The following is a 72,089-nucleotide window of genomic DNA, read 5'->3' as shown; positions in this document are numbered from 1 at the left end:
AGGCAGTCTCCCATGCAAGAACTAACCATGCCCGATTGAGTTTAACTTTAAACTTTGTCTCTTTACCTACCCACACTACTGCTTACGTAATTTGAAATATACTCGAATTAGCGACTATTTCATTTTTGGAACTGTTTTAAACTTGATAGCTTTTGTACAAGTAACTTCTTGAATTGACCTATGACCACTACATGCTCCGAGTGACAGTACGCTACTTTAACGGCAATGTGCGAAATATGTATTTACGTTTTCGAACTTTTGACTATGGAACCCGTCAATATAATATCATATGTAACATTGCCAAACGAATCTACAAACTTTGCAATCGCTTTTCATAACTTTGTAATCAGTTTGTCTTCGATTTTCGGTTCGCAGTTGCGATAATCTGCTTACATATCGGGAATTTTCTAGACATATACTTAATGTTTTCGAAATTTAACTGCGGGGTTGGCATTCCAATGACTTAGGTTATATATACATGCATCTCCGCCAACGTTTTGAACGCTTTTATCAACTTTGCATGCTGTTTCTATCATCTTTATGGTCAGTCAGCTCATGTGATACTCTGCTAATATAGGCTGTTTTCATCTCGCTTTTATTCATTTGTTTGACTTTACAATTGCGGGTTTCTATATGCCAACAACTTAGGTCAACCATACAAATACATCTATAAACTTTGCAATCACTTTGCACAACTTTGCGTTCACTTTGTACGACTTTTCACGGTAAGTTAACTGGTCAAACTCCACTATGTGCCGACAGCGTCACCAACTTGTTCTCCGAAAATAATAGGGAAATTGAAATATGTTCATGAATTTGAAAACAAGCCTAGATTTCCATGTCTTTCTACTAAAAATGATTAACATCACAGTGAAAAAAAAGATGCATGAACGTTGTCTCATATCTTTGATATGTATGTGATGAAACCAAAATAAATCCCCAGCTGGTTTTCTCAGGCAGTCTCCCATGCAAGAACTAACCATGCCCGATTGAGTTTAACTTTAAACTTTGTCTCTTTACCTACCCACACTACTGCTTACGTAATTTGAAATATGCTCGAATTAGCGACTATTTCATTTTTGAAACTGTTTTAAACTTGATAGCTTTTGTACAAGTAACTTCTTGAATTGACCTATGACCTCTACATGCTCCGAGTGATAGTACGCTACTTTAACGGCAATGTGCGAAATATGCATTTACGTTTTCGAACTTTTGACTTTGGAACCCGTCAATATAATATCATATGTAACATTGCCAAACGAATCTACAAACTTTGCAATCGCTTTTCATAACTTTGTAAGCAGTTTGTCTTCGATTTTCGGTTCGCAGTTGCGATAATCTGCTTACATATCGGGAATTTTCTAGACATATACTTAATGTTTTCGAAATTTAACTGCGGGGTTGGCATTCCAATGACTTAGGTTATATATACATGCATCTCCGCCAACGTTTTGAACGCTTTTATCAACTTTGCATGCTGTTTCTATCATCTTTATGGTCAGTCAGCTCATGTGATACTCTGCTAATATAGGCTGTTTTCATCTCGCTTTTATTCATTTGTTTGACTTTACAATTGCGGGTTTCTATATGCCAACAACTTAGGTCAACCATACAAATACATCTACAAACTTTGCAATCACTTTGCACAACTTTGCGTTCACTTTGTACGACTTTTCACGGTAAGTTAACTGGTCAAACTCCACTATGTACCGACAGCGTCACCAACTTGTTCTCCGAAAATAATAAGGAAATTGACAAATGTTCATGAATTTGAAAACAAGCCTAAATTTCCATGTCTTTCTACTAAAAATGATTAACATCACAGTGAAAAAAAAGATGCATGAACGTTGTCTCATATCTTTGATATGTATGTGATGAAACCAAAAAAAATCCCCAGCTGGTTTTCTCAGGCAGTCTCCCATGCAAGAACTAACCATGCCCGATTGAGTTTAACTTTAAACTTTGTCTCTTTACCTACCCACACTACTGCTTACGTAATTTGAAATATACTCGAATTAGCGACTATTTCATTTTTGAAACTGTTTTAAACTTGATAGCTTTTGTACAAGTAACTTCTTGAATTGACCTATGACCACTACATGCTCCGAGTGACAGTACGCTACTTTAACGGCAATGTGCGAAATACGTATTTACGTTTTCGAACTTTTGACTATGGAACCCGTCAATATAATATCATATGTAACATTGCCAAACGAATCTACAAACTTTGCAATCGCTTTTCATAACTTTGTAATCAGTTTGTCTTCGATTTTCGGTTCGCAGTTGCGATAATCTGCTTACATATCGGGAATTTTCTAGACATATACTTAATGTTTTCGAAATTTAACTGCGGGGTTGGCATTCCAATGACTTAGGTTATATATACATGCATCTCCGCCAACGTTTTGAACGCTTTTATCAACTTTGCAAGCTGTTTCTATCATCTTTATGGTCAGTCAGCTCATGTGATACTCTGCTAATATAGGCTGTTTTCCTCTCGCTTTTATTCATTTGTTTGACTTTACAATTGCGGGTTTCTATATGCCAACAACTTAGGTCAACCATACAAATACATCTACAAACTTTGCAATCACTTTGCACAACTTTGCGTTCACTTTGTACGACTTTTCACGGTAAGTTAACTGGTCAAACTCCACTATGTGCCGACAGCGTCACCAACTTGTTCTCCGAAAATAATAGGGAAATTGAAATATGTTCATGAATTTGAAAACAAGCCTAGATTTCCATGTCTTTCTACTAAAAATGATTAACATCACAGTGAAAAAAAAGATGCATGAACGTTGTCTCATATCTTTGATATGTATGTGATGAAACCAAAATAAATCCCCAGCTGGTTTTCTCAGGCAGTCTCCCATGCAAGAACTAACCATGCCCGATTGAGTTTAACTTTAAACTTTGTCTCTTTACCTACCCACACTACTGCTTACGTAATTTGAAATATGCTCGAATTAGCGACTATTTCATTTTTGAAACTGTTTTAAACTTGATAGCTTTTGTACAAGTAACTTCTTGAATTGACCTATGACCTCTACATGCTCCGAGTGATAGTACGCTACTTTAACGGCAATGTGCGAAATATGTATTTACGTTTTCGAACTTTTGACTTTGGAACCCGTCAATATAATATCATATGTAACATTGCCAAACGAATCTACAAACTTTGCAATCGCTTTTCATAACTTTGTAAGCAGTTTGTCTTCGATTTTCGGTTCGCAGTTGCGATAATCTGCTTACATATCGGGAATTTTCTAGACATATACTTAATGTTTTCGAAATTTAACTGCGGGGTTGGCATTCCAATGACTTAGGTTATATATACATGCATCTCCGCCAACGTTTTGAACGCTTTTATCAACTTTGCATGCTGTTTCTATCATCTTTATGGTCAGTCAGCTCATGTGATACTCTGCTAATATAGGCTGTTTTCATCTCGCTTTTATTCATTTGTTTGACTTTACAATTGCGGGTTTCTATATGCCAACAACTTAGGTCAACCATACAAATACATCTACAAACTTTGCAATCACTTTGCACAACTTTGCGTTCACTTTGTACGACTTTTCACGGTAAGTTAACTGGTCAAACTCCACTATGTACCGACAGCGTCACCAACTTGTTCTCCGAAAATAATAAGGAAATTGACAAATGTTCATGAATTTGAAAACAAGCCTAAATTTCCATGTCTTTCTACTAAAAATGATTAACATCACAGTGAAAAAAAAGATGCATGAACGTTGTCTCATATCTTTGATATGTATGTGATGAAACCAAAAAAAATCCCCAGCTGGTTTTCTCAGGCAGTCTCCCATGCAAGAACTAACCATGCCCGATTGAGTTTAACTTTAAACTTTGTCTCTTTACCTACCCACACTACTGCTTACGTAATTTGAAATATACTCGAATTAGCGACTATTTCATTTTTGAAACTGTTTTAAACTTGATAGCTTTTGTACAAGTAACTTCTTGAATTGACCTATGACCACTACATGCTCCGAGTGACAGTACGCTACTTTAACGGCAATGTGCGAAATACGTATTTACGTTTTCGAACTTTTGACTATGGAACCCGTCAATATAATATCATATGTAACATTGCCAAACGAATCTACAAACTTTGCAATCGCTTTTCATAACTTTGTAAGCAGTTTGTCTTCGATTTTCGGTTCGCAGTTGCGATAATCTGCTTACATATCGGGAATTTTCTAGACATATACTTAATGTTTTCGAAATTTAACTGCGGGGTTGGCATTCCAATGACTTAGGTTATATATACATGCATCTCCGCCAACGTTTTGAACGCTTTTATCAACTTTGCAAGCTGTTTCTATCATCTTTATGGTCAGTCAGCTCATGTGATACTCTGCTAATATAGGCTGTTTTCCTCTCGCTTTTATTCATTTGTTTGACTTTACAATTGCGGGTTTCTATATGCCAACAACTTAGGTCAACCATACAAATACATCTACAAACTTTGCAATCACTTTGCACAACTTTGCGTTCACTTTGTACGACTTTTCACGGTAAGTTAACTGGTCAAACTCCACTATGTGCCGACAGCGTCACCAACTTGTTCTCCGAAAATAATAGGGAAATTGAAATATGTTCATGAATTTGAAAACAAGCCTAGATTTCCATGTCTTTCTACTAAAAATGATTAACATCACAGTGAAAAAAAAGATGCATGAACGTTGTCTCATATCTTTGATATGTATGTGATGAAACCAAAATAAATCCCCAGCTGGTTTTCTCAGGCAGTCTCCCATGCAAGAACTAACCATGCCCGATTGAGTTTAACTTTAAACTTTGTCTCTTTACCTACCCACACTACTGCTTACGTAATTTGAAATATGCTCGAATTAGCGACTATTTCATTTTTGAAACTGTTTTAAACTTGATAGCTTTTGTACAAGTAACTTCTTGAATTGACCTATGACCTCTACATGCTCCGAGTGATAGTACGCTACTTTAACGGCAATGTGCGAAATATGTATTTACGTTTTCGAACTTTTGACTTTGGAACCCGTCAATATAATATCATATGTAACATTGCCAAACGAATCTACAAACTTTGCAATCGCTTTTCATAACTTTGTAAGCAGTTTGTCTTCGATTTTCGGTTCGCAGTTGCGATAATCTGCTTACATATCGGGAATTTTCTAGACATATACTTAATGTTTTCGAAATTTAACTGCGGGGTTGGCATTCCAATGACTTAGGTTATATATACATGCAACTCCACCAACGTTTTGAACGCTTTTATCAACTTTGCATGCTGTTTCTATCATCTTTATGGTCAGTCAGCTCATGTGATACTCCGCTAATATAGGCTGTTTTCATCTCGCTTTTATTCATTTGTTTGACTTTACAATTGCGGGTTTCTATATGCCAACAACTTAGGTCAAACATACAAATACATCTACAAACTTTGTAATCACTTTGCACAACTTTGCGTTCACTTTGTACGACTTTTCACGGTAAGTTAACTTGTCAAACTCCACTATGTGCCGACAGCGTCACCAACTTCTTCTCCGAAAATAATAGGGAAATTGAAAAACGTTCATGAATTTGAAAACAAGCCTAGATTTCCATGTCTTTCTACTAAAAATGATTAACATCACAGTGAAAAAAAAGATGCACGAACGTTGTCTCTTATCTTTGATATGTATGTGATGAAACCAAAAAAAACTCCCAAGCTGGTTTTTTCAGGCAGTCTCCCATGCAAGAACTAACCATGCCCGATTGAGCTTAACTTTAAACTTTGTCTCTTCACCTACCCACACTACTGCTTACGTAAATTGATATATACTCGAATTAGCGACTATTTCATTTTTGAAACTGTTTTAAACTTGATAGCTTTTGTACAAGGAACTTTTGACTATGGAACCCGTCAATATAATATCATTTGTAACATTGCCAAACGAATCTACAAATTTTGCAATCGCTTTTCATAACTTTGTAAGAAGTTTGTCTTCGATTTTCGGTTCGCAGTTGCGATAATCTGCTTACATATCGGGAATTTTCTAGACATATACTTAATGTTTTCGAAATTTAACTGCGGGGTTGGCATTCCAATGACTTAGGTTATATCTACATGCAACTCCGCCAACGTTTTGAACGCTTTTATCAACTTTGCATGCTGTTTCTATCATCTTTATGGTCAGTCAGCTCATGTGATACTCTGCTAATATAGGCTGTTTTCATCTCGCTTTTATTCATTTGTTTGACTTTACAATTGCGGGTTTCTATATGCCAACAACTTAGGTCAACCATACAAATACATCTACAAACTTTGCAATCACTTTGCTCAACTTTGCGTTCACTTTGTACGACTTTTCACGGTAAGTTAACTGGTCAAACTCCACTATGTACCGACAGCGTCACCAACTTGTTCTCCGAAAATAATAAGGAAATTGAAAAATGTTCATGAATTTGAAAACAAGCCTAAATTTCCATGTCTTTCTACTAAAAATGATTAACATCACAGTGAAAAAAAAGATGCATGCACGTTGTCTCATATCTTTGATATGTATGTGATGAAACCAAAAAAAATCCCCAGCTTGTTTTCTCAGGCAGTCTCCCATGCAAGAACTAACCATGCCCGATTGAGTTTAACTTTAAACTTTGTCTCTTTACCTACCCACACTACTGCTTACGTAATTTGAAATATACTCGAATTAGCGACTATTTCATTTTTGTAACTGTTTTAAACTTGATAGCTTTTGTACAAGTAACTTCTTGAATTGACCTATGATAGTACGCTACTTTAACGGCAATGTGCGAAATATGTATTTACGTTTTCGAACTTTTGACTATGGAACGCGTCAATATAATATCATATGTAACATTGCCAAACGAATCTACAAACTTTGCAATCGCTTTTCATAACTTTGTAAGCAGTTTGTCTTCGATTTTCGGTTCGCAGTTGCGATAATCTGCTTACATATCGGGAATTTTCTAGACATATACTTAATGTTTTCGAAATTTAACTGCGGGGTTGGCATTCCAATGACTTAGGTTATATATACATGCAACTCCGCCAACGTTTTGAACTCTTTTATCAACTTTGCATGCTGTTTCTATCATCTTTATGGTCAGTCAGCTCATGTGATACTCTGCTAATATAGGCTGTTTTCATCTCGCTTTTATTCATTTGTTTGACTTTACAATTGCGGGTTTCTATATGCCAACAACTTAGATCAAACATACAAATACATCTACAAACTTTGTAATCACTTTGCACAACTTTGCGTTCACTTTGTACGACTTTTCACGGTAAGTTAACAGGTCAAACTCCACTATGTACCGACAGCGTCACCAACTTGTTCTCCGAAAATAATAAGGAAATTGAAAAATGTTCATGAATTTGAAAACAAGCCTAAATTTCCATGTCTTTCTACTAAAAATGATTAACATCACAGTGAAAAAAAAAGATGCATGAACGTTGTCTCATATCTTTGATATGTATGTGATGAAACCAAAAAAAATCCCCAGCTGGTTTTCTCAGGCAGTCTCCCATGCAAGAACTAACCATGCCCGATTGAGTTTAACTTTAAACTTTGTCTCTTCACCTACCCACACTACTGCTTACGTAATTTGAAATATACTCGAATTAGCGTCTATTTCATTTTTGAAACTGTTTTAAACTTGATAGCTTTTGTACAAGTAACTTCTTGAATTGACCTATGACCACTACATGCTCCGAGTGATAGTACGCTACTTTAACGGCAATGTGCGAAATATGTATTTACGTTTTCGAACTTTTGACTATGGAACCCGTCAATATAATATCATATGTAACATTGCCAAACGAATCTACAAACTTTGCAATCGCTTTTCATAACTTTGTAAGCAGTTTGTCTTCGATTTTCGGTTCGCAGTTGCGATAATCTGCTTACATATCGGGAATTTTCTAGACATATACTTAATGTTTTCGAAATTTAACTGCGGGGTTGGCATTCCAATGACTTAGGTTATATATACATGCAACTCCGCCAACGTTTTGAACGCTTTTATCAACTTTGCATGCTGTTTCTATCATCTTTATGGTCAGTCAGCTCATGTGATACTCTGCTAATATAGGCTGTTTTCATCTCGCTTTTATTCATTTGTTTGAGTTTACAATTGCGGGTTTCTATATGCCAACAACTTAGATCAAACATACAAATACATCTACAAACTTTGTAATCACTTTGCACAACTTTGCGTTCACTTTGTACGACTTTTCACGGTAAGTTAACTGGTCAAACTCCACTATATACCGACAGCGTCACCAACTTGTTCTCCGAAAATAATAAGGAAATTGAAAAATGTTCATGAATTTGAAAACAAGCCTAAATTTCCATGTCTTTCTACTAAAAATGATTAACATCACAGTGAAAAAAAGATGCATGAACGTTGTCTCATATCTTTGATATGTATGTGATGAAACCAAAAAAAATCCCCAGCTGGTTTTCTCAGGCAGTCTCCCATGCAAGAACTAACCATGCCCGATTGAGTTTAACTTTAAACTTTGTCTCTTTACCTACCCACACTACTGCTTACGTAATTTGAAATATACTCGAATTAGCGTCTATTTCATTTTTGAAACTGTTTTAAACTTGATAGCTTTTGTACAAGTAACTTCTTGAATTGACCTATGACCACTACATGCTCCGAGTGATAGTACGCTACTTTAACGGCAATGTGCGAAATATGTATTTACGTTTTCGAACTTTTGACTATGGAACCCGTCAATATAATATCATATGTAACATTGCCAAACGAATCTACAAACTTTGCAATCGCTTTTCATAACTTTGTAAGCAGTTTGTCTTCGATTTTCGGTTCGCAGTTGCGATAATCTGCTTACATATCGGGAATTTTCTAGACATATACTTAATGTTTTCGAAATTTAACTGCGGGGTTGGCATTCCAATGACTTAGGTTATATATACATGCAACTCCGCCAACGTTTTGAACGCTTTTATCAACTTTGCATGCTGTTTCTATCATCTTTATGGTCAGTCAGCTCATGTGATACTCTGCTAATATAGGCTGTTTTCATCTCGCTTTTATTCATTTGTTTGACTTTACAATTGCGGGTTTCTATATGCCAACAACTTAGATCAAACATACAAATACATCTACAAACTTTGTAATCACTTTGCACAACTTTGCGTTCACTTTGTACGACTTTTCACGGTAAGTTAACTGGTCAAACTCCACTATGTACCGACAGCGTCACCAACTTGTTCTCCGAAAATAATAAGGAAATTGAAAAATGTTCATGAATTTGAAAACAAGCCTAAATTTCCATGTCTTTCTACTAAAAATGATTAACATCACAGTGAAAAAAAGATGCATGAACGTTGTCTCATATCTTTGATATGTATGTGATGAAACCAAAAAAAATCCCCAGCTGGTTTTCTCAGGCAGTCTCCCATGCAAGAACTAACCATGCCCGATTGAGTTTAACTTTAAACTTTGTCTCTTTACCTACCCACACTACTGCTTACGTAATTTGAAATATACTCGAATTAGCGTCTATTTCATTTTTGAAACTGTTTTAAACTTGATAGCTTTTGTACAAGTAACTTCTTGAATTGACCTATGACCACTACATGCTCCGAGTGATAGTACGCTACTTTAACGGCAATGTGCGAAATATGTATTTACGTTTTCGAACTTTTGACTATGGAACCCGTCAATATAATATCATATGTAACATTGCCAAACGAATCTACAAACTTTGCAATCGCTTTTCATAACTTTGTAAGCAGTTTGTCTTCGATTTTCGGTTCGCAGTTGCGATAATCTGCTTACATATCGGGAATTTTCTAGACATATACTTGATGTTTTCGAAATTTAACTGCGGGGTTGGCATTCCAATGACTTAGGTTATATATACATGCAACTCCACCAACGTTTTGAACGCTTTTATCAACTTTCCATGCTGTTTCTATCATCTTTATGGTCAGTCAGCTCATGTGATACTCTGCTAATATAGGCTGTTTTCATCTCGCTTTTATTCATTTGTTTGACTTTACAATTGCGGGTTTCTATATGCCAACAACTTAGATCAAACATACAAATACATCTACAAACTTTGTAATCACTTTGCACAACTTTGCGTTCACTTTGTACGACTTTTCACGGTAAGTTAACTGGTCAAACTCCACTATGTACCGACAGCGTCACCAACTTGTTCTCCGAAAATAATAAGGAAATTGAAAAATGTTCATGAATTTGAAAACAAGCCTAAATTTCCATGTCTTTCTACTAAAAATGATTAACATCACAGTGAAAAAAAAGATGCATGAACGTTGTCTCATATCTTTGATATGTATGTGATGAAACCAAAAAAAAAATCCCCAGCTGGTTTTCTCAGGCAGTCTCCAATGCAAGAACTAACCATGCCCGATTGAGTTTAACTTTAAACTTTGTCTCTTTACCTACCCACACTACTGCTTACGTAATTTGAAATATACTCGAATTAGCGACTATTTCATTTTTGAAACTGTTTTAAACTTGATAGCTTTTGTACAAGTAACTTCTTGAATTGACCTATGACCTCTACATGCTCCGAGTGATAGTACGCTACTTTAACGGCAATGTGCGAAATATGTATTTACGTTTTCGAACTTTTGACTATGGAACCCGTCAATATAATATCATATGTAACATTGCCAAACGAATCTACAAACTTTGCAATCGCTTTTCATAACTTTGTAAGCAGTTTGTCTTCGATTTTCGGTTCGCAGTTGCGATAATTTGCTTACATATCGGGAATTTTCTAGACATATACTTAATGTTTTTGAAATTTAACTGCGGGGTTGGCATTCCAATGACTTAGGTTATATATACATGCAACTCCGCCAACGTTTTGAACGCTTTTATCAACTTTGCATGCTGTTTCTCTCATCTTTATGGTCAGTCAGCTCATGTGATACTCTGCTAATATAGGCTGTTTTCATCTCGCTTTTATTCATTTGTTTGACTTTACAATTGCGGATTTCTATATGCCAACAACTTAGGTCAACCATACAAATACATCTACAAACTTTGTAATCACTTTGCACAACTTTGCGTTCACTTTGTACGACTTTTCACGGTAAGTTAACTGGTCAAACTCCACTATGTACCGACAGCGTCACCAACTTGTTCTCCGAAAATAATAAGGAAATTGAAAAATGTTCATGAATTTGAAAACAAGCCTAAATTTCCATGTCTTTCTACTAAAAATGATTAACATCACAGTGAAAAAAAATGCATGAACGTTGTCTCATATCTTTGATATGTATGTGATGAAACAAAAAAAAATCCCCAGCTGGTTTTCTCAGGCAGTCTCCCATGCAAGAACTAACCATGCCCGATTGAGTTTAACTTTAAACTTTGTCTCTTTACCTACCCACACTACTGCTTACGTAATTTGAAATATACTCGAATTAGCGACTATTTCATTTTTGTAACTGTTTTAAACTTGATAGCTTTTGTACAAGTAACTTCTTGAATTGACCTATGATAGTACGCTACTTTAACGGCAATGTGCGAAATATGTATTTACGTTTTCGAACTTTTGACTATGGAACGCGTCAATATAATATCATATGTAACATTGCCAAACGAATCTACAAACTTTGCAATCGCTTTTCATAACTTTGTAAGCAGTTTGTCTTCGATTTTCGGTTCGCAGTTGCGATAATCTGCTTACATATCGGGAATTTTCTAGACATATACTTAATGTTTTCGAAATTTAACTGCAGGGTTGGCATTCCAATGACTTAGGTTATATATACATGCAACTCCGCCAACGTTTTGAACGCTTTTATCAACTTTCCATGCTGTTTCTATCATCTTTATGGTCAGTCAGCTCATGTGATACTCTGCTAATATAGGCTGTTTTCATCTCGCTTTTATTCATTTGTTTGACTTTACAATTGCGGGTTTCTATATGCCAACAACTTAGATCAAACATACAAATACATCTACAAACTTTGTAATCACTTTGCACAACTTAGCGTTCACTTTGTACGACTTTTCACGGTAAGTTAACTGGTCAAACTCCACTATGTACCGACAGCGTCACCAACTTGTTCTCCGAAAATAATAAGGAAATTGAAAAATGTTCATGAATTTGAAAACAAGCCTAAATTTCCATGTCTTTCTACTAAAAATGATTAACATCACAGTGAAAAAAAGATGCATGAACGTTGTCTCATATCTTTGATATGTATGTGATGAAACCAAAAAAAATCCCCAGCTGGTTTTCTCAGGCAGTCTCCAATGCAAGAACTAACCATGCCCGATTGAGTTTAACTTTAAACTTTGTCTCTTTACCTACCCACACTACTGCTTACGTAATTTGAAATATACTCGAATTAGCGACTATTTCATTTTTGAAACTGTTTTAAACTTGATAGCTTTTGTACAAGTAACTTCTTGAATTGACCTATGACCTCTACATGCTCCGAGTGATAGTACGCTACTTTAACGGCAATGTGCGAAATATGTTTTTACGTTTTCGAACTTTTGACTATGGAACCCGTCAATGTAATATCATATGTAACAATGCCAAACGAATCTACAAACTTTGCAATCGCTTTTCATAACTTTGTAAGCAGTTTGTCTTTGATTTTCGGTTCGCAGTTGCGATAATCTGCTTACATATCGGGAATTTTCTAGACATATACTTAATGTTTTCGAAATTTAACTGCGGGGTTGGCATTCCAATGACTTAGGTTGTATATAAATGCAACTCCGCCAACGTTTTGAACGCTTTTATCAACTTTCCATGCTGTTTCTATCATCTTTATGGTCAGTCAGCTCATGTGATACTCTGCTAATATAGGCTGTTTTCATCTCGCTTTTATTCATTTGTTTGACTTTACAATTGCGGGTTTCTATATGCCAACAACTTAGATCAAACATACAAATACATCTACAAACTTTGTAATCACTTTGCACAACTTTGCGTTCATTTTGTACGACTTTTCACGGTAAGTTAACTGGTCAAACTCCACTATGTACCGACAGCGTCACCAACTTGTTCTCCGAAAATAATAAGGAAATTGAAAAATGTTCATGAATTTGAAAACAAGCCTAAATTTCCATGTCTTTCTACTAAAAATGATTAACATCACAGTGAAAAAAAGATGCATGAACGTTGTCTCATATATTTGATATTTATGTGATGAAACCAAAAAAAATCCCCAGCTGGTTTTCTCAGGCAGTCTCCCATGCAAGAACTAACCATGCCCGATTGAGTTTAACTTTAAACTTTGTCTCTTTACCTACCCACACTACTGCTTACGTAATTTGAAATATACTCGAATTAGCGACTATTTCATTTTTGAAACTGTTTTAAACTTGATGGCTTTTGTACAAGTAACTTCTTGAATTGACCTATGACCTCTACATGCTCCGAGTGATAGTACGCTACTTTAACGGCAATGTGCGAAATATGTATTTACGTTTTCGAACTTTTGACTATGGAACTCGTCAATGTAACATTATATGTAACAATGCCAAACGAATATACAAACTTTGCAATCGCTTTTCATAACTTTGTAAGCAGTTTTTCTTCGATTTTCGGTTCGCAGTTGCGATAATCTGCTTACATATCGGGAATTTTCTAGACATATACTTAATGTTTTCGAAATTTAACTGCGGGGTGGGCATTCCAATGACTTAGGTTATATATACATGCAACTCCGCCAACGTTTTGAACGCTTTTATCAACTTTGCATGCTGTTTCTATCATCTTTATGGTCAGTCAGCTCATGTGATACTCTGCTAATATAGGCTGTTTTCATCTCGCTTTTATTCATTTGTTTGACTTTACAATTGCGGGTTTCTATATGCCAACAACTTAGATCAAACATACAAATACATCTACAAACTTTGTAATCACTTTCCACAACTTTGCGTTCACTTTGTACGACTTTTCACGGTAAGTTAACAGGTCAAACTCCACTATGTACCGACAGCGTCACCAACTTGTTCTCCGAAAATAATAAGGAAATTGAAAAATGTTCATGAATTTGAAAACAAGCCTAAATTTCCATGTCTTTCTACTAAAAATGATTAACATCACAGTGAAAAAAAAGATGCATGAACGTTGTCTCATATCTTTGATATGTATGTGATGAAAAAAAAATCCCCAGCTGGTTTTCTCAGGCAGTCTCCCATGCAAGAACTAACCATGCCCGATTGAGTTTAACTTTAAACTTTGTCTCTTTACCTACCCACACTACTGCTTACGTAATTTGAAATATACTCGAATTAGCGACTATTTCATTTTTGAAACTGTTTTAAACTTGATAGCTTTTGTACAAGTAACTTCTTGAATTGACCTATGACCTCTACATGCTCCGAGTGATAGTACGCTACTTTAACGGCAATGTGCGAAATATGTATTTACGTTTTCGAACTTTTGACTATGGAACCCGTCAATATAATATCATATGTAACATTGCCAAACGAATCTACAAACTTTGCAATCGCTTTTCATAACTTTGTAAGCAGTTTGTCTTCGATTTTCGGTTCGCAGTTGCGAAAATCTGCTTACATATCGGGAATTTTCTAGACATATACTTAATGTTTTTGAAATTTAACTGCGGGGTTGGCATTCCAATGACTTAGGTTATATATACATGCAACTCCGCCAACGTTTTGAACGCTTTTATCAACTTTGCATGCTGTTTCTATCATCTTTATGGTCAGTCAGCTCATGTGATACTCTGCTAATATAGGCTGTTTTCATCTCGCTTTTATTCATTTGTTTGACTTTACAATTGCGGATTTCTATATGCCAACAACTTAGGTCAACCATACAAATACATCTACAAACTTTGTGATCACTTTGCACAACTTTGCGTTCACTTTGTACGACTTTTCACGGTAAGTTAACTGGTCAAACTCCACTATGTACCGACAGCGTCACCAACTTGTTCTCCGAAAATAATAAGGAAATTGAAAAATGTTCATGAATTTGAAAACAAGTCTAAATTTCCATGTCTTTCTACTAAAAATGATTAACATCACAGTGAAAAAAAAGATGCATGAACGTTGTCTCATATCTTTGATATGTATGTGATGAAAAAAAAATCCCCAGCTGGTTTTCTCAGGCAGTCTCCCATGCAAGAACTAACCATGCCCGATTGAGTTTAACTTTAAACTTTGTCTCTTTACCTACCCACACTACTGCTTACGTAATTTGAAATATACTCGAATTAGCGACTATTTCATTTTTGAAACTGTTTTAAACTTGATAGCTTTTGTACAAGTAACTTCTTGAATTGACCTATGACCTCTACATGCTCCGAGTGATAGTACGCTACTTTAACGGCAATGTGCGAAATATGTATTTACGTTTTCGAACTTTTGACTATGGAACCCGTCAATATAATATCATATGTAACATTGCCAAACGAATCTACAAACTTTGCAATCGCTTTTCCTAACTTTGTAAGCAGTTTGTCTTCGATTTTCGGTTCGCAGTTGCGAAAATCTGCTTACATATCGGGAATTTTCTAGACATATACTTAATGTTTTTGAAATTTAACTGCGGGGTTGGCATTCCAATGACTTAGGTTATATATACATGCAACTCCGCCAACGTTTTGAACGCTTTTATCAACTTTGCATGCTGTTTCTATCATCTTTATGGTCAGTCAGCTCATGTGATACTCTGCTAATATAGGCTGTTTTCATCTCGCTTTTATTCATTTGTTTGACTTTACAATTGCGGATTTCTATATGCCAACAACTTAGGTCAACCATACAAATACATCTACAAACTTTGTGATCACTTTGCACAACTTTGCGTTCACTTTGTACGACTTTTCACGGTAAGTTAACTGGTCAAACTCCACTATGTACCGACAGCGTCACCAACTTGTTCTCCGAAAATAATAAGGAAATTGAAAAATGTTCATGAATTTGAAAACAAGCCTAAATTTCCATGTCTTTCTACTAAAAATGATTAACATCACAGTGAAAAAAAAATGCATGAACGTTGTCTCATATCTTTGATATGTATGTGATGAAACCAAAAAAAATCCCCAGCTGGTTTTCTCAGGCAGTCTCCCATGCAAGAACTAACCATGCCCGATTGAGTTTAACTTTAAACTTTGTCTCTTTACCTACCCACACTACTGCTTACGTAATTTGAAATATACTCGAATTAGCGACTATTTAATTTTTGTTACTGTTTTAAACTTGATAGCTTTTGTACAAGAAACTTCTTGAATTGACCTATGACCTCTACATGCTCCGAGTGATAGTACGCTACTTTAACGGCAATGTGCGAAATATGTATTTACGTTTTCGAACTTTTGACTATGGAACCCGTCAATGTAATATCATATGTAACAATGCCAAACGAATCTACAAACTTTGCAATCGCTTTTCATAACTTTGTAAGCAGTTTGTCTTCGATTTTCGGTTCGCAGTTGCGATAATCTGCTTACATATCGGGAATTTTCTAGACATATACTTAATGTTTTCGAAATTTAACTGCGGGGTGGGCATTCCAATGACTTAGGTTATATATACATGCAACTCCGCCAACGTTTTGAACGCTTTTATCAACTTTGCATGCTGTTTCTATCATCTTTATGGTCAGTCAGCTCATGTGATACTCTGCTAATATAAGCTGTTTTCATCTCGCTTTTATTCATTTGTTTGACTTTACAATTGCGGGTTTCTATATGCCAACAACTTAGATCAAACATACAAATACATCTACAAACTTTGTAATCACTTTGCACAACTTTGCGTTCACTTTGTACGACTTTTCACGGTAAGTTAACTGGTCAAACTCCACTATGTACCGACAGCGTCACCAACTTGTTCTCCGAAAATAATAAGGAAATTGAAAAATGTTCATGAATTTGAAAACAAGCCTAAATTTCCATGTCTTTCTACTAAAAATGATTAACATCACAGTGAAAAAAAGATGCATGAACGTTGTCTCATATCTTTGATATGTATGTGATGAAACCAAAAAAATTCCTAGCTGGTTTTCTCAGGCAGTCTCCCATGCAAGAACTAACCATGCCCGATTGAGTTTAACTTTAAACTTTGTCTCTTTACCTACCCACACTACTGCTTACGTAATTTGAAATATACTCGAATTAGCGACTATTTCATTTTTGAAACTGTTTTAAACTTGATAGCTTTTGTACAAGTAACTTCTTGAATTGACCTATGACCTCTACATGCTCCGAGTGATAGTACGCTACTTTAACGGCAATGTGCGAAATATGTATTTACGTTTTCGAACTTTTGACTATGGAACCCGTCAATGTAATATCATATGTAACAATGCCAAACGAATCTACAAACTTTGCAATCGCTTTTCATAACTTTGTAAGCAGTTTGTCTTCGATTTTCGGTTCGCAGTTGCGATAATCTGCTTACATATCGGGAATTTTCTAGACATATACTTAATGTTTTCGAAATTTAACTGCGGGGTTGGCATTCCAATGACTTAGGTTATATATACATGCAACTCCGCCAACGTTTTGAACGCTTTTATCAACTTTGCATGCTGTTTCTATCATCTTTATGGTCAGTCAGCTCATGTGACACTCTGCTAATATAGGCTGTTTTCATCTCGCTTTTATTCATTTGTTTGACTTTACAATTGCGGGTTTCTATATGCCAACAACTTAGATCAAACATACAAATACATCTACAAACTTTGTAATCACTTTGCACAACTTTGCGTTCACTTTGTACGACTTTTCACGGTATGTTAACTGGTCAAACTCCACTATGTACCGACAGCGTCACCAACTTGTTCTCCGAAAATAATAAGGAAATTGAAAAATGTTCATGAATTTGAAAACAAGCCTAAATTTCCATGTCTTTCTACTAAAAATGATTAACATCACAGTGAAAAAAAGATGCATGAACGTTGTCTCATATCTTTGATATGTATGTGATGAAACCAAAAAAAATCCACAGCTGGTTTTCTCAGGCAGTCTCCCATGCAAGAACTAACCATGCCCGATTGAGTTTAACTTTAAACTTTGTCTCTTTACCTACCCACACTACTGCTTACGTAATTTGAAATATACTCGAATTAGCGATTATTTCATTTTTGAAACTGTTTTAAACTTGATGGCTTTTGTACAAGTAACTTCTTGAATTGACCTATGACCTCTACATGCTCCGAGTGATAGTACGCTACTTTAACGGCAATGTGCGAAATATGTATTTACGTTTTCGAACTTTTGATTATGGAACCCGTCAATGTAATATTATATGTAACAATGCCAAACGAATCTACAAACTTTGCAATCGCTTTTCATAACTTTGTAAGCAGTTTGTCTTCGATTTTCGGTTCGCAGTTGCGATAATCTGCTTACATATCGGGAATTTTCTAGACATATACTTAATGTTTTCGAAATTTAACTGCGGGGTGGGCATTCCAATGACTTCGGTTATATATACATGCAACTCCGCCAACGTTTTGAACGCTTTTATCAACTTTGCATGCTGTTTCTATCATCTTTATGGTCAGTCAGCTCATGTGATACTCTGCTAATATAGGCTGTTTTCATCTCGCTTTTATTCATTTGTTTGACTTTACAATTGCGGGTTTCTATATGCCAACAACTTAGATCAAACATACAAATACATCTACAAACTTTGTAATCACTTTGCACAACTTTGCGTTCACTTTGTACGACTTTTCACGGTAAGTTAACTGGTCAAACTCCACTATGTACCGACAGCGTCACCAACTTGTTCTCCGAAAATAATAAGGAAATTGAAAAATGTTCATGAATTTGAAAACAAGCCTAAATTTCCATGTCTTTCTACTAAAAATGATTAACATCACAGTGAAAAAAAGATGCATGAACGTTGTCTCATATCTTTGATATGTATGTGATGAAACCAAAAAAATTCCTAGCTGGTTTTCTCAGGCAGTCTCCCATGCAAGAACTAACCATGCCCGATTGAGTTTAACTTTAAACTTTGTCTCTTTACCTACCCACACTACTGCTTACGTAATTTGAAATATACTCGAATTAGCGACTATTTCATTTTTGAAACTGTTTTAAACTTGATAGCTTTTGTACAAGTAACTTCTTGAATTGACCTATGACCTCTACATGCTCCGAGTGATAGTACGCTACTTTAACGGCAATGTGCGAAATATGTATTTACGTTTTCGAACTTTTGACTATGGAACCCGTCAATGTAATATCATATGTAACAATGCCAAACGAATCTACAAACTTTGCAATCGCTTTTCATAACTTTGTAAGCAGTTTGTCTTCGATTTTCGGTTCGCAGTTGCGATAATCTGCTTACATATCGGGAATTTTCTAGACATATACTTAATGTTTTCGAAATTTAACTGCGGGGTTGGCATTCCAATGACTTAGGTTATATATACATGCAACTCCGCCAACGTTTTGAACGCTTTTATCAACTTTGCATGCTGTTTCTATCATCTTTATGGTCAGTCAGCTCATGTGACACTCTGCTAATATAGGCTGTTTTCATCTCGCTTTTATTCATTTGTTTGACTTTACAATTGCGGGTTTCTATATGCCAACAACTTAGATCAAACATACAAATACATCTACAAACTTTGTAATCACTTTGCACAACTTTGCGTTCACTTTGTACGACTTTTCACGGTATGTTAACTGGTCAAACTCCACTATGTACCGACAGCGTCACCAACTTGTTCTCCGAAAATAATAAGGAAATTGAAAAATGTTCATGAATTTGAAAACAAGCCTAAATTTCCATGTCTTTCTACTAAAAATGATTAACATCACAGTGAAAAAAAGATGCATGAACGTTGTCTCATATCTTTGATATGTATGTGATGAAACCAAAAAAAATCCACAGCTGGTTTTCTCAGGCAGTCTCCCATGCAAGAACTAACCATGCCCGATTGAGTTTAACTTTAAACTTTGTCTCTTTACCTACCCACACTACTGCTTACGTAATTTGAAATATACTCGAATTAGCGATTATTTCATTTTTGAAACTGTTTTAAACTTGATGGCTTTTGTACAAGTAACTTCTTGAATTGACCTATGACCTCTACATGCTCCGAGTGATAGTACGCTACTTTAACGGCAATGTGCGAAATATGTATTTACGTTTTCGAACTTTTGATTATGGAACCCGTCAATGTAATATTATATGTAACAATGCCAAACGAATCTACAAACTTTGCAATCGCTTTTCATAACTTTGTAAGCAGTTTGTCTTCGATTTTCGGTTCGCAGTTGCGATAATCTGCTTACATATCGGGAATTTTCTAGACATATACTTAATGTTTTCGAAATTTAACTGCGGGGTGGGCATTCCAATGACTTCGGTTATATATACATGCAACTCCGCCAACGTTTTGAACGCTTTTATCAACTTTGCATGCTGTTTCTATCATCTTTATGGTCAGTCAGCTCATGTGATACTCTGCTAATATAGGCTGTTTTCATCTCGCTTTTATTCATTTGTTTGACTTTACAATTGCGGGTTTCTATATGCCAACAACTTAGATCAAACATACAAATACATCTACAAACTTTGTAATCACTTTGCACAACTTTGCGTTCACTTTGTACGACTTTTCACGGTAAGTTAACTGGTCAAACTCCACTATGTACCGACAGAGTCACCAACTTGTTCTCCGAAAATAATAAGGAAATTGAAAAATGTTCATGAATTTGAAAACAAGCCTAAATTTCCATGTCTTTCTACTAAAAATGATTAATATCACAGTGAAAAAAAGATGCATGAACTTTGTCTCATATCTTTGATATGTATGTGATGAAACCAAAAAAAATCCCCAGCTGGTTTTCTCAGGCAGTCTCCCATGCAAGAACTAACCATGCCCGATTGAGTTTAACTTTAAACTTTGTTTCTTTACCTACCCACACTACTGCTTACGTAATATGAAATATACTTGAATTAGCGACTATTTCATTTTTGAAACTGTTTTAAACTTGATAGCTTTTGTACAAGTAACTTCTTGAATTGACCTATGACCTCTACATGCTCCGAGTGATAGTACGCTACTTTAACGGCAATGTGCGAAATATGTATTTACGTTTTCGAACTTTTGACTATGGAACGCGTCAATATAATATCATATGTAACATTGCCAAACGAATCTACAAACTTTGCAATCGCTTTTCATAACTTTGTAAGCAGTTTGTCTTCGATTTTCGGTTCGCAGTTGCGATAATCTGCTTACATATCGGGAATTTTCTAGACATATACTTAATGTTTTCGAAATTTAACTGCGGGGTTGGCATTCCAATGACTTAGGTTATATATACATGCAACTCCGCCAACGTTTTGAACGCTTTTATCAACTTTGCATGCTGTTTCTATCATCTTTATGGTCAGTCAGCTCATGTGATACTCTGCTAATATAGGCTGTTTTCATCTCGCTTTTATTCATTTGTTTGACTTTACAATTGCGGGTTTCTATATGCCAACAACTTAGATCAAACATACAAATACATCTACAAACTTTGTAATCACTTTGCACAACTTTGCGTTCACTTTGTACGACTTTTCACGGTAAGTTAACTGGTCAAACTCCACTATGTACCGACAGCGTCACCAACTTGTTCTCCGAAAATAATAAGGAAATTGAAAAATGTTCATGAATTTGAAAACAAGCCTAAATTTCCATGTCTTTCTACTAAAAATGATTAACATCACAGTGAAAAAAAGATGCATGAACGTTGTCTCATACCTTTGATATGTATGTGATGAAACCAAAAAAAATCCCCAGCTGGTTTTCTCAGGCAGTCTCCATGCAAGAACTAACCATGCCCGATTGAGTTTAACTTTAAACGTTGTCTCTTTACCTACCCACACTACTGCTTACGTAATTTGAAATATACTCGAATTAGCGACTATTTCATTTTTGAAACTGTTTTAAACTTGATAGCTTTTGTACAAGTAACTTCTTGAATTGACCTATGACCTCTACATGCTCCGAGTGATAGTACGCTACTTTAACGGCAATGTGCGAAATATGTATTTACGTTTTCGAACTTTTGACTATGGAACCCGTCAATGTAATATTATATGTAACAATGCCAAACGAATCTACAAACTTTGCAATCGCTTTTCATAACTTTGTAAGCAGTTTGTCTTCGATTTTCGGTTCGCAGTTGCGATAATCTGCTTACATATCGGGAATTTTCTAGACATATACTTAATGTTTTCGAAATTTAACTGCGGGGTGGGCATTCCAATGACTTAGGTTATATATACATGCAACTCCGCCAACGTTTTGAACGCTTTTATCAACTTTGCATGCTGTTTCTATCATCTTTATGGTCAGTCAGCTCATGTGATACTCTGCTAATATAGGTTGTTTTCATCTCGCTTTTATTCATTTGTTTGACTTTACAATTGCGGGTTTCTATATGCCAACAACTTAGATCAAACATACAAATACATCTACAAACTTTGTAATCACTTTGCACAACTTTGCGTTCACTTTGTACGACTTTTCACGGTAAGTTAACTGGTCAAACTCCACTATGTACCGACAGCGTCACCAACTTGTTCTCCGAAAATAATAAGGAAATTGAAAAATGTTCATGAATTTGAAAACAAGCCTAAATTTCCATGTCTTTCTACTAAAAATGATTAACATCACAGTGAAAAAAAGATGCATGAACGTTGTCTCATATCTTTGATATGTATGTGATGAAACCAAAAAAAATCCCCAGCTGGTTTTCTCAGGCAGTCTCCATGCAAGAACTAACCATGCCCGATTGAGTTTAACTTTAAACTTTGTCTCTTTACCTACCCACACTACTGCTTACGTAATTTGAAATATACTCGAATTAGCGACTATTTCATTTTTGAAACTGTTTTAAACTTGATAGCTTTTGTACAAGTAACTTCTTGAATTGACCTATGACCTCTACATGCTCCGAGTGATAGTACGCTACTTTAACGGCAATGTGCGAAATATGTATTTACGTTTTCGAACTTTTGACTATGGAACCCGTCAATGTAATATTATATGTAACAATGCCAAACGAATCTACAAACTTTGCAATCGCTTTTCATAACTTTGTAAGCAGTTTGTCTTCGATTTTCGGTTCGCAGTTGCGATAATCTGCTTACATATCGGGAATTTTCTAGACATATACTTAATGTTTTCGAAATTTAACTGCGGGGTGGGCATTCCAATGACTTAGGTTATATATACATGCAACTCCGCCAACGTTTTGAACGCTTTTATCAACTTTGCATGCTGTTTCTATCATCTTTATGGTCAGTCAGCTCATGTGATACTCTGCTAATATAGGTTGTTTTCATCTCGCTTTTATTCATTTGTTTGACTTTACAATTGCGGGTTTCTATATGCCAACAACTTAGATCAAACATACAAATACATCTACAAACTTTGTAATCACTTTGCACAACTTTGCGTTCACTTTGTACGACTTTTCACGGTAAGTTAACTGGTCAAACTCCACTATGTACCGACAGCGTCACCAACTTGTTCTCCGAAAATAATAAGGAAATTGAAAAATGTTCATGAATTTGAAAACAAGCCTAAATTTCCATGTCTTTCTACTAAAAATGATTAACATCACAGTGAAAAAAAGATGCATGAACGTTGTCTCATATCTTTGATATGTATGTGATGAAACCAAAAAAAATCCCCAGCTGGTTTTCTCAGGCAGTCTCCCATGTAAAAACTAACCATGCCCGATTGAGTTTAACTTTAAACTTTGTCTCTTTACCTACCCACACTACTGCTTACGTAATTTGAAATATACTCGAATTAGCGACTATTTCATTTTTGAAACTGTTTTAAACTTGATAGCTTTTGTACAAGTAACTTCTTGAATTGACCTATGACCTCTACATGCTCCGAGTGATAGTACGCTACTTTAACGGCAATGTGCGAAATATGTATTTACGTTTTCGAACTTTTGACTATGGAACCCGTCTATGTAATATCATATGTAACAATGCCAAACGAATCTACAAACTTTGCAATCGCTTTTCATAACTTTGTAAGCAGTTTGTCTTCGATTTTCTGTTCGCAGTTGCGATAATCTGCTTACATATCGGGAATTTTCTAGACGTATACTTAATGTTTTCGAAATTTAACTGCGGGGTGGGCATTCCAATGACTTAGGTTATATATACATGCAACTCCGCCAACGTTTTGAACGCTTTTATCAACTTTGCATGCTGTTTCTATCATCTTTATGGTCAGTCAGCTCATGTGATACTCTGCTAATATAGGCTGTTTTCATCTCGCTTTTATTCATTTGTTTGACTTTACAATTGCGGGTTTCTATATGCCAACAACTTAGATCAAACATACAAATACATCTACAAACTTTGTAATCACTTTGCACAACTTTGCGTTCACTTTGTACGACTTTTCACGGTAAGTTAACTGGTCAAACTCCACTATGTACCGACAGCGTCACCAACTTGTTCTCCGAAAATAATAAGGAAATTGAAAAATGTTCATGAATTTGAAAACAAGCCTAAATTTCCATGTCTTTCTACTAAAAATGATTAACATCACAGTGAAAAAAAGATGCATGAACGTTGTCTCATATCTTTGATATGTATGTGATGAAACCAAAAAAAATCCCCAGCTGGTTTTCTCAGGCAGTCTCCCATGCAAGAACTAACCATGCCCGATTGAGTTTAACTTTAAACTTTGTCTCTTTACCTACCCACACTACTGCTTACGTAATTTGAAATATACTCGAATTAGCGACTATTTCATTTTTGAAACTGTTTTAAACTTGATGGCTTTTGTACAAGTAACTTCTTGAATTGACCTATGACCTCTACATGCTCCGAGTGATAGTACGCTACTTTAACGGCAATGTGCGAAATATGTATTTACGTTTTCGAACTTTTGACTATGGAACCCGTCAATGTAATATTATATGTAACAATGCCAAACGAATCTACAAACTTTGCAATCGCTTTTCATAACTTTGTAAGCAGTTTGTCTTCGATTTTCGGTTCGCAGTTGCGATAATCTGCTTATATATCGGGAATTTTCTAGACATATACTTAATGTTTTCGAAATTTAACTGCGGGGTGGGCATTCCAATGACTTAGGTTATATATACATGCAACTCCGCCAACGTTTTGAACGCTTTTATCAACTTTGCATGCTGTTTCTATCATCTTTATGGTCAGTCAGCTCATGTGATACTCTGCTAATATAGGCTGTTTTCATCTCGCTTTTATTCATTTGTTTGACTTTACAATTGCGGGTTTCTATATGCCAACAACTTAGATCAAACATACAAATACATCTACAAACTTTGTAATCACTTTGCACAACTTTGCGTTCACTTTGTACGACTTTTCACGGTAAGTTAACTGGTCAAACTCCACTATGTACCGACAGCGTCACCAACTTGTTCTCCGAAAATAATAAGGAAATTGAAAAATGTTCATGAATTTGAAAACAAGCCTAAATTTCCATGTCTTTCTACTAAAAATGATTAACATCACAGTGAAAAAAAGATGCATGAACGTTGTCTCATATCTTTGATATGTATGTGATGAAACCAAAAAAAATCCCCAGCTGGTTTTCTCAGGCAGTCTCCCATGCAAGAACTAACCATGCCCGATTGAGTTTAACTTTAAACTTTGTTTCTTTACCTACCCACACTACTGCTTACGTAATATGAAATATACTTGAATTAGCGACTATTTCATTTTTGAAACTGGTTTAAACTTGATAGCTTTTGTACAAGTAACTTCTTGAATTGACCTATGACCTCTACATACTCCGAGTGATAGTACGCTACTTTAACGGCAATGTGCGAAATATGTATTTACGTTTTCGAACTTTTGACTATGGAACCCGTCAATATAATATCATATGTAACATTGCCAAACGAATCTACAAACTTTGCAATCGCTTTTCATAACTTTGTAAGCAGTTTGTCTTCGATTTTCGGTTCGCAGTTGCGATAATCTGCTTACATATCGGGAATTTTCTAGACATATACTTAATGTTTTCGAAATTTAACTGCGGGGTTGGCATTCCAATGACTTAGGTTATATATACATGCAACTCCGCCAACGTTTTGAACGCTTTTATCAACTTTGCATGCTGTTTCTATCATCTTTATGGTCAGTCAGCTCATGTGATACTCTGCTAATATAGGCTGTTTTCATCTCGCTTTTATTCATTTGTTTGACTTTACAATTGCGGGTTTCTATATGCCAACAACTTAGATCAAACATACAAATACATCTACAAACTTTGTAATCACTTTGCACAACTTTGCGTTCACTTTGTACGACTTTTCACGGTAAGTTAACTGGTCAAACTCCACTATGTACCGACAGCGTCACCAACTTGTTCTCCGAAAATAATAAGGAAATTGAAAAATGTTCATGAATTTGAAAACAAGCCTAAATTTCCATGTCTTTCTACTAAAAATGATTAACATCACAGTGAAAAAAAGATGCATGAACGTTGTCTCATATCTTTGATATGTATGTGATGAAACCAAAAAAAATCCCCAGCTGGTTTTCTCAGGCAGTCTCCCATGCAAGAACTAACCATGCCCGATTGAGTTTAACTTTAAACTTTGTCTCTTTACCTACCCACACTACTGCTTACGTAATTTGAAATATACTCGAATTAGCGACTATTTCATTTTTGAAACTGTTTTAAACTTGATGGCTTTTGTACAAGTAACTTCTTGAATTGACCTATGACCTCTACATGCTCCGAGTGATAGTACGCTACTTTAACGGCAATGTGCGAAATATGTATTTACGTTTTCGAACTTTTGACTATGGAACCCGTCAATGTAATATTATATGTAACAATGCCAAACGAATCTACAAACTTTGCAATCGCTTTTCATAACTTTGTAAGCAGTTTGTCTTCGATTTTCGGTTCGCAGTTGCGATAATCTGCTTATATATCGGGAATTTTCTAGACATATACTTAATGTTTTCGAAATTTAACTGCGGGGTGGGCATTCCAATGACTTAGGTTATATATACATGCAACTCCGCCAACGTTTTGAACGCTTTTATCAACTTTGCATGCTGTTTCTATCATCTTTATGGTCAGTCAGCTCATGTGATACTCTGCTAATATAGGCTGTTTTCATCTCGCTTTTATTCATTTGTTTGACTTTACAATTGCGGGTTTCTATATGCCAACAACTTAGATCAAACATACAAATACATCTACAAACTTTGTAATCACTTTGCACAACTTTGCGTTCACTTTGTACGACTTTTCACGGTAAGTTAACTGGTCAAACTCCACTATGTACCGACAGCGTCACCAACTTGTTCTCCGAAAATAATAAGGAAATTGAAAAATGTTCATGAATTTGAAAACAAGCCTAAATTTCCATGTCTTTCTACTAAAAATGATTAACATCACAGTGAAAAAAAGATGCATGAACGTTGTCTCATATCTTTGATATGTATGTGATGAAACCAAAAAAAATCCCCAGCTGGTTTTCTCAGGCAGTCTCCCATGCAAGAACTAACCATGCCCGATTGAGTTTAACTTTAAACTTTGTTTCTTTACCTACCCACACTACTGCTTACGTAATATGAAATATACTTGAATTAGCGACTATTTCATTTTTGAAACTGGTTTAAACTTGATAGCTTTTGTACAAGTAACTTCTTGAATTGACCTATGACCTCTACATACTCCGAGTGATAGTACGCTACTTTAACGGCAATGTGCGAAATATGTATTTACGTTTTCGAACTTTTGACTATGGAACCCGTCAATATAATATCATATGTAACATTGCCAAACGAATCTACAAACTTTGCAATCGCTTTTCATAACTTTGTAAGCAGTTTGTCTTCGATTTTCGGTTCGCAGTTGCGATAATCTGCTTACATATCGGGAATTTTCTAGACATATACTTAATGTTTTCGAAATTTAACTGCGGGGTTGGCATTCCAATGACTTAGGTTATATATACATGCAACTCCGCCAACGTTTTGAACGCTTTTATCAACTTTGCATGCTGTTTCTATCATCTTTATGGTCAGTCAGCTCATGTGATACTCTGCTAATATAGGCTGTTTTCATCTCGCTTTTATTCATTTGTTTGACTTTACAATTGCGGGTTTCTATATGCCAACAACTTAGGTCAACCATACAAATACATCTACAAACTTTGTAATCACTTTGCACAACTTTGCGTTCACTTTGTACGACTTTTCACGGTAAGTTAACTGGTCAAACTCCACTATGTACCGACAGCGTCACCAACTTGTTCTCCGAAAATAATAAGGAAATTGAAAAATGTTCATGAATTTGAAAACAAGCCTAAATTTCCATGTCTTTCTACTAAAAATGATTAACATCACAGTGAAAAAAAGATGCATGAACGTTGTCTCATATCTTTGATATGTATGTGATGAAACCAAAAAAAATCCCCAGCTGGTTTTCTCAGGCAGTCTCCCATGCAAGAACTAACCATGCCCGATTGAGTTTAACTTTAAACTTTGTCTCTTTACCTACCCACACTACTGCTTACGTAATTTGAAATATACTCGAATTAGCGACTATTTCATTTTTGAAACTGTTTTAAACTTGATGGCTTTTGTACAAGTAACTTCTTGAATTGACCTATGACCTCTACATGCTCCGAGTGATAGTACGCTACTTTAACGGCAATGTGCGAAATATGTATTTACGTTTTCGAACTTTTGACTATGGAACCCGTCAATGTAATATTATATGTAACAATGCCAAACGAATCTACAAACTTTGCAATCGCTTTTCATAACTTTGTAAGCAGTTTGTCTTCGATTTTCGGTTCGCAGTTGCGATAATCTGCTTATATATCGGGAATTTTCTAGACATATACTTAATGTTTTCGAAATTTAACTGCGGGGTGGGCATTCCAATGACTTAGGTTATATATACATGCAACTCCGCCAACGTTTTGAACGCTTTTATCAACTTTGCATGCTGTTTCTATCATCTTTATGGTCAGTCAGCTCATGTGATACTCTGCTAATATAGGCTGTTTTCATCTCGCTTTTATTCATTTGTTTGACTTTACAATTGCGGGTTTCTATATGCCAACAACTTAGATCAAACATACAAATACATCTACAAACTTTGTAATCACTTTGCACAACTTTGCGTTCACTTTGTACGACTTTTCACGGTAAGTTAACTGGTCAAACTCCACTATGTACCGACAGCGTCACCAACTTGTTCTCCGAAAATAATAAGGAAATTGAAAAATGTTCATGAATTTGAAAACAAGCCTAAATTTCCATGTCTTTCTACTAAAAATGATTAACATCACAGTGAAAAAAAGATGCATGAACGTTGTCTCATATCTTTGATATGTATGTGATGAAACCAAAAAAAATCCCCAGCTGGTTTTCTCAGGCAGTCTCCCATGCAAGAACTAACCATGCCCGATTGAGTTTAACTTTAAACTTTGTTTCTTTACCTACCCACACTACTGCTTACGTAATATGAAATATACTTGAATTAGCGACTATTTCATTTTTGAAACTGGTTTAAACTTGATAGCTTTTGTACAAGTAACTTCTTGAATTGACCTATGACCTCTACATACTCCGAGTGATAGTACGCTACTTTAACGGCAATGTGCGAAATATGTATTTACGTTTTCGAACTTTTGACTATGGAACCCGTCAATATAATATCATATGTAACATTGCCAAACGAATCTACAAACTTTGCAATCGCTTTTCATAACTTTGTAAGCAGTTTGTCTTCGATTTTCGGTTCGCAGTTGCGATAATCTGCTTACATATCGGGAATTTTCTAGACATATACTTAATGTTTTCGAAATTTAACTGCGGGGTTGGCATTCCAATGACTTAGGTTATATATACATGCAACTCCGCCAACGTTTTGAACGCTTTTATCAACTTTGCATGCTGTTTCTATCATCTTTATGGTCAGTCAGCTCATGTGATACTCTGCTAATATAGGCTGTTTTCATCTCGCTTTTATTCATTTGTTTGACTTTACAATTGCGGGTTTCTATATGCCAACAACTTAGGTCAACCATACAAATACATCTACAAACTTTGTAATCACTTTGCACAACTTTGCGTTCACTTTGTACGACTTTTCACGGTAAGTTAACTGGTCAAACTCCACTATGTACCGACAGCGTCACCAACTTGTTCTCCGAAAATAATAAGGAAATTGAAAAATGTTCATGAATTTGAAAACAAGCCTAAATTTCCATGTCTTTCTACTAAAAATGATTAACATCACAGTGAAAAAAAAATGCATGAACGTTGTCTCATATCTATGATATGTATGTGATGAAACCAAAAAAAATCCCCAGCTGGTTTTCTCAGGCAGTCTCCTATGCAAGAACTAACCATGCCCGATTGAGTTTAACTTTAAACTTTGTCTCTTTACCTACCCACACTACTGCTTACGTAATTTGAAATATACTCGAATTGGCGACAATTTCATTTTTGAAACTGGTTTAAACTTGATAGCTTTTGTACAAGTAACTTCTTGAATTGACCTATGATAGTACGCTACTTTAACGGCAATGTGCGAAATATGTATTTACGTTTTCGAACTCTTGACTATGGAACGCGTCAATATAATATCATATGTAACATTGCCAAACGAATCTACAAACTTTGCAATCGCTTTTCATAACTTTGTAAGCAGTTTGTCTTCGATTTTCGGTTCGCAGTTGCGATAATCTGCTTACATATCGGGAATTTTCTAGACATATACTTAATGTTTTCGAAATTTAACTGCGGGGTTGGCATTCCAATGACTTAGGTTATATATACATGCAACTCCGCCAACGTTTTGAACGCTTTTATCAACTTTGCATGCTGTTTCTATCATCTTTATGGTCAGTCAGCTCATGTGATACTCTGCTAATATAGGCTGTTTTCATCTCGCTTTTATTCATTTGTTTGACTTTACAATTGCGGGTTTCTATATGCCAACAACTTAGATCAACCATACAAATACATCTACAAACTTTGTAATCACTTTGCACAACTTTGCGTTCACTTTGTACGACTTTTCACGGTAAGTTAACTGGTCAAACTCCACTATGTACCGACAGCGTCACCAACTTGTTCTCCGAAAATAATAAGGAAATTGAAAAATGTTCATGAATTTGAAAACAAGCCTAAATTTCCATGTCTTTCTACTAAAAATGATTAACATCACAGTGAAAAAAAAGATGCATGAACGTTGTCTCATATCTTTGATATGTATGTGATGAAACCAAAAAAAATCTCCAGCTGGTTTTCTCAGGCAGTCTCCCATGCAAGAACTAACCATGCCCGATTGAGTTTAACTTTAAACTTTGTCTCTTTACCTACCCACACTACTGCTTACGTAATTTGAAATATACTCGAATTAGCGACTATTTCATTTTTGAAACTGTTTTAAACTTGATAGCTTTTGTACAAGTAACTTCTTGAATTGACCTATGACCTCTACATGCTCCGAGTGATAGTACGCTACTTTAACGGCAATGTGCAAAATATGTATTTACGTTTTCGAACTTTTGACTATGGAACCCGTCAATATAATATCATATGTAACATTGCCAAACGAATCTACAAACTTTGCAATCGCTTTTCATAACTTTGTAAGCAGTTTGTCTTCGATTTTCGGTTCGCAGTTGCGATAATCTGCTTACATATCGGGAATTTTCTTGACATATACTTAATATTTTCGAAATTTAACTGCGGGGTTGGCATTCCAATGACTTAGGTTATATATACATGCAACTCCGCCAACGTTTTGAACGCTTTTATCAACTTTGCATGCTGTTTCTATCATCTTTATGGTCAGTCAGCTCATGTGATACTCTGCTAATATAGGCTGTTTTCATCTCGCTTTTATTCATTTGTTTGACTTTACAATTGCGGGTTTCTATATGCCAACAACTTAGATCAAACATACAAATACATCTACAAACTTTGTAATCACTTTGCACAACTTTGCGTTCACTTTGTACGACTTTTCACGGTAAGTTAACTGGTCAAACTCCACTATGTACCGACAGCGTCACCAACTTGTTCTCCGAAAATAATAAGGAAATTGAAAAATGTTCATGAATTTGAAAACAAGCCTAAATTTCCATGTCTTTCTACTAAAAATGATTAACATCACAGTGAAAAAAAGATGCATGAACGTTGTCTCATATCTTTGATATGTATGTGATGAAACCAAAAAAAATCCCCAGCTGGTTTTCTCAGGCAGTCTCCCATGCAAGAACTAACCATGCCCGATTGAGTTTAACTTTAAACTTTGTCTCTTTACCTACCCACACTACTGCTTACGTAATTTGAAGTATACTCGAATTAGCGACTATTTCATTTTTGAAACTGTTTTAAACTTGATAGCTTTTGTACAAGTAACTTCTTGAATTGACCTATGACCTCTACATGCTCCGAGTGATAGTACGCTACTTTAACGGCAATGTGCGAAATATGTATTTACGTTTTCGAACTTTTGACTATGGAACCCGTCAATGTAATATCATATGTAACAATGCCAAACGAATCTACAAACTTTGCAATCGCTTTTCATAACTTTGTAAGCAGTTTGTCTTCGATTTTCGGTTCGCAGTTGCGATAATCTGCTTACATATCGGGAATTTTCTAGACATATACTTAATGTTTTCGAAATTTAACTGCGGGGTGGGCATTCCAATGACTTAGGTTATATATACATGCAACTCCGCCAACGTTTTGAACGCTTTTATCAACTTTGCATGCTGTTTCTATCATCTTTATGGTCAGTCAGCTCATGTGATACTCTGCTAATATAGGCTGTTTTCATCTCGCTTTTATTCATTTGTTTGACTTTACAATTGCGGGTTTCTATATGCCAACAACTTAGATCAAACATACAAATACATCTACAAACTTTGTAATCACTTTGCACAACTTTGCGTTCACTTTGTACGACTTTTCACGGTAAGTTAACTGGTCAAACTCCACTATGTACCGACAGCGTCACCAACTTGTTCTCCGAAAATAATAAGGAAATTGAAAAATGTTCATGAATTTGAAAACAAGCCTAAATTTCCATGTCTTTCTACTAAAAATGATTAACATCACAGTGAAAAAAAATGCATGAACGTTGTCTCATATCTTTGATATGTATGTGATGAAACCAAAAAAAATCCCCAGCTGGTTTTCTCAGGCAGTCTCCTATGCAAGAACTAACCATGCCCGATTGAGTTTAACTTTAAACTTTGTCTCTTTACCTACCCACACTACTGCTTACGTAATTTGAAATATACTCGAATTAGCGACTATTTCATTTTTGAAACTGTTTTAAACTTGATAGCTTTTGTACAAGTAACTTCTTGAATTGACCTATGACCTCTACATGCTCCGAGTGATAGTACGCTACTTTAACAGCAATGTGCAAAATATGTATTTACGTTTTCGAACTTTTGACTATGGAACCCGTCAATATAATATCATATGTAACATTGCCAAACGAATCTACAAACTTTGCAATCGCTTTTCATAACTTTGTAAGCAGTTTGTCTTCGATTTTCGGTTCGCAGTTGCGATAATCTGCTTACATATCGGGAATTTTCTTGACATATACTTAATATTTTCGAAATTTAACTGCGGGGTTGGCATTCCAATGACTTAGGTTATATATACATGCAACTCCGCCAACGTTTTGAACGCTTTTATCAACTTTGCATGCTGTTTCTATCATCTTTATGGTCAGTCAGCTCATGTGATACTCTGCTAATATAGGCTGTTTTCATCTCGCTTTTATTCATTTGTTTGACTTTGCAATTGCGGGTATCTATATGCCAACAACTTAGGTCAACCATACAAATACATCTACAAACTTTGTAATCACTTTGCACAACTTTGCGTTCACTTTGTACGACTTTTCACGGTAAGTTAACTGGTCAAACTCCACTATGTACCGACAGCGTCACCAACTTGTTCTCCGAAAATAATAAGGAAATTGAAAAATGTTCATGAATTTGAAAACAAGCCTAAATTTCCATGTCTTTCTACTAAAAATGATTAACATCACAGTGAAAAAAAATGCATGAACGTTGTCTCATATCTTTGATATGTATGTGATGAAACCAAAAAAAATCCCCAGCTGGTTTTCTCAGGCAGTCTCCTATGCAAGAACTAACCATGCCCGATTGAGTTTAACTTTAAACTTTGTCTCTTTACCTACCCACACTACTGCTTACGTAATTTGAAATATACTCGAATTAGCGACTATTTCATTTTTGAAACTGTTTTAAACTTGATAGCTTTTGTACAAGTAACTTCTTGAATTGACCTATGACCTCTACATGCTCCGAGTGATAGTACGCTACTTTAACGGCAATGTGCAAAATATGTATTTACGTTTTCGAACTTTTGACTATGGAACCCGTCAATATAATATCATATGTAACATTGCCAAACGAATCTACAAACTTTGCAATCGCTTTTCATAACTTTGTAAGCAGTTTGTCTTCGATTTTCGGTTCGCAGTTGCGATAATCTGCTTACATATCGGGAATTTTCTTGACATATACTTAATATTTTCGAAATTTAACTGCGGGGTTGGCATTCCAATGACTTAGGTTATATATACATGCAACTCCGCCAACGTTTTGAACGCTTTTATCAACTTTGCATGCTGTTTCTATCATCTTTATGGTCAGTCAGCTCATGTGATACTCTGCTAATATAGGCTGTTTTCATCTCGCTTTTATTCATTTGTTTGACTTTGCAATTGCGGGTATCTATATGCCAACAACTTAGGTCAACCATACAAATACATCTACAAACTTTGTAATCACTTTGCACAACTTTGCGTTCACTTTGTACGACTTTTCACGGTAAGTTAACTGGTCAAACTCCACTATGTACCGACAGCGTCACCAACTTGTTCTCCGAAAATAATAAGGAAATTGAAAAATGTTCATGAATTTGAAAACAAGCCTAAATTTCCATGTCTTTCTACTAAAAATGATTAACATCACAGTGAAAAAAATGCATGAACGTTGTCTCATATCTTTGATATGTATGTGATGAAACCAAAAAAAATCCCCAGCTGGTTTTCTCAGGCAGTCTCCTATGCAAGAACTAACCATGCCCAATTGAGTTTAACTTTAAACTTTGTCTCTTTACCTACCCACACTACTGCTTACGTAATTTGAAATATACTCGAATTAGCGACTATTTCATTTTTGAAACTGTTTTAAACTTGATAGCTTTTGTACAAGTAACTTCTTGAATTGACCTATGACCTCTACATGCTCCGAGTGATAGTACGCTACTTTAACGGCAATGTGCAAAATATGTATTTACGTTTTCGAACTTTTGACTATGGAACCCGTCAATATAATATCATATGTAACATTGCCAAACGAATCTACAAACTTTGCAATCGCTTTTCATAACTTTGTAAGCAGTTTGTCTTCGATTTTCGGTTCGCAGTTGCGATAATCTGCTTACATATCGGGAATTTTCTTGACATATACTTAATATTTTCGAAATTTAACTGCGGGGTTGGCATTCCAATGACTTAGGTTATATATACATGCAACTCCGCCAACGTTTTGAACGCTTTTATCAACTTTGCATGCTGTTTCTATCATCTTTATGGTCAGTCAGCTCATGTGATACTCTGCTAATATAGGCTGTTTTCATCTCGCTTTTATTCATTTGTTTGACTTTGCAATTGCGGGTATCTATATGCCAACAACTTAGGTCAACCATACAAATACATCTACAAACTTTGTAATCACTTTGCACAACTTTGCGTTCACTTTGTACGACTTTTCACGGTAAGTTAACTGGTCAAACTCCACTATGTACCGACAGCGTCACCAACTTGTTCTCCGAAAATAATAAGGAAATTGAAAAATGTTCATGAATTTGAAAACAAGCCTAAATTTCCATGTCTTTCTACTAAAAATGATTAACATCACAGTGAAAAAAAATGCATGAACGTTGTCTCATATCTTTGATATGTATGTGATGAAACCAAAAAAAATCCCCAGCTGGTTTTCTCAGGCAGTCTCCTATGCAAGAACTAACCATGCCCAATTGAGTTTAACTTTAAACTTTGTCTCTTTACCTACCCACACTACTGCTTACGTAATTTGAAATATACTCGAATTAGCGACTATTTCATTTTTGAAACTGTTTTAAACTTGATAGCTTTTGTACAAGTAACTTCTTGAATTGACCTATGACCTCTACATGCTCCGAGTGATAGTACGCTACTTTAACGGCAATGTGCAAAATATGTATTTACGTTTTCGAACTTTTGACTATGGAACCCGTCAATATAATATCATATGTAACATTGCCAAACGAATCTACAAACTTTGCAATCGCTTTTCATAACTTTGTAAGCAGTTTGTCTTCGATTTTCGGTTCGCAGTTGCGATAATCTGCTTACATATCGGGAATTTTCTTGACATATACTTAATATTTTCGAAATTTAACTGCGGGGTTGGCATTCCAATGACTTAGGTTATATATACATGCAACTCCGCCAACGTTTTGAACGCTTTTATCAACTTTGCATGCTGTTTCTATCATCTTTATGGTCAGTCAGCTCATGTGATACTCTGCTAATATAGGCTGTTTTCATCTCGCTTTTATTCATTTGTTTGACTTTGCAATTGCGGGTATCTATATGCCAACAACTTAGGTCAACCATACAAATACATCTACAAACTTTGTAATCACTTTGCACAACTCTGCGTTCACTTTGTACGACTTTTCACGGTAAGTTAACTGGTCAAACTCCACTATGTACCGACAGCGTCACCAACTTGTTCTCCGAAAATAATAAGGAAATTGAAAAATGTTCATGAATTTGAAAACAAGCCTAAATTTCCATGTCTTTCTACTAAAAATGATTAACATCACAGTGAAAAAAAATGCATGAACGTTGTCTCATATCTTTGATATGTATGTGATGAAACCAAAAAAATCCCCAGCTGGTTTTCTCAGGCAGTCTCCTATGCAAGAACTAACCATGCCCAATTGAGTTTAACTTTAAACTTTGTCTCTTTACCTACCCACACTACTGCTTACGTAATTTGAAATATACTCGAATTAGCGACTATTTCATTTTTGAAACTGTTTTAAACTTGATAGCTTTTGTACAAGTAACTTCTTGAATTGACCTATGACCTCTACATGCTCCGAGTGATAGTACGCTACTTTAACGGCGATGTGCAAAATATGTATTTACGTTTTCGAACTTTTGACTATGGAACCCGTCAATATAATATCATATGTAACATTGCCAAACGAATCTACAAACTTTGCAATCGCTTTTCATAACTTTGTAAGCAGTTTGTCTTCGATTTTCGGTTCGCAGTTGCGATAATCTGCTTACATATCGGGAATTTTCTTGACATATACTTAATATTTTCGAAATTTAACTGCGGGGTTGGCATTCCAATGACTTAGGTTATATATACATGCAACTCCGCCAACGTTTTGAACGCTTTTATCAACTTTGCATGCTGTTTCTATCATCTTTATGGTCAGTCAGCTCATGTGATACTCTGCTAATATAGGCTGTTTTCATCTCGCTTTTATTCATTTGTTTGACTTTGCAATTGCGGGTATCTATATGCCAACAACTTAGGTCAACCATACAAATACATCTACAAACTTTGTAATCACTTTGCACAACTTTGCGTTCACTTTGTACGACTTTTCACGGTAAGTTAACTGGTCAAACTCCACTACAGCGTCACCAACTTGTTCTCCGAAAATAATAAGGAAATTGAATAATGTTCATGAATTTGAAAACAAGCCTAAATTTCCATGTCTTTCTACTAAAAATGATTAACATCACAGTGAAAAAAAATGCATGAACGTTGTCTCATATCTTTGATATGTATGTGATGAAACCAAAAAAAATCCCCAGCTGGTTTTCTCAGGCAGTCTCCCATGCAAGAACTAACCATGCCCGATTGAGTTTAACTTTAAACTTTGTCTCTTTACCTACCCACACTACTGCTTACGTAATTTGAAATATACTCGAATTAGCGACTATTTCATTTTTGAAACTGTTTTAAACTTGATAGCTTTTGTACAAGTAACTTCTTGAATTGACCTATGACCTCTACATGCTCCGAGTGATAGTACGCTACTTTAACGCAATGTGCGAAATATGTATTTACGTTTTCGAACTTTTGACTATGGAACCCGTCAATATAATATCATATGTAACATTGCCAAACGAATCTACAAACTTTGCAATCGCTTTTCATAACTTTGTAAGCAGTTTGTCTTCGATTTTCGGTTCGCAGTTGCGATAATCTGCTTACATATCGGGAATTTTCTAGACATATACTTAATGTTTTCGAAATTTAACTGCGGGGTTGGCATTCCAATGACTTAGGTTATATATACATGCAACTCCGCCAACGTTTTGAACGCTTTTATCAACTTTGCATGCTGTTTCTATCATCTTTATGGTCAGTCAGCTCATGTGATACTCTGCTAATATAGGCTGTTTTCATCTCGCTTTTATTCATTTGTTTGACTTTGCAATTGCGGGTATCTATATGCCAACAACTTAGGTCAACCATACAAATACATCTACAAACTTTGTAATCACTTTGCACAACTTTGCGTTCACTTTGTACGACTTTTCACGGTAAGTTAACTGGTCAAACTCCACTACAGCGTCACCAACTTGTTCTCCGAAAATAATAAGGAAATTGAATAATGTTCATGAATTTGAAAACAAGCCTAAATTTCCATGTCTTTCTACTAAAAATGATTAACATCACAGTGAAAAAAATTGCATGAACGTTGTCTCATATCTTTGATATGTATGTGATGAAACCAAAAAAAATCCCCAGCTGGTTTTCTCAGGCAGTCTCCTATGCAAGAACTAACCATGCCCGATTGAGTTTAACTTTAAACTTTGTCTCTTTACCTACCCACACTACTGCTTACGTAATTTGAAATATACTCGAATTAGCGACTATTTCATTTTTGAAACTGTTTTAAACTTGATAGCTTTTGTACAAGTAACTTCTTGAATTGACCTATGACCTCTACATGCTCCGAGTGATAGTACGCTACTTTAACGGCAATGTGCAAAATATGTATTTACGTTTTCGAACTTTTGACTATGGAACCCGTCAATATAATATCATATGTAACATTGCCAAACGAATCTACAAACTTTGCAATCGCTTTTCATAACTTTGTAAGCAGTTTGTCTTCGATTTTCGGTTCGCAGTTGCGATAATCTGCTTACATATCGGGAATTTTCTTGACATATACTTAATATTTTCGAAATTTAACTGCGGGATTGGCATTCCAATGACTTAGGTTATATATACATGCAACTCCGCCAACGTTTTGAACGCTTTTATCAACTTTGCATGCTGTTTCTATCATCTTTATGGTCAGTCAGCTCATGTGATACTCTGCTAATATAGGCTGTTTTCATCTCGCTTTTATTCATTTGTTTGACTTTGCAATTGCGGGTATCTATATGCCAACAACTTAGGTCAACCATACAAATACATCTACAAACTTTGTAATCACTTTGCACAACTTTGCGTTCACTTTGTACGACTTTTCACGGTAAGTTAACTGGTCAAACTCCACTATGTACCGACAGCGTCACCAACTTGTTCTCTGAAAATAATAAGGAAATTGAAAAATGTTCATGAATTTGAAAACAAGCCTAAATTCCATGTCTTTCTACTAAAAATGATTAACATCACAGTGAAAAAAAAGATGCATGAACGTTGTCTCATATCTTTGATATGTATGTGATGAAACCAAAAAAATCCCCAGCTGGTTTTCTCAGGCAGTCTCCTATGCAAGAACTAACCATGCCCAATTGAGTTTAACTTTAAACTTTGTCTCTTTACCTACCCACACTACTGCTTACGTAATTTGAAATATACTCGAATTAGCGACTATTTCATTTTTGAAACTGTTTTAAACTTGATAGCTTTTGTACAAGTAACTTCTTGAATTGACCTATGACCTCTACATGCTCCGAGTGATAGTACGCTACTTTAACGGCGATGTGCAAAATATGTATTTACGTTTTCGAACTTTTGACTATGGAACCCGTCAATATAATATCATATGTAACATTGCCAAACGAATCTACAAACTTTGCAATCGCTTTTCATAACTTTGTAAGCAGTTTGTCTTCGATTTTCGGTTCGCAGTTGCGATAATCTGCTTACATATCGGGAATTTTCTTGACATATACTTAATATTTTCGAAATTTAACTGCGGGGTTGGCATTCCAATGACTTAGGTTATATATACATGCAACTCCGCCAACGTTTTGAACGCTTTTATCAACTTTGCATGCTGTTTCTATCATCTTTATGGTCAGTCAGCTCATGTGATACTCTGCTAATATAGGCTGTTTTCATCTCGCTTTTATTCATTTGTTTGACTTTGCAATTGCGGGTATCTATATGCCAACAACTTAGGTCAACCATACAAATACATCTACAAACTTTGTAATCACTTTGCACAACTTTGCGTTCACTTTGTACGACTTTTCACGGTAAGTTAACTGGTCAAACTCCACTACAGCGTCACCAACTTGTTCTCCGAAAATAATAAGGAAATTGAATAATGTTCATGAATTTGAAAACAAGCCTAAATTTCCATGTCTTTCTACTAAAAATGATTAACATCACAGTGAAAAAAAATGCATGAACGTTGTCTCATATCTTTGATATGTATGTGATGAAACCAAAAAAAATCCCCAGCTGGTTTTCTCAGGCAGTCTCCCATGCAAGAACTAACCATGCCCGATTGAGTTTAACTTTAAACTTTGTCTCTTTACCTACCCACACTACTGCTTACGTAATTTGAAATATACTCGAATTAGCGACTATTTCATTTTTGAAACTGTTTTAAACTTGATAGCTTTTGTACAAGTAACTTCTTGAATTGACCTATGACCTCTACATGCTCCGAGTGATAGTACGCTACTTTAACGCAATGTGCGAAATATGTATTTACGTTTTCGAACTTTTGACTATGGAACCCGTCAATATAATATCATATGTAACATTGCCAAACGAATCTACAAACTTTGCAATCGCTTTTCATAACTTTGTAAGCAGTTTGTCTTCGATTTTCGGTTCGCAGTTGCGATAATCTGCTTACATATCGGGAATTTTCTAGACATATACTTAATGTTTTCGAAATTTAACTGCGGGGTTGGCATTCCAATGACTTAGGTTATATATACATGCAACTCCGCCAACGTTTTGAACGCTTTTATCAACTTTGCATGCTGTTTCTATCATCTTTATGGTCAGTCAGCTCATGTGATACTCTGCTAATATAGGCTGTTTTCATCTCGCTTTTATTCATTTGTTTGACTTTGCAATTGCGGGTATCTATATGCCAACAACTTAGGTCAACCATACAAATACATCTACAAACTTTGTAATCACTTTGCACAACTTTGCGTTCACTTTGTACGACTTTTCACGGTAAGTTAACTGGTCAAACTCCACTACAGCGTCACCAACTTGTTCTCCGAAAATAATAAGGAAATTGAATAATGTTCATGAATTTGAAAACAAGCCTAAATTTCCATGTCTTTCTACTAAAAATGATTAACATCACAGTGAAAAAAATTGCATGAACGTTGTCTCATATCTTTGATATGTATGTGATGAAACCAAAAAAAATCCCCAGCTGGTTTTCTCAGGCAGTCTCCTATGCAAGAACTAACCATGCCCGATTGAGTTTAACTTTAAACTTTGTCTCTTTACCTACCCACACTACTGCTTACGTAATTTGAAATATACTCGAATTAGCGACTATTTCATTTTTGAAACTGTTTTAAACTTGATAGCTTTTGTACAAGTAACTTCTTGAATTGACCTATGACCTCTACATGCTCCGAGTGATAGTACGCTACTTTAACGGCAATGTGCAAAATATGTATTTACGTTTTCGAACTTTTGACTATGGAACCCGTCAATATAATATCATATGTAACATTGCCAAACGAATCTACAAACTTTGCAATCGCTTTTCATAACTTTGTAAGCAGTTTGTCTTCGATTTTCGGTTCGCAGTTGCGATAATCTGCTTACATATCGGGAATTTTCTTGACATATACTTAATATTTTCGAAATTTAACTGCGGGATTGGCATTCCAATGACTTAGGTTATATATACATGCAACTCCGCCAACGTTTTGAACGCTTTTATCAACTTTGCATGCTGTTTCTATCATCTTTATGGTCAGTCAGCTCATGTGATACTCTGCTAATATAGGCTGTTTTCATCTCGCTTTTATTCATTTGTTTGACTTTGCAATTGCGGGTATCTATATGCCAACAACTTAGGTCAACCATACAAATACATCTACAAACTTTGTAATCACTTTGCACAACTTTGCGTTCACTTTGTACGACTTTTCACGGTAAGTTAACTGGTCAAACTCCACTATGTACCGACAGCGTCACCAACTTGTTCTCTGAAAATAATAAGGAAATTGAAAAATGTTCATGAATTTGAAAACAAGCCTAAATTCCATGTCTTTCTACTAAAAATGATTAACATCACAGTGAAAAAAAAGATGCATGAACGTTGTCTCATATCTTTGATATGTATGTGATGAAACCAAAAAAAATCCCCAGCTGGTTTTCTCAGGCAGTCTCCCATGCAAGAACTAACCTTGCCCGATTGATTTTAACGTTAAACATTGTCTCTTTACCTACCCACACTACTGCTTACGTAATTTGAAATATACTCGAATTAGCGACTATTTCATTTTTGAAACTGTTTTAAACTTGATAGCTTTTGTACAAGTAACTTCTTGAATTGACCTATGACCTCTACATGCTCCGAGTGATAGTACGCTACTTTAACGGCAATGTGCGAAATATGTATTTACGTTTTCGAACTTTTGACTATGGAACCCGTCAATATAATATCATATGTAACATTGCCAAACGAATCTACAAACTTTGCAATCGCTTTTCATAACTTTGTAAGCAGTTTGTCTTCGATTTTCGGTTCGCAGTTGCGATAATCTGCTTACATATCGGGAATTTTCTAGACATATACTTAATGTTTTCGAAATTTAACTGCGGGGTTGGCATTCCAATGACTTAGGTTATATATACATGCAACTCCGCCAACGTTTTGAACGCTTTTATCAACTTTGCATGCTGTTTCTATCATCTTTATGGTCAGTCAGCTCATGTGATACTCTGCTAATATAGGCTGTTTTCATCTCGCTTTTATTCATTTGTTTGACTTTACAATTGCGGGTTTCTATATGCCAACAAGTTAGGTCAACCATACAAATACATCTACAAACTTTGTAATCACTTTGCACAACTTTGCGTTCACTTTGTACGACTTTTCACGGTAAGTTAACTGGTCAAACTCCACTATGTACCGACAGCGTCACCAACTTGTTCTCCGAAAATAATAAGGAAATTGAAAAATGTTCATGAATTTGAATACAAGCCTAAATTTCCATGTCTTTCTACTAAAAATGATTAACATCACAGTGAAAAAAAGATGCACGAACGTTGTCTCATATCTTTGATATGTATGTGATGAAACCAAAAAAAATCCCCAGCTGGTTTTCTCAGGCAGTCTCCCATGCAAGAACTAACCATGCCCGATTGAGCTTAACTTTAAACTTTGTCTATTCACCTACCCACACTACTGCTTACGTAATTTGAATTATACTCGAATTAGCGACTATATCATTTTTGAAACTGTTTTAAACTTGATAGCTTTTGTACAAGTAACTTCTTGAATTGACCTATGACCTCTACATGCTCCGAGTGATAGTACGCTACTTTAACGGCAATGTGCGAAATATGTATTTACGTTTTCGAACTTTTGACTATGGAACCCGTCAATATAATATCATATGTAACATTGCCAAACGAATCTACAAACTTTGCAATCGCTTTTCATAACTTTGTAAGCAGTTTGTCTTCGATTTTCGGTTCGCAGTTGCGATAATCTGCTTACATATCGGGAATTTTCTAGACATATACTTAATGTTTTCGAAATTTAACTGCGGGGTTGGCATTCCAATGACTTAGGTTATATATACATGCAACTCCGCCAACGTTTTGAACGCTTTTATCAACTTTGCATGCTGTTTCTATCATCTTTATGGTCCGTTAGCTCATGTGATACTCTGCTAATATAGGCTGTTTTCATCTCGCTTTTATTCATTTGTTTGACTTTACAATTGCGGGTTTCTATATGCCAACAACTTAGGTCAAACATACAAATACATCTACAAACTTTGTAATCACTTTGCACAACTTTGCGTTCACTTTGTACGACTTTTCACGGTAAGTTAACTGGTCAAACTCCTATATGTGCCGACAGCGTCACCAACTTGTTCTCCGAAAATAATAGGGAAATTGAAAAATGTTCATGAATTTGAAAACAATCCTAGATTTCCATGTCTTTCTACTAAAAATAATTAACATCACAGTGAAAAAAAAGATGCACGAACGTTGTCTCATATCTTTGATATGTATGTGATGAAACCAAAAAAAAACCCCAGCTGGTTTTCTCAGGCAGTCTCCCATACAAGCACTATCCATGCCCGATTGAGCTTAACTTTAAACTTTGTCTCTTCAGCTACCCACACTACTGCTTACGTAATTTGAAATATACACGAATTAGTGACTATTTCATTTTTGAAACTGTTTTAAACTTAATAGCTTTAGTACAAGTAACTTCTTGAATTGACCTATTACCTATACATGCTCCGAGTGATAGTACGCAACTTTAACGGCAATGTGCGAAATATGTATTTACGTTTTCGAACTTTTGACTATGGAACCCGTCAATATAATATCATATGTAACATTGCCAAACGAATCTACAAACTTTGCAAACGCTTTTCATAACTTTGTAAGCAGTTTGTCTTCGATTTTCGGTTCGCAGTTGCGATAATCTGCTTACATATCGGGAATTTTCTAGACATATACTTAATGTTTTCGAAATTTAACTGCGGGGTTGGCATTCCAATGACTTAGGTTATATATACATGCAACTCCGCCAACGTTTTGAACGCTTTTATCAACTTTGCATGCTGTTTCTATCATCTTTATGGTCAGTCAGCTCATGTGATACTCTGCTAATATAGGCTGTTTTCATCTCGCTTTTATTCATCATTTGTTTGACTTTACAATTGCGGGTTTCTATATGCCAACAACTTAGGTCAAACATACAAATACATCTACAAACTTTGTAATCACTTTGCACAACTTTGCGTTCACTTTGTACGAATTTTCACGGTAAGTTAACTGGTCAAACTCCACTATGTACCGACAGCGTCACCAACATGTTCTCCGAAAATAATAAGGAAATTGAAAAATGTTCATGAATTTGAAAACAAGCCTAAATTTCCATGTCTTTCTACTAAAAATGATTAACATCACAGTGAAAAAAAGATGCACGAACGTTGTCTCATATCTTTGATATGTATGTGATGAAACCAAAAAAAATCCTCAGCTGGTTTTCTCAGGCAGTCTCCCATACAAGCACTATCCATGCCCGATTGAGCTTAACTTTAAACTTTGTCTCTTCAGCTACCCACACTACTGCTTACGTAATTTGAAATATACACGAATTAGCGACTATTTCATTTTTGAAACTGTTTTAAACTTAATAGCTTTAGTACAAGTAACTTCTTGAATTGACCTATGACCTATACATGCTCCGAGTGATAGTACGCAACTTTAACGGCAATGTGCGAAATATGTATTTACGTTTTCGAACTTTTGACTATGGAACCCGTCAATATAATATCATATGTAACATTGCCAAACGAATCTACAAACTTTGCAATCGCTTTTCATAACTTTGTAAGCAGTTTGTCTTCGATTTTCGGTTCGCAGTTGCGATAATCTGCTTACATATCGGGAATTTTTTAGACATATACTTAATGTTTTCGAAATTTAACTGCGGGGTTGGCATTCCAATGACTTAGGTTATATATACATGCAACTCCGCCAACGTTTTGAACGCTTTTATCAACTTTGCATGCTGTTTCTATCATCTTTATGGTCCGTTAGCTCATGTGATACTCTGCTAATATAGGCTGTTTTCATCTCGCTTTTATTCATTTGTTTGACTTTACAATTGCGGGTTTCTATATGCCAACAACTTAGGTCAAACATACAAATACATCTACAAACTTTGTAATCACTTTGCACAACTTTGCGTTCACTTTGTACGACTTTTCACGGTAAGTTAACTGGTCAAACTCCTATATGTGCCGACAGCGTCACCAACTTGTTCTCCGAAAATAATAGGGAAATTGAAAAATGTTCATGAATTTGAAAACAATCCTAGATTTCCATGTCTTTCTACTAAAAATAATTAACATCACAGTGAAAAAAAAGATGCACGAACGTTGTCTCATATCTTTGATATGTATGTGATGAAACCAAAAAAAAACCCCAGCTGGTTTTCTCAGGCAGTCTCCCATACAAGCACTATCCATGCCCGATTGAGCTTAACTTTAAACTTTGTCTCTTCAGCTACCCACACTACTGCTTACGTAATTTGAAATATACACGAATTAGCGACTATTTCATTTTTGAAACTGTTTTAAACTTAATAGCTTTAGTACAAGTAACTTCTTGTATTGACCTATTACCTATACATGCTCCGAGTGATAGTACGCAACTTTAACGGCAATGTGCGAAACATGTATTTACGTTTTCAAACTTTTGACTATGGAACCCGTCAATATAATATCATATGTAACATTGCCAAACGAATCTACAAACTTTGCAAACGCTTTTCATAACTTTGTAAGCAGTTTGTCTTCGATTTTCGGTTCGCAGTTGCGATAATCTGCTTACATATCGGGAATTTTCTAGACATATACTTAATGTTTTCGAAATTTAACTGCGGGGTTGGCATTCCAATGACTTTGGTTATATATACATGCAACTCCGCCAACGATTTGAACGCTTTTATCAACTTTGCATGCTGTTTCTATCATCTTTATGGTCAGTCAGCTCATGTGATACTCTGCTAATATAGGCTGTTTTCATCTCGCTTTTATTCATCATTTGTTTGACTTTACAATTGCGAGTTTCTATATGCCAACAACTTAGGTCAAACATACAAATACATCTACAAACTTTGTAATCACTTTGCACAACTTTGCGTTCACTTTGTACTAATTTTCACGGTAAGTTAACTGGTCAAACTCCACTATGTACCGACAGCGTCACCAACATGTTCTCCGAAAATAATAAGGAAATTGAAAAATGTTCATGAATTTGAAAACAAGCCTAAATTTCCATGTCTTTCTACTAAAAATGATTAACATCACAGTGAAAAAAAGATGCACGAACGTTGTCTCATATCTTTGATATGTATGTGATGAAACCAAAAAAAATCCTCAGCTGGTTTTCTCAGGCAGTCACCCATACAAGCACTATCCATGCCCGATTGAGCTTAACTTTAAACTTTGTCTCTTCAGCTACCCACACTACTGCTTACGTAATTTGAAATATACACGAATTAGCGACTATTTCATTTTTGAAACTGTTTTAAACTTAATAGCTTTAGTACAAGTAACTTCTTGAATTGACCTATGACCTATACATGCTCCGAGTGATAGTACGCAACTTTAACGGCAATGTGCGAAATATGTATTTACGTTTTCGAACTTTTGACTATGGAACCCGTCAATATAATATCATATGTAACATTGCCAAACGAATCTACAAACTTTGCAATCGCTTTTCATAACTTTGTAAACAGTTTGTCTTCGATTATCGGTTCGCAGTTGCGATAATCTGCTTACATATCGGGAATTTTCTAGACATATACTTAATGTTTTCGAAATTTAACTGCGGGGTTGGCATTCCAATGACTTAAGTTATATATACATGCAACTCCGCCAACGTTTTGAACGCTTTTATCAACTTTGCATGCTGTTTCTATCATCTTTATGGTCCGTTAGCTCATGTGATACTCTGCTAATATAGGCTGTTTTCATCTCGCTTTTATTCATTTGTTTGACTTTACAATTGCGGGTTTCTATATGCCAACAACTTAGGTCAAACATACAAATACATCTACAAACTTTGTAATCACTTTGCACAACTTTGCGTTCACTTTGTACGACTTTTCACGGTAAGTTAACTGGTCAAACTCCTATATGTGCCGACAGCGTCACCAACTTGTTCTCCGAAAATAATAGGGAAATTGAAAAATGTTCATGAATTTGAAAACAATCCTAGATTTCCATGTCTTTCTACTAAAAATAATTAACATCACAGTGAAAAAAAAGATGCACGAACGTTGTCTCATATCTTTGATATGTATGTGATGAAACCAAAAAAAAACCCCAGCTGGTTTTCTCAGGCAGTCTCCCATACAAGCACTATCCATGCCCGATTGAGCTTAACTTTAAACTTTGTCTCTTCAGCTACCCACACTACTGCTTACGTAATTTGAAATATACACGAATTAGCGACTATTTCATTTTTGAAACTGTTTTAAACTTAATAGCTTTAGTACAAGTAACTTCTTGTATTGACCTATTACCTATACATGCTCCGAGTGATAGTACGCAACTTTAACGGCAATGTGCGAAATATGTATTTACGTTTTCGAACTTTTGACTATGGAACCCGTCAATATAATATCATATGTAACATTGCCAAACGAATCTACAAACTTTGCAAACGCTTTTCATAACTTTGTAAGCAGTTTGTCTTCGATTTTCGGTTCGCAGTTGCGATAATCTGCTTACATATCGGGAATTTTCTAGACATATACTTAATGTTTTCGAAATTTAACTGCGGGGTTGGCATTCCAATGACTTAGGTTATATATACATGCAACTCCGCCAACGTTTTGAACGCTTTTATCAACTTTGCATGCTGTTTCTATCATCTTTATGGTCAGTCAGCTCATGTGATACTCTGCTAATATAGGCTGTTTTCATCTCGCTTTTATTCATCATTTGTTTGACTTTACAATTGCGGGTTTCTATATGCCAACAACTTAGGTCAAACATACAAATACATCTACAAACTTTGTAATCACTTTGCACAACTTTGCGTTCACTTTGTACGACTTTTCACGGTAAGTTAACTGGTCAAACTCCTATATGTGCCGACAGCGTCACCAACTTGTTCTCCGAAAATAATAGGGAAATTGAAAAATGTTCATGAATTTGAAAACAATCCTAGATTTCCATGTCTTTCTACTAAAAATAATTAACATCACAGTGAAAAAAAAGATGCACGAACGTTGTCTCATATCTTTGATATGTATGTGATGAAACCAAAAAAAAACCCCAGCTGGTTTTCTCAGGCAGTCTCCCATACAAGCACTATCCATGCCCGATTGAGCTTAACTTTAAACTTTGTCTCTTCAGCTACCCACACTACTGCTTACGTAATTTGAAATATACACGAATTAGCGACTATTTCATTTTTGAAACTGTTTTAAACTTAATAGCTTTAGTACAAGTAACTTCTTGTATTGACCTATTACCTATACATGCTCCGAGTGATAGTACGCAACTTTAACGGCAATGTGCGAAATATGTATTTACGTTTTCGAACTTTTGACTATGGAACCCGTCAATATAATATCATATGTAACATTGCCAAACGAATCTACAAACTTTGCAATCGCTTTTCATAACTTTGTAAACAGTTTGTCTTCGATTTTCGGTTCGCAGTTGCGATAATCTGCTTACATATCGGGAATTTTCTAGACATATACTTAATGTTTTCGAAATTTAACTGCGGGGTTGGCATTCCAATGACTTAAGTTATATATACATGCAACTCCGCCAACGTTTTGAACGCTTTTATCAACTTTGCATGCTGTTTCTATCATCTTTATGGTCCGTTAGCTCATGTGATACTCTGCTAATATAGGCTGTTTTCATCTCGCTTTTATTCATTTGTTTGACTTTACAATTGCGGGTTTCTATATGCCAACAACTTAGGTCAAACATACAAATACATCTACAAACTTTGTAATCACTTTGCACAACTTTGCGTTCACTTTGTACGACTTTTCACGGTAAGTTAACTGGTCAAACTCCTATATGTGCCGACAGCGTCACCAACTTGTTCTCCGAAAATAATAGGGAAATTGAAAAATGTTCATGAATTTGAAAACAATCCTAGATTTCCATGTCTTTCTACTAAAAATAATTAACATCACAGTGAAAAAAAAGATGCACGAACGTTGTCTCATATCTTTGATATGTATGTGATGAAACCAAAAAAAAGCCCCAGCTGGTTTTCTCAGGCAGTCTCCCATACAAGCACTATCCATGCCCGATTGAGCTTAACTTTAAACTTTGTCTCTTCAGCTACCCACACTACTGCTTACGTAATTTGAAATATACACGAATTAGCGACTATTTCATTTTTGAAACTGTTTTAAACTTAATAGCTTTAGTACAAGTAACTTCTTGTATTGACCTATTACCTATACATGCTCCGAGTGATAGTACGCTACTTTAACGGCAATGTGCGAAATATGTATTTACGTTTTCGAACTTTTGACTATGGAACCCGTCAATATAATATCATATGTAACATTGCCAAACGAATCTACAAACTTTGCAATCGCTTTTCATAACTTTGTAAACAGTTTGTCTTCGATTTTCGGTTCGCAGTTGCGATAATCTGCTTACATATCGGGAATTTTCTAGACATATACTTAATGTTTTCGAAATTTAACTGCGGGGTTGGCATTCCAATGACTTAAGTTATATATACATGCAACTCCGCCAACGTTTTGAACGCTTTTATCAACTTTGCATGCTGTTTCTATCATCTTTATGGTCAGTCAGCTCATGTGATACTCTGCTAATATAGGCTGTTTTCATCTCGCTTTTATTCATCATTTGTTTGACTTTACAATTGCGGGTTTCTATATGCCAACAACTTAGGTCAAACATACAAATACATCTACAAACTTTGTAATCACTTTGCACAACTTTGCGTTCACTTTGTACGACTTTTCACGGTAAGTTAACTGGTCAAACTCCTATATGTGCCGACAGCGTCACCAACTTGTTCTCCGAAAATAATAGGGAAATTGAAAAATGTTCATGAATTTGAAAACAATCCTAGATTTCCATGTCTTTCTACTAAAAATAATTAACATCACAGTGAAAAAAAAGATGCACGAACGTTGTCTCATATCTTTGATATGTATGTGATGAAACCAAAAAAAAAACCCAGCTGGTTTTCTCAGGCAGTCTCCCATACAAGCACTATCCATGCCCGATTGAGCTTAACTTTAAACTTTGTCTCTTCAGCTACCCACACTACTGCTTACGTAATTTGAAATATACACGAATTAGCGACTATTTCATTTTTGAAACTGTTTTAAACTTAATAGCTTTAGTACAAGTAACTTCTTGTATTGACCTATTACCTATACATGCTCCGAGTGATAGTACGCAACTTTAACGGCAATGTGCGAAATATGTATTTACGTTTTCGAACTTTTGACTATGGAACCCGTCAATATAATATCATATGTAACATTGCCAAACGAATCTACAAACTTTGCAAACGCTTTTCATAACTTTGTAAGCAGTTTGTCTTCGATTTTCGGTTCGCAGTTGCGATAATCTGCTTACATATCGGGAATTTTCTAGACATATACTTAATGTTTTCGAAATTTAACTACGGGGTTGGCATTCCAATGACTTAGGTTATATATACATGCAACTCCGCCAACGTTTTGAACGCTTTTATCAACTTTGCATGCTGTTTCTATCATCTTTATGGTCAGTCAGCTCATGTGATACTCTGCTAATATAGGCTGTTTTCATCTCGCTTTTATTCATCATTTGTTTGACTTTACAATTGCGGGTTTCTATATGCCAACAACTTAGGTCAAACATACAAATACATCTACAAACTTTGTAATCACTTTGCACAACTTTGCGTTCACTTTGTACGACTTTTCACGGTAAGTTAACTGGTCAAACTCCTATATGTGCCGACAGCGTCACCAACTTGTTCTCCGAAAATAATAGGGAAATTGAAAAATGTTCATGAATTTGAAAACAATCCTAGATTTCCATGTCTTTCTACTAAAAATAATTAACATCACAGTGAAAAAAAAGATGCACGAACGTTGTCTCATATCTTTGATATGTATGTGATGAAACCAAAAAAAACCCCCAGCTGGTTTTCTCAGGCAGTCTCCCATACAAGCACTATCCATGCCCGATTGAGCTTAACTTTAAACTTTGTCTCTTCAGCTACCCACACTACTGCTTACGTAATTTGAAATATACACGAATTAGCGACTATTTCATTTTTGAAACTGTTTTAAACTTAATAGCTTTAGTACAAGTAACTTCTTGTATTGACCTATTACCTATACATGCTCCGAGTGATAGTACGCAACTTTAACGGCAATGTGCGAAATATGTATTTACGTTTTCGAACTTTTGACTATGGAACCCGTCAATATAATATCATATGTAACATTGCCAAACGAATCTACAAACTTTGCAATCGCTTTTCATAACTTTGTAAACAGTTTGTCTTCGATTTTCGGTTCGCAGTTGCGATAATCTGCTTACATATCGGGAATTTTCTAGACATATACTTAATGTTTTCGAAATTTAACTGCGGGGTTGGCATTCCAATGACTTAAGTTATATATACATGCAACTCCGCCAACGTTTTGAACGCTTTTATCAACTTTGCATGCTGTTTCTATCATCTTTATGGTCCGTTAGCTCATGTGATACTCTGCTAATATAGGCTGTTTTCATCTCGCTTTTATTCATTTGTTTGACTTTACAATTGCGGGTTTCTATATGCCAACAACTTAGGTCAAACATACAAATACATCTACAAACTTTGTAATCACTTTGCACAACTTTGCGTTCACTTTGTACGACTTTTCACGGTAAGTTAACTGGTCAAACTCCTATATGTGCCGACAGCGTCACCAACTTGTTCTCCGAAAATAATAGGGAAATTGAAAAATGTTCATGAATTTGAAAACAATCCTAGATTTCCATGTCTTTCTACTAAAAATAATTAACATCACAGTGAAAAAAAAGATGCACGAACGTTGTCTCATATCTTTGATATGTATGTGATGAAACCAAAAAAAAACCCCAGCTGGTTTTCTCAGGCAGTCTCCCATACAAGCACTATCCATGCCCGATTGAGCTTAACTTTAAACTTTGTCTCTTCAGCTACCCACACTACTGCTTACGTAATTTGAAATATACACGAATTAGCGACTATTTCATTTTTGAAACTGTTTTAAACTTAATAGCTTTAGTACAAGTAACTTCTTGTATTGACCTATTACCTATACATGCTCCGAGTGATAGTACGCAACTTTAACGGCAATGTGCGAAATATGTATTTACGTTTTCGAACTTTTGACTATGGAACCCGTCAATATAATATCATATGTAACATTGCCAAACGAATCTACAAACTTTGCAAACGCTTTTCATAACTTTGTAAGCAGTTTGTCTTCGATTTTCGGTTCGCAGTTGCGATAATCTGCTTACATATCGGGAATTTTCTAGACATATACTTAATGTTTTCGAAATTTAACTGCGGGGTTGGCATTCCAATGACTTAGGTTATATATACATGCAACTCCGCCAACGTTTTGAACGCTTTTATCAACTTTGCATGCTGTTTCTATCATCTTTATGGTCAGTCAGCTCATGTGATACTCTGCTAATATAGGCTGTTTTCATCTCGCTTTTATTCATCATTTGTTTGACTTTACAATTGCGGGTTTCTATATGCCAACAACTTAGGTCAAACATACAAATACATCTACAAACTTTGTAATCACTTTGCACAACTTTGCGTTCACTTTGTACTAATTTTCACGGTAAGTTAACTGGTCAAACTCCACTATGTACCGACAGCGTCACCAACATGTTCTCCGAAAATAATAAGGAAATTGAAAAATGTTCATGAATTTGAAAACAAGCCTAAATTTCCATGTCTTTCTACTAAAAATGATTAACATCACAGTGAAAAAAAGATGCACGAACGTTGTCTCATATCTTTGATATGTATGTGATGAAACCAAAAAAAATCCTCAGCTGGTTTTCTCAGGCAGTCACCCATACAAGCACTATCCATGCCCGATTGAGCTTAACTTTAAACTTTGTCTCTTCAGCTACCCACACTACTGCTTACGTAATTTGAAATATACACGAATTAGCGACTATTTCATTTTTGAAACTGTTTTAAACTTAATAGCTTTAGTACAAGTAACTTCTTGAATTGACCTATGACCTATACATGCTCCGAGTGATAGTACGCAACTTTAACGGCAATGTGCGAAATATGTATTTACGTTTTCGAACTTTTGACTATGGAACCCGTCAATATAATATCATATGTAACATTGCCAAACGAATCTACAAACTTTGCAAACGCTTTTCATAACTTTGTAAGCAGTTTGTCTTCGATTTTCGGTTCGCAGTTGCGATAATCTGCTTACATATCGGGAATTTTCTAGACATATACTTAATGTTTTCGAAATTTAACTGCGGGGTTGGCATTCCAATGACTTAGGTTATATATACATGCAACTCCGCCAACGTTTTGAACGCTTTTATCAACTTTGCATGCTGTTTCTATCATCTTTATGGTCAGTCAGCTCATGTGATACTCTGCTAATATAGGCTGTTTTCATCTCGCTTTTATTCATCATTTGTTTGACTTTACAATTGCGGGTTTCTATATGCCAACAACTTAGGTCAAACATACAAATACATCTACAAACTTTGTAATCACTTTGCACAACTTTGCGTTCACTTTGTACGACTTTTCACGGTAAGTTAACTGGTCAAACTCCTATATGTGCCGACAGCGTCACCAACTTGTTCTCCGAAAATAATAGGGAAATTGAAAAATGTTCATGAATTTGAAAACAATCCTAGATTTCCATGTCTTTCTACTAAAAATAATTAACATCACAGTGAAAAAAAAGATGCACGAACGTTGTCTCATATCTTTGATATGTATGTGATGAAACCAAAAAAAAACCCCAGCTGGTTTTCTCAGGCAGTCTCCCATACAAGCACTATCCATGCCCGATTGAGCTTAACTTTAAACTTTGTCTCTTCAGCTACCCACACTACTGCTTACGTAATTTGAAATATACACGAATTAGCGACTATTTCATTTTTGAAACTGTTTTAAACTTAATAGCTTTAGTACAAGTAACTTCTTGTATTGACCTATTACCTATACATGCTCCGAGTGATAGTACGCAACTTTAACGGCAATGTGCGAAATATGTATTTACGTTTTCGAACTTTTGACTATGGAACCCGTCAATATAATATCATATGTAACATTGCCAAACGAATCTACAAACTTTGCAAACGCTTTTCATAACTTTGTAAGCAGTTTGTCTTCGATTTTCGGTTCGCAGTTGCGATAATCTGCTTACATATCGGGAATTTTCTAGACATATACTTAATGTTTTCGAAATTTAACTGCGGGGTTGGCATTCCAATGACTTAGGTTATATATACATGCAACTCCGCCAACGTTTTGAACGCTTTTATCAACTTTGCATGCTGTTTCTATCATCTTTATGGTCAGTCAGCTCATGTGATACTCTGCTAATATAGGCTGTTTTCATCTCGCTTTTATTCATCATTTGTTTGACTTTACAATTGCGGGTTTCTATATGCCAACAACTTAGGTCAAACATACAAATACATCTACAAACTTTGTAATCACTTTGCACAACTTTGCGTTCACTTTGTACGACTTTTCACGGTAAGTTAACTGGTCAAACTCCTATATGTGCCGACAGCGTCACCAACTTGTTCTCCGAAAATAATAGGGAAATTGAAAAATGTTCATGAATTTGAAAACAATCCTAGATTTCCATGTCTTTCTACTAAAAATAATTAACATCACAGTGAAAAAAAAGATGCACGAACGTTGTCTCATATCTTTGATATGTATGTGATGAAACCAAAAAAAAACCCCAGCTGGTTTTCTCAGGCAGTCTCCCATACAAGCACTATCCATGCCCGATTGAGCTTAACTTTAAACTTTGTCTCTTCAGCTACCCACACTACTGCTTACGTAATTTGAAATATACACGAATTAGCGACTATTTCATTTTTGAAACTGTTTTAAACTTAATAGCTTTAGTACAAGTAACTTCTTGTATTGACCTATTACCTATACATGCTCCGAGTGATAGTACGCAACTTTAACGGCAATGTGCGAAATATGTATTTACGTTTTCGAACTTTTGACTATGGAACCCGTCAATATAATATCATATGTAACATTGCCAAACGAATCTACAAACTTTGCAATCGCTTTTCATAACTTTGTAAACAGTTTGTCTTCGATTTTCGGTTCGCAGTTGCGATAATCTGCTTACATATCGGGAATTTTCTAGACATATACTTAATGTTTTCGAAATTTAACTGCGGGGTTGGCATTCCAATGACTTAAGTTATATATACATGCAACTCCGCCAACGTTTTGAACGCTTTTATCAACTTTGCATGCTGTTTCTATCATCTTTATGGTCCGTTAGCTCATGTGATACTCTGCTAATATAGGCTGTTTTCATCTCGCTTTTATTCATTTGTTTGACTTTTCAATTGCGGGTTTCTATATGCCAACAACTTAGGTCAAACATACAAATACATCTACAAACTTTGTAATCACTTTGCACAACTTTGCGTTCACTTTGTACTAATTTTCACGGTAAGTTAACTGGTCAAACTCCACTATGTACCGACAGCGTCACCAACATGTTCTCCGAAAATAATAAGGAAATTGAAAAATGTTCATGAATTTGAAAACAAGCCTAAATTTCCATGTCTTTCTACTAAAAATGATTAACATCACAGTGAAAAAAAGATGCACGAACGTTGTCTCATATCTTTGATATGTATGTGATGAAACCAAAAAAAATCCTCAGCTGGTTTTCTCAGGCAGTCACCCATACAAGCACTATCCATGCCCGATTGAGCTTAACTTTAAACTTTGTCTCTTCAGCTACCCACACTACTGCTTACGTAATTTGAAATATACACGAATTAGCGACTATTTCATTTTTGAAACTGTTTTAAACTTAATAGCTTTAGTACAAGTAACTTCTTGAATTGACCTATGACCTATACATGCTCCGAGTGATAGTACGCAACTTTAACGGCAATGTGCGAAATATGTATTTACGTTTTCGAACTTTTGACTATGGAACCCGTCAATATAATATCATATGTAACATTGCCAAACGAATCTACAAACTTTGCAATCGCTTTTCATAACTTTGTAAACAGTTTGTCTTCGATTTTCGGTTTGCAGTTGCGATAATCTGCTTACATATCGGGAATTTTCTAGACATATACTTAATGTTTTCGAAATTTAACTGCGGGGTTGGCATTCCAATGACTTAAGTTATATATACATGCAACTCCGCCAACGTTTTGAACGCTTTTATCAACTTTGCATGCTGTTTCTATCATCTTTATGGTCCGTTAGCTCATGTGATACTCTGCTAATATAGGCTGTTTTCATCTCGCTTTTATTCATTTGTTTGACTTTACAATTGCGGGTTTCTATATGCCAACAACTTAGGTCAAACATACAAATACATCTACAAACTTTGTAATCACTTTGCACAACTTTGCGTTCACTTTGTACGACTTTTCACGGTAAGTTAACTGGTCAAACTCCTATATGTGCCGACAGCGTCACCAACTTGTTCTCCGAAAATAATAGGGAAATTGAAAAATGTTCATGAATTTGAAAACAATCCTAGATTTCCATGTCTTTCTACTAAAAATAATTAACATCACAGTGAAAAAAAAGATGCACGAACGTTGTCTCATATCTTTGATATGTATGTGATGAAACCAAAAAAAAACCCCAGCTGGTTTTCTCAGGCAGTCTCCCATACAAGCACTATCCATGCCCGATTGAGCTTAACTTTAAACTTTGTCTCTTCAGCTACCCACACTACTGCTTACGTAATTTGAAATATACACGAATTAGCGACTATTTCATTTTTGAAACTGTTTTAAACTTAATAGCTTTAGTACAAGTAACTTCTTGTATTGACCTATTACCTATACATGCTCCGAGTGATAGTACGCAACTTTAACGGCAATGTGCGAAATATGTATTTACGTTTTCGAACTTTTGACTATGGAACCCGTCAATATAATATCATATGTAACATTGCCAAACGAATCTACAAACTTTGCAATCGCTTTTCATAACTTTGTAAACAGTTTGTCTTCGATTTTCGGTTCGCAGTTGCGATAATCTGCTTACATATCGGGAATTTTCTAGACATATACTTAATGTTTTCGAAATTTAACTGCGGGGTTGGCATTCCAATGACTTAAGTTATATATACATGCAACTCCGCCAACGTTTTGAACGCTTTTATCAACTTTGCATGCTGTTTCTATCATCTTTATGGTCCGTTAGCTCATGTGATACTCTGCTAATATAGGCTGTTTTCATCTCGCTTTTATTCATTTGTTTGACTTTACAATTGCGGGTTTCTATATGCCAACAACTTAGGTCAAACATACAAATACATCTACAAACTTTGTAATCACTTTGCACAACTTTGCGTTCACTTTGTACGACTTTTCACGGTAAGTTAACTGGTCAAACTCCTATATGTGCCGACAGCGTCACCAACTTGTTCTCCGAAAATAATAGGGAAATTGAAAAATGTTCATGAATTTGAAAACAATCCTAGATTTCCATGTCTTTCTACTAAAAATAATTAACATCACAGTGAAAAAAAAGATGCACGAACGTTGTCTCATATCTTTGATATGTATGTGATGAAACCAAAAAAAAACCCCAGCTGGTTTTCTCAGGCAGTCTCCCATACAAGCACTATCCATGCCCGATTGAGCTTAACTTTAAACTTTGTCTCTTCAGCTACCCACACTACTGCTTACGTAATTTGAAATATACACGAATTAGCGACTATTTCATTTTTGAAACTGTTTTAAACTTAATAGCTTTAGTACAAGTAACTTCTTGTATTGACCTATTACCTATACATGCTCCGAGTGATAGTACGCAACTTTAACGGCAATGTGCGAAATATGTATTTACGTTTTCGAACTTTTGACTATGGAACCCGTCAATATAATATCATATGTAACATTGCCAAACGAATCTACAAACTTTGCAAACGCTTTTCATAACTTTGTAAGCAGTTTGTCTTCGATTTTCGGTTCGCAGTTGCGATAATCTGCTTACATATCGGGAATTTTCTAGACATATACTTAATGTTTTCGAAATTTAACTGCGGGGTTGGCATTCCAATGACTTAGGTTATATATACATGCAACTCCGCCAACGTTTTGAACGCTTTTATCAACTTTGCATGCTGTTTCTATCATCTTTATGGTCAGTCAGCTCATGTGATACTCTGCTAATATAGGCTGTTTTCATCTCGCTTTTATTCATCATTTGTTTGACTTTACAATTGCGGGTTTCTATATGCCAACAACTTAGGTCAAACATACAAATACATCTACAAACTTTGTAATCACTTTGCACAACTTTGCGTTCACTTTGTACTAATTTTCACGGTAAGTTAACTGGTCAAACTCCACTATGTACCGACAGCGTCACCAACATGTTCTCCGAAAATAATAAGGAAATTGAAAAATGTTCATGAATTTGAAAACAAGCCTAAATTTCCATGTCTTTCTACTAAAAATGATTAACATCACAGTGAAAAAAAGATGCACGAACGTTGTCTCATATCTTTGATATGTATGTGATGAAACCAAATAAAATCCTCAGCTGGTTTTCTCAGGCAGTCACCCATACAAGCACTATCCATGCCCGATTGAGCTTAACTTTAAACTTTGTCTCTTCAGCTACCCACACTACTGCTTACGTAATTTGAAATATACACGAATTAGCGACTATTTCATTTTTGAAACTGTTTTAAACTTAATAGCTTTAGTACAAGTAACTTCTTGAATTGACCTATGACCTATACATGCTCCGAGTGATAGTACGCAACTTTAACGGCAATGTGCGAAATATGTATTTACGTTTTCGAACTTTTGACTATGGAACCCGTCAATATAATATCATATGTAACATTGCCAAACGAATCTACAAACTTTGCAATCGCTTTTCATAACTTTGTAAACAGTTTGTCTTCGATTTTCGGTTTGCAGTTGCGATAATCTGCTTACATATCGGGAATTTTCTAGACATATACTTAATGTTTTCGAAATTTAACTGCGGGGTTGGCATTCCAATGACTTAAGTTATATATACATGCAACTCCGCCAACGTTTTGAACGCTTTTATCAACTTTGCATGCTGTTTCTATCATCTTTATGGTCCGTTAGCTCATGTGATACTCTGCTAATATAGGCTGTTTTCATCTCGCTTTTATTCATTTGTTTGACTTTACAATTGCGGGTTTCTATATGCCAACAACTTAGGTCAAACATACAAATACATCTACAAACTTTGTAATCACTTTGCACAACTTTGCGTTCACTTTGTACGACTTTTCACGGTAAGTTAACTGGTCAAACTCCTATATGTGCCGACAGCGTCACCAACTTGTTCTCCGAAAATAATAGGGAAATTGAAAAATGTTCATGAATTTGAAAACAATCCTAGATTTCCATGTCTTTCTACTAAAAATAATTAACATCACAGTGAAAAAAAAGATGCACGAACGTTGTCTCATATCTTTGATATGTATGTGATGAAACCAAAAAAAAACCCCAGCTGGTTTTCTCAGGCAGTCTCCCATACAAGCACTATCCATGCCCGATTGAGCTTAACTTTAAACTTTGTCTCTTCAGCTACCCACACTACTGCTTACGTAATTTGAAATATACACGAATTAGCGACTATTTCATTTTTGAAACTGTTTTAAACTTAATAGCTTTAGTACAAGTAACTTCTTGTATTGACCTTTTACCTATACATGCTCCGAGTGATAGTACGCAACTTTAACGGCAATGTGCGAAATATGTATTTACGTTTTCGAACTTTTGACTATGGAACCCGTCAATATAATATCATATGTAACATTGCCAAACGAATCTACAAACTTTGCAAACGCTTTTCATAACTTTGTAAGCAGTTTGTCTTCGATTTTCGGTTCGCAGTTGCGATAATCTGCTTACATATCGGGAATTTTCTAGACATATACTTAATGTTTTCGAAATTTAACTGCGGGGTTGGCATTCCAATGACTTAGGTTATATATACATGCAACTCCGCCAACGTTTTGAACGCTTTTATCAACTTTGCATGCTGTTTCTATCATCTTTATGGTCAGTCAGCTCATGTGATACTCTGCTAATATAGGCTGTTTTCATCTCGCTTTTATTCATCATTTGTTTGACTTTACAATTGCGGGTTTCTATATGCCAACAACTTAGGTCAAACATACAAATACATCTACAAACTTTGTAATCACTTTGCACAACTTTGCGTTCACTTTGTACTAATTTTCACGGTAAGTTAACTGGTCAAACTCCACTATGTACCGACAGCGTCACCAACATGTTCTCCGAAAATAATAAGGAAATTGAAAAATGTTCATGAATTTGAAAACAAGCCTAAATTTCCATGTCTTTCTACTAAAAATGATTAACATCACAGTGAAAAAAAGATGCACGAACGTTGTCTCATATCTTTGATATGTATGTGATGAAACCAAAAAAAATCCTCAGCTGGTTTTCTCAGGCAGTCACCCATACAAGCACTATCCATGCCCGATTGAGCTTAACTTTAAACTTTGTCTCTTCAGCTACCCACACTACTGCTTACGTAATTTGAAATATACACGAATTAGCGACTATTTCATTTTTGAAACTGTTTTAAACTTAATAGCTTTAGTACAAGTAACTTCTTGAATTGACCTATGACCTATACATGCTCCGAGTGATAGTACGCAACTTTAACGGCAATGTGCGAAATATGTATTTACGTTTTCGAACTTTTGACTATGGAACCCGTCAATATAATATCATATGTAACATTGCCAAACGAATCTACAAACTTTGCAATCGCTTTTCATAACTTTGTAAACAGTTTGTCTTCGATTTTCGGTTTGCAGTTGCGATAATCTGCTTACATATCGGGAATTTTCTAGACATATACTTAATGTTTTCGAAATTTAACTGCGGGGTTGGCATTCCAATGACTTAAGTTATATATACATGCAACTCCGCCAACGTTTTGAACGCTTTTATCAACTTTGCATGCTGTTTCTATCATCTTTATGGTCCGTTAGCTCATGTGATACTCTGCTAATATAGGCTGTTTTCATCTCGCTTTTATTCATTTGTTTGACTTTACAATTGCGGGTTTCTATATGCCAACAACTTAGGTCAAACATACAAATACATCTACAAACTTTGTAATCACTTTGCACAACTTTGCGTTCACTTTGTACGACTTTTCACGGTAAGTTAACTGGTCAAACTCCTATATGTGCCGACAGCGTCACCAACTTGTTCTCCGAAAATAATAGGGAAATTGAAAAATGTTCATGAATTTGAAAACAATCCTAGATTTCCATGTCTTTCTACTAAAAATAATTAACATCACAGTGAAAAAAAAGATGCACGAACGTTGTCTCATATCTTTGATATGTATGTGATGAAACCAAAAAAAAACCCCAGCTGGTTTTCTCAGGCAGTCTCCCATACAAGCACTATCCATGCCCGATTGAGCTTAACTTTAAACTTTGTCTCTTCAGCTACCCACACTACTGCTTACGTAATTTGAAATATACACGAATTAGCGACTATTTCATTTTTGAAACTGTTTTAAACTTAATAGCTTTAGTACAAGTAACTTCTTGAATTGACCTATGACCTATACATGCTCCGAGTGATAGTACGCAACTTTAACGGCAATGTGCGAAATATGTATTTACGTTTTCGAACTTTTGACTATGGAACCCGTCAATATAATATCATATGTAACATTGCCAAACGAATCTACAAACTTTGCAATCGCTTTTCATAACTTTGTAAACAGTTTGTCTTCGATTTTCGGTTCGCAGTTGCGATAATCTGCTTACATATCGGGAATTTTCTAGACATATACTTAATGTTTTCGAAATTTAACTGCGGGGTTGGCATTCCAATGACTTAAGTTATATATACATGCAACTCCGCCAACGTTTTTAACGCTTTTATCAACTTTGCATGCTGTTTCTATCATCTTTATGGTCCGTTAGCTCATGTGATACTCTGCTAATATAGGCTGTTTTCATCTCGCTTTTATTCATTTGTTTGACTTTACAATTGCGGGTTTCTATATGCCAACAACTTAGGTCAAACATACAAATACATCTACAAACTTTGTAATCACTTTGCACAACTTTGCGTTCACTTTGTACGACTTTTCACGGTAAGTTAACTGGTCAAACTCCTATATGTGCCGACAGCGTCACCAACTTGTTCTCCGAAAATAATAGGGAAATTGAAAAATGTTCATGAATTTGAAAACAATCCTAGATTTCCATGTCTTTCTACTAAAAATAATTAACATCACAGTGAAAAAAAAGATGCACGAACGTTGTCTCATATCTTTGATATGTATGTGATGAAACCAAAAAAAAACCCCAGCTGGTTTTCTCAGGCAGTCTCCCATACAAGCACTATCCATGCCCGATTGAGCTTAACTTTAAACTTTGTCTCTTCAGCTACCCACACTACTGCTTACGTAATTTGAAATATACACGAATTAGCGACTATTTCATTTTTGAAACTGTTTTAAACTTGATAGCTTTTGTACAAGTAACTTCTTGTATTGACCTATTACCTATACATGCTCCGAGTGATAGTACGCAACTTTAACGGCAATGTGCGAAATATGTATTTACGTTTTCGAACTTTTGACTATGGAACCCGTCAATATAATATCATATGTAACATTGCCAAACGAATCTACAAACTTTGCAATCGCTTTTCATAACTTTGTAAGCAGTTTGTCTTCAATTTTCGGTTCGCAGTTGCGATAATCTGCTTACATATCGGGAATTTTCTAGACATATACTTAATGTTTTCGAAATTTAACTGCGGGGTTGGCATTCCAATGACTTAGGTTATATATACATGCAACTCCGCCAACGTTTTGAACGCTTTTATCAACTTTGCATGCTGTTTCTATCATCTTTATGGTCAGTCAGCTCATGTGATACTCTGCTAATATAGGCTGTTTTCATCTCGCATTTATTCATTTGTTTGACTTTACAATTGCGGGTTTCTATATGCCAACAACTTAGATCAACCATACAAATACATCTACAAACTTTGTAATCACTTTGCACAACTTTGCGTTCACTTTGTACGACTTTTCACGGTAAGTTAACTGGTCAAACTCCACTATGTACCGACAGCGTCACCAACTTGTTCTCCGAAAATAATAAGGAAATTGAAAAATGTTCATGAATTTGAAAACAAGCCTAAATTCCATGTCTTTCTACTAAAAATGATTAACATCACAGTGAAAAAAAGATGCATGAACGTTGTCTCATATCTTTGTTATGTATGTGATGAAACCAAAAAAAATCCCCAGCTGGTATTCTCAGGCAGTCTCCCATGCAAGAACTAACCATGCCCGATTGATTTTAACTTTAAACTTTGTCTCTTTACCTACCCACACTACTGCTTACCTAATTTGAAATATACTCGAATTAGCGACTATTTCATTTTTGAAACTGTTTTAAACTTGATAGCTTTTGTACAAGTAACTTCTTGAATTGACCTATGACCTCTACATGCTCCGAGTGATAGTACGCTACTTTAACGGCAATGTGCGAAATATGTATTTACGTTTTCGAACTTTTGACTATGGAACCCGTCAATATAATATCATATGTAACATTGCCAAACGAATCTACAAACTTTGCAATCGCTTTTCATAACTTTGTAAGCAGTTTGTCTTCGATTTTCGGTTCGCAGTTGCGATAATCTGCTTACATATCGGGAATTTTCTAGACATATACTTAATGTTTTCGAAATTTAACTGCGGGGTTGGCATTCCAATGACTTAGGTTATATATACATGCAACTCCGCCAACGTTTTGAACGCTTTTATCAACTTTGCATGCTGTTTCTATCATCTTTATGGTCAGTCAGCTCATGTGATACTCTGCTAATATAGGCTGTTTTCATCTCGCTTTTATTCATCATTTGTTTGGCTTTACAATTGCGGGTTTCTATATGCCAACAACTTAGGTCAAACATACAAATACATCTACAAACTTTGTAATCACTTTGCACAACTTTGCGTTCACTTTGTACTAATTTTCACGGTAAGTTAACTGGTCAAACTCCACTATGTACCGACAGCGTCACCAACATGTTCTCCGAAAATAATAAGGAAATTGAAAAATGTTCATGAATTTGAAAACAAGCCTAAATTTCCATGTCTTTCTACTAAAAATGATTAACATCACAGTGAAAAAAAGATGCACGAACGTTGTCTCATATCTTTGATATGTATGTGATGAAACCAAAAAAAATCCTCAGCTGGTTTTCTCAGGCAGTCACCCATACAAGCACTATCCATGCCCGATTGAGCTTAACTTTAAACTTTGTCTCTTCAGCTACCCACACTACTGCTTACGTAATTTGAAATATACACGAATTAGCGACTATTTCATTTTTGAAACTGTTTTAAACTTAATAGCTTTAGTACAAGTAACTTCTTGAATTGACCTATGACCTATACATGCTCCGAGTGATAGTACGCAACTTTAACGGCAATGTGCGAAATATGTATTTACGTTTTCGAACTTTTGACTATGGAACCCGTCAATATAATATCATATGTAACATTGCCAAACGAATCTACAAACTTTGCAATCGCTTTTCATAACTTTGTAAACAGTTTGTCTTCGATTTTCGGTTTGCAGTTGCGATAATCTGCTTACATATCGGGAATTTTCTAGACATATACTTAATGTTTTCGAAATTTAACTGCGGGGTTGGCATTCCAATGACTTAAGTTATATATACATGCAACTCCGCCAACGTTTTGAACGCTTTTATCAACTTTGCATGCTGTTTCTATCATCTTTATGGTCCGTTAGCTCATGTGATACTCTGCTAATATAGGCTGTTTTCATCTCGCTTTTATTCATTTGTTTGACTTTACAATTGCGGGTTTCTATATGCCAACAACTTAGGTCAAACATACAAATACATCTACAAACTTTGTAATCACTTTGCACAACTTTGCGTTCACTTTGTACGACTTTTCACGGTAAGTTAACTGGTCAAACTCCTATATGTGCCGACAGCGTCACCAACTTGTTCTCCGAAAATAATAGGGAAATTGAAAAATGTTCATGAATTTGAAAACAATCCTAGATTTCCATGTCTTTCTACTAAAAATAATTAACATCACAGTGAAAAAAAAGATGCACGAACGTTGTCTCATATCTTTGATATGTATGTGATGAAACCAAAAAAAAACCCCAGCTGGTTTTCTCAGGCAGTCTCCCATACAAGCACTATCCATGCCCGATTGAGCTTAACTTTAAACTTTGTCTCTTCAGCTACCCACACTACTGCTTACGTAATTTGAAATATACACGAATTAGCGACTATTTCATTTTTGAAACTGTTTTAAACTTAATAGCTTTAGTACAAGTAACTTCTTGAATTGACCTATGACCTATACATGCTCCGAGTGATAGTACGCAACTTTAACGGCAATGTGCGAAATATGTATTTACGTTTTCGAACTTTTGACTATGGAACCCGTCAATATAATATCATATGTAACATTGCCAAACGAATCTACAAACTTTGCAATCGCTTTTCATAACTTTGTAAACAGTTTGTCTTCGATTTTCGGTTCGCAGTTGCGATAATCTGCTTACATATCGGGAATTTTCTAGACATATACTTAATGTTTTCGAAATTTAACTGCGGGGTTGGCATTCCAATGACTTAAGTTATATATACATGCAACTCCGCCAACGTTTTTAACGCTTTTATCAACTTTGCATGCTGTTTCTATCATCTTTATGGTCCGTTAGCTCATGTGATACTCTGCTAATATAGGCTGTTTTCATCTCGCTTTTATTCATTTGTTTGACTTTACAATTGCGGGTTTCTATATGCCAACAACTTAGGTCAAACATACAAATACATCTACAAACTTTGTAATCACTTTGCACAACTTTGCGTTCACTTTGTACGACTTTTCACGGTAAGTTAACTGGTCAAACTCCTATATGTGCCGACAGCGTCACCAACTTGTTCTCCGAAAATAATAGGGAAATTGAAAAATGTTCATGAATTTGAAAACAATCCTAGATTTCCATGTCTTTCTACTAAAAATAATTAACATCACAGTGAAAAAAAAGATGCACGAACGTTGTCTCATATCTTTGATATGTATGTGATGAAACCAAAAAAAAACCCCAGCTGGTTTTCTCAGGCAGTCTCCCATACAAGCACTATCCATGCCCGATTGAGCTTAACTTTAAACTTTGTCTCTTCAGCTACCCACACTACTGCTTACGTAATTTGAAATATACACGAATTAGCGACTATTTCATTTTTGAAACTGTTTTAAACTTGATAGCTTTTGTACAAGTAACTTCTTGTATTGACCTATTACCTATACATGCTCCGAGTGATAGTACGCAACTTTAACGGCAATGTGCGAAATATGTATTTACGTTTTCGAACTTTTGACTATGGAACCCGTCAATATAATATCATATGTAACATTGCCAAACGAATCTACAAACTTTGCAATCGCTTTTCATAACTTTGTAAGCAGTTTGTCTTCAATTTTCGGTTCGCAGTTGCGATAATCTGCTTACATATCGGGAATTTTCTAGACATATACTTAATGTTTTCGAAATTTAACTGCGGGGTTGGCATTCCAATGACTTAGGTTATATATACATGCAACTCCGCCAACGTTTTGAACGCTTTTATCAACTTTGCATGCTGTTTCTATCATCTTTATGGTCAGTCAGCTCATGTGATACTCTGCTAATATAGGCTGTTTTCATCTCGCATTTATTCATTTGTTTGACTTTACAATTGCGGGTTTCTATATGCCAACAACTTAGATCAACCATACAAATACATCTACAAACTTTGTAATCACTTTGCACAACTTTGCGTTCACTTTGTACGACTTTTCACGGTAAGTTAACTGGTCAAACTCCACTATGTACCGACAGCGTCACCAACTTGTTCTCCGAAAATAATAAGGAAATTGAAAAATGTTCATGAATTTGAAAACAAGCCTAAATTCCATGTCTTTCTACTAAAAATGATTAACATCACAGTGAAAAAAAGATGCATGAACGTTGTCTCATATCTTTGTTATGTATGTGATGAAACCAAAAAAAATCCCCAGCTGGTATTCTCAGGCAGTCTCCCATGCAAGCACTATCCATGCCCGATTGAGCTTAACTTTAAACTTTGTCTCTTCAGCTACCCACACTACTGCTTACGTAATTTGAAATATACACGAATTAGCGACTATTTCATTTTTGAAACTGTTTTAAACTTAATAGCTTTAGTACAAGTAACTTCTTGAATTGACCTATGACCTATACATGCTCCGAGTGATAGTACGCAACTTTAACGGCAATGTGCGAAATATGTATTTACGTTTTCGAACTTTTGACTATGGAACCCGTCAATATAATATCATATGTAACATTGCCAAACGAATCTACAAACTTTGCAATCGCTTTTCATAACTTTGTAAACAGTTTGTCTTCGATTTTCGGTTCGCAGTTGCGATAATCTGCTTACATATTGGGAATTTTCTAGACATATACTTAATGTTTTCGAAATTTAACTGCGGGGTTGGCATTCCAATGACTTAAGTTATATATACATGCAACTCCGCCAACGTTTTTAACGCTTTTATCAACTTTGCATGCTGTTTCTATCATCTTTATGGTCCGTTAGCTCATGTGATACTCTGCTAATATAGGCTGTTTTCATCTCGCTTTTATTCATTTGTTTGACTTTACAATTGCGGGTTTCTATATGCCAACAACTTAGGTCAAACATACAAATACATCTACAAACTTTGTAATCACTTTGCACAACTTTGCGTTCACTTTGTACGACTTTTCACGGTAAGTTAACTGGTCAAACTCCTATATGTGCCGACAGCGTCACCAACTTGTTCTCCGAAAATAATAGGGAAATTGAAAAATGTTCATGAATTTGAAAACAATCCTAGATTTCCATGTCTTTCTACTAAAAATAATTAACATCACAGTGAAAAAAAAGATGCACGAACGTTGTCTCATATCTTTGATATGTATGTGATGAAACCAAAAAAAAACCCCAGCTGGTTTTCTCAGGCAGTCTCCCATACAAGCACTATCCATGCCCGATTGAGCTTAACTTTAAACTTTGTCTCTTCAGCTACCCACACTACTGCTTACGTAATTTGAAATATACACGAATTAGCGACTATTTCATTTTTGAAACTGTTTTAAACTTGATAGCTTTTGTACAAGTAACTTCTTGTATTGACCTATTACCTATACATGCTCCGAGTGATAGTACGCAACTTTAACGGCAATGTGCGAAATATGTATTTACGTTTTCGAACTTTTGACTATGGAACCCGTCAATATAATATCATATGTAACATTGCCAAACGAATCTACAAACTTTGCAATCGCTTTTCATAACTTTGTAAGCAGTTTGTCTTCAATTTTCGGTTCGCAGTTGCGATAATCTGCTTACATATCGGGAATTTTCTAGACATATACTTAATGTTTTCGAAATTTAACTGCGGGGTTGGCATTCCAATGACTTAGGTTATATATACATGCAACTCCGCCAACGTTTTGAACGCTTTTATCAACTTTGCATGCTGTTTCTATCATCTTTATGGTCAGTCAGCTCATGTGATACTCTGCTAATATAGGCTGTTTTCATCTCGCATTTATTCATTTGTTTGACTTTACAATTGCGGGTTTCTATATGCCAACAACTTAGATCAACCATACAAATACATCTACAAACTTTGTAATCACTTTGCACAACTTTGCGTTCACTTTGTACGACTTTTCACGGTAAGTTAACTGGTCAAACTCCACTATGTACCGACAGCGTCACCAACTTGTTCTCCGAAAATAATAAGGAAATTGAAAAATGTTCATGAATTTGAAAACAAGCCTAAATTCCATGTCTTTCTACTAAAAATGATTAACATCACAGTGAAAAAAAGATGCATGAACGTTGTCTCATATCTTTGTTATGTATGTGATGAAACCAAAAAAAATCCCCAGCTGGTATTCTCAGGCAGTCTCCCATGCAAGAACTAACCATGCCCGATTGATTTTAACTTTAAACTTTGTCTCTTTACCTACCCACACTACTGCTTACCTAATTTGAAATATACTCGAATTAGCGACTATTTCATTTTTGAAACTGTTTTAAACTTGATAGCTTTTGTACAAGTAACTTCTTGAATTGACCTATGACCTCTACATGCTCCGAGTGATAGTACGCTACTTTAACGGCAATGTGCGAAATATGTATTTACGTTTTCGAACTTTTGACTATGGAACCCGTCAATATAATATCATATGTAACATTGCCAAACGAATCTACAAACTTTGCAATCGCTTTTCATAACTTTGTAAGCAGTTTGTCTTCGATTTTCGGTTCGCAGTTGCGATAATCTGCTTACATATCGGGAATTTTCTAGACATATACTTAATGTTTTCGAAATTTAACTGCGGGGTTGGCATTCCAATGACTTAGGTTATATATACATGCAACTCCGCCAACGTTTTGAACGCTTTTATCAACTTTGCATGCTGTTTCTATCATCTTTATGGTCAGTCAGCTCATGTGATACTCTGCTAATATAGGCTGTTTTCATCTCGCTTTTATTTATTTGTTTGACTTTACAATTGCGGGTTTCTATATGCCAACAACTTAGATCAACCATACAAATACATCTACAAACTTTGTAATCACTTTGCACAACTTTGCGTTCACTTTGTACGACTTTTCACGGTAAGTTAACTGGTCAAACTCCACTATGTACCGACAGCGTCACCAACTTGTTCTCCGAAAATAATAAGGAAATTGAAAAATGTTCATGAATTTGAAAACAAGCCTAAATTTCCATGTCTTTCTACTAAAAATGATTAACATCACAGTGAAAAAAAAGATGCATGAACGTTGTCTCATATCTTTAATATGTATGTGATGAAACCAAAAAAAATCCCCAGCTGGTTTTCTCAGGCAGTCTCCCATGCAAGAACTAACCATGCCCGATTGATTTTAACTTTAAACTTTGTCTCTTTACCTACCCACACTACTGCTTACGTAATTTGAAATATACTCGAATTAGCGACTATTTCATTTTTGAAACTGTTTTAAACTTGATAGCTTTTGTACAAGTAACTTCTTGAATTGACCTATGACCTCTACATGCTCCGAGTGATATTACGCTACTTTAACGGCAATGTGCGAAATATGTATTTACGTTTTCGAACTTTTGACTATGGAACCCGTCAATATAATATCATATGTAACATTGCCAAACGAATCTACTAACTTTGCAATCGCTTTTCATAACTTTGTAAGCAGTTTGTCTTCGATTTTTGGTTCGCAGTTGCGATAATCTGCTTACATATCGGGAATTTTCTTGACATATACTTAATATTTTCGAAATTTAACTGCGGGATTGGCATTCCAATGACTTAGGTTATATATACATGCAACTCCGCCAACGTTTTGAACGCTTTTATCAACTTTGCATGCTGTTTCTATCATCTTTATGGTCAGTCAGCTCATGTGATACTCTGCTAATATAGGCTGTTTTCATCTCGCTTTTATTCATCATTTGTTTGACTTTACAATTGCGGGTTTCTATATGCCAACAACTTAGGTCAAACATACAAATACATCTACAAACTTTGTAATCACTTTGCACAACTTTGCGTTCACTTTGTACGAATTTTCACGGTAAGTTAACTGGTCAAACTCCACTATGTAC

The sequence above is a fragment of the Saccoglossus kowalevskii genome, chromosome 17 (genome assembly GCF_978046115.1).
Source record: "Saccoglossus kowalevskii chromosome 17, keSacKowa6.1, whole genome shotgun sequence".
Taxonomy (NCBI): domain Eukaryota; kingdom Metazoa; phylum Hemichordata; class Enteropneusta; family Harrimaniidae; genus Saccoglossus; species Saccoglossus kowalevskii.
The sequence above is the reverse complement of the archived record's forward strand: the minus strand, read 5'-3'. Positions refer to the sequence as shown.